Source organism: Ochotona curzoniae, unplaced genomic scaffold (genome assembly GCF_017591425.1).
Source record: "Ochotona curzoniae isolate NIBS_2020 unplaced genomic scaffold, NIBS_Ocur_1.0 patch47, whole genome shotgun sequence".
Classification (NCBI taxonomy): domain Eukaryota; kingdom Metazoa; phylum Chordata; class Mammalia; order Lagomorpha; family Ochotonidae; genus Ochotona; species Ochotona curzoniae.
The window spans coordinates 483,508-554,894 of NW_024467025.1; the positions used below are offsets into that span (position 1 = coordinate 483,508).

Consider the following 71,387-nt stretch of genomic DNA (forward strand, 5'->3'; position numbering starts at 1 on the left):
TACATGGATAAATGCATATAAATGTATGCCAATTATATATAGATATATAGATAGGTGCAATATATTTGTGTAGATGTGTGTGTGTGTGTGTGTGTGTGTGTGTGTGTGTGTGTGTGTGTGTGTGTACCCATGCAGAAAGGGGGAAACTGAGATTTGGGAAGTTTGTGTGATGAGTATAAAAAAACCAGTAGATGTGCAGCCACTTGGTTCTGTTTCATGGACAAGAAAGACAGCTGTGATGGGGGAAAGTAAAGAAGTGAGAGACATGAGAATCATTAATCTAGACATGGTAAGAGGGATGTGTAAGTAAAGCTACTAGTGACTTTGAAATAAATGTTCCTTTAAAAGACTCCTGCAAACTGATATTAAGATGATGGGTTCTTAAATCTGTATACGTTGCAACTTTTGCTAGTCTTGATTTATGATTTCTACCACAAAAAAGCTTCAATTCTAATTTTTTTAAAAGCCAGAGCCAAATTAGTGATATATACATATATGTATATATAAACATAGTTTTTAGAATGGATGTAATTAGTTGACACAAAAAAGTAAGTCATATTCATCCATGGTATTTCACTATGTACTTTTTAATTCTTTAGGCCAAATACACTTGACTTGACTTTAGGAAACTATGATGGAAAACTCGGTCTCATGTGAGTTATAAATTTTAACAGATGTATGTGTGTGTGTGTATACATATATGTGTGTATGTATTTATACAAAGTCCATATGTACACATATATACCTAGATATGGGAGATAACTTCAAAAAGTTCATGAAAATGGGAGTAAAATGAAAGCTTATTTTGAAATTCATGTTAAGTGAGATCTTTTAATAGTTACTAGAATATACATATGTTAAAAAAAACTACGAATGCATTTCCGAACTTTTTTTTTTTAAAGATTTATTTTTATTATTTTTTCATTGGAAAGGCGGATATACAGAGAGGAGAGACAGAGAGGAAGATCTTCCGTCCAATGATTCACTCCCCAAGTGAGCGCAACGGGCCGATACTATGCCGATCCAAAGCCAGGAGCCTCTTCTGGGTCTCCCACGCGGGTGCAGGGTCCCAAAGCTTTGGGCCGCCCTCGACTGCTTTCCCAGGCCACAGGCAGGGAGCTGGAAGGGAAGCGGGGCTGCCGGGATTAGAACCGGCGCCCATATGGGATCCCGGGCGTGCAAGGTGAGGACCTTTAACCACTTGCGCCACCGCGCCGGGCCCACATTTCCGAACTTTTGCAGTAAGCTACTTTTAATTACATTTTCCAAAAAAAGACTTTAAGTAGCACTTTCATGTATGCTTACACACAAATGTTTTTCTTTCAACACACACAAAGCTGAAGTCTCATGATATCTTTCACAATATCTAAATGTTTTTGTTGTCAGATTACACGCAGAGAATTTTCTGGTGTCTTTTTTGTTTTTTTAGATCAAATTGGATTCAAGGATATATTGTAAATGGCATGATAGTGCTAGTCTATATTAATCACTCTTAGTAATAGTCAATCCTGTTGGAAACTCAGCCACCATGTGGGACTAGTGCTCCAAGTCCATTATGATTTTGACTCAGCGTTTCAGTTACCTTACCATAGCTCATGGACTGTAAAGACATGGCATGTGAAAACAAGGAGGCAAAGAAGGATGTGTACCTACAAACTAAAGTTAAATTTGAAATAACTTCTACCAAAATAAGTTCTAGAAATAAAACTGCACATCTGCAACCAGAAGATATTTGACAAGGTGACAAGATCACATTAACAAAATGAGTCTCTTCGAAAGTCAGTACCGAAGACTGAGAAAACTGAATCTACACATTGCAAAAGGCAGAGCCTAGACTGCCCACCCCCATCTCTCCAAACTTATAAAATTTAATTCTAAGGAAATCAAATTTTAAAATCTAAGACCTGAAGCTTTCAAATTATGAAAAGAAAACAAGGGAAATATTTCCTGATGTTGGGTAAGGAATATTTGGATAGAACCTATTTTGAAAGCAAAAACAGACATGAGATTAAACTAACAAGCTTCTGCACAACAAAGGAATAATCAACAGAGTGAACAGACAATCTACAGAATACAAGAAAATATTTTCAAACTATACATTTGATAAGGTTATGTCATATTTAAGAACTCAAGTAACTCAATAGCAAAAATTCCCAGTATGTAAGCCACTGGTTGGGATGCTGTTATATCACAGCTCCTGATTTTAAGTCCCACCTTGGCTCCTAAATCTAGCTGATGCATCCTCTAGGAAGCAGCAGGTGACAGCTTAAGTGACTGAGTCCCTGCTGCTCACATAGGAAGTCTGGATGGGGTTTCTGGCTTCCAGCTCCAGCCTGGATCTACCATGGTCGTTGGAGACGTTTGAGGAGTGGGTCAACAGACGGGAGTTCTCTCTGACTGTGTTTCATTGTCTCTGTTATTTAGAAAACAACAAACAAAAACACACAAAATACAAACACCAAATCATCTGATTTTAAAACAGACAAAATGACTTTAATTTCACAAAAAAGATATAAATGATATAAATTGATATATTGAAAAACATTTAACATTACTAAACATTAGGAAAATTCAAATCCAGAAAACAGTGAGAACACACATTACCCCCTTAGCACTCCCTCCTTCTCTTTCACACACATATACACATGCAAATAAATGCATAAACACATCCTCTGTAAACACACACACACATACACACACACACACACACACACACACACACACTACAGAAAAGTTTAACCAAAAAGAAATGAACGTTTGTGAAGTTACCCTGAGGTGCTTCGCTGGCAGCACAGAATGTCTTTTGATACTCTTGGAATCGTTGCATTGTGACATCTATAGATAACACTCCGGTTTTTTTCAGGCTGTGTTGATTAGAAAAGAGTGTGTCATAGGAGGGATGTTTCTTCCTGTTGGCTTCTTTGTCATTCATGGTTTCAGGCAAAGATTTGTTGTGTATGAGACTCCATTAGAATGCATCAAGAGGGGAGAGAATAGTTTTTGGAATAAGGAAATGGTAGCAGTAGACAGCAAACAATGGAGTCCTCAGAGGAAAAGAATAGCACTAGTGGAACCTGGTACCATTCCTCATCCTCTGAAAACCTGTGGCCATGGGAGACTTGTCGAAATCCAAACTCACTGTTACAATGGATGGAGCTCCAGTCCCAGGTATGCAGCTACTCAAGGGCAAGAAAAACAACTGTGATGGATTAAAGTAAGGAGAGGTGTTGGAGAGAATAGGATGCAGGGTATCATATGGGTACAACTTGACTGGTTTAGAAATGAATTATATCACAAAAGGTTGTTAGTAAGGAATTATAATTAAATGCTTTGACAACTCAGATTTCCTGTGTATGAAACTCTACTAAAGTCTCTAGTGGCCTTGGAGGAAAGACTTACTGGAGCAAGAAGGTGGCAGCAATGGATAGGGACCAGAGAGGCAGTCAACACAAGAGAATAGAAGCAAGAGACACAGCATGTGTTTTTCAGCTTCCAGAATTTTGCCAGCATGTTGAGCTGATGCCTCCAACCCAAGCCTTCCATCACACTGGATGGAGCCTTTTCCTCAGACCTGTAGTTCCTTGATCAGTGAGAACAGAGAAGATATCCATGAGGGTGAGAGTTGGTGGAGAGACATGAGAATAGGGAAATTAGATGGGGTAATAGGTATCTGTACCCAGGAACTGCAGATTACTTAGAAATAAATTAGATGAAAGAATGCTTTTACATTGTGGGCATGCTTAGTTGTAACTGATTAACCTTAAATCTTGAGTCATTCAATTTTCTCATCAGGAGAACATCTTCATTACAAACACAGAAAAGTTGATTTGTATGGTGAGCTGATAACCTTTCAAATAAGTTATTTAGATGTAAGAGCCAACCAGTTTAAAAATTGTACATAAATTATATATAATTTGATCCAAAAAGTTATGTCTAGGAAATTAAGTAGTATCTGATTTTACATACTTTTAAATCCTTTAGATATCCTGGGTTATCAACCTGTGTTGGATGTCTCAATTAAATGTGAGCTATAAGTGAAGACATAAAGATGCATAATAAATAATTATGAGAGATAAAATAAATATGTACCATGTATATATACAGATACACACACATATATCCCTTGGCTATGGATTCACAAATATACACAGGAAATTCAGGAAGCCAGGAATAACCACAACAAGAGGGAAATTTTCACATTGCAACATCTGTAGTTAATCTTCCATCTTTTAAGATTGTAGTGGGTACAAGAAAAATATATCACAGGGATGCCCTTCTTCCAATTAGTAGATTGTCACTCTTAGTAATGGAAAAACATTTAGGGAACCCAGATACTTTGGGAAGAGATTTTACTAAAGTAGGCCAAGGACAGAATGAACCTTACTTGAAACTAAGAGTTGTAGAGAGAGAGCAGAGGAGCTTTCAGAAAAACAAAAACAAAAACAAAAAACTGTCAGCACTGAAAATAGCCTTTATCCCTGGAGATGTGATGCCATGTAAGGCTTGATGCCAAGACCGCCATCTCATTGTCTGGCATTCTTGCTTAAGTGCTTCTATTACCAAAAAAAAAAAAAAAAAAGAAAAAAGAAAAGAAAAAAAAGTATATCAACTGAGTGATCTAATGATGAAGCTCAAGGACTTAAAAAATAAAAACAGGGCCCGGCGGCATGGCCTAGTGGCTAAAGTCCTTGCCTTGAACACCCGGGATCCTATATGGGCGCCAGTTCTAATCCCGGCAGCTCCACTTCCCATCCAGCTCCCTGCCTGTGGCCTGGGAAAGCAGTCGAGGACAGCCCAAAGCTTTGGGACCCTGCACCCGTGTGGGAGACCTGGAAGGAAGTTCCTGGATCCTGGCTTCAGATCAGCATAGCATCGGCTGTTGTGCTCACTTTGGGAATAAATCATCAGATGGAAGATCTTCCTCTTTCTCTCTCCTCCTCCTCTGTATATCTGGCTTTGCAATAAAAATAAATAAATCTTTAAATATATATATAGATATATATAAAATAAAAACAAATCAAAACCAAAATCAACAGGAGGTGAGAAATAATAGGATTCAGATCAGGAAGAAATGAAATAGAAACAAAAAAAAAAAAAGAAAAAATCAACAAAATGGAAAGCTGGTGTTTGGAAAAAGACAAGCAAAATTTGCAAATCTTTAGCCAGACCAAAAGTTAAATTTGAAAGTCACATGGTATCTGTTTGTTTCTTTAAATCCAATAGGACTCCTGAATATGATTATGCATCATTACGTGATTATGGAGCACCTAGTAAACTGTGAGATACCTATATAAATACTAATGAATACATGTCAACAAATACATTAGATATAAATATATACTATTTATATATGCATGTACATGTACAAGCACTGTTGCACTTAGATATATATAGAGAGGGGGAGATTTAGAAAGTTCATAGAAACATCTGTGGTAATACATCGTTTTTGACATTGCTTCTGACTGGTCTCGCAATAGCCTGTGTAGGCACCTTTCTTTTGGCTGAACTGGATAAGAGAGTACCCCGCGGCCAAAAAGAGCATCATGTTAGATTGGAGGGTACCTTGCTTCTGTCCTTCAGCTGCTAGAGCCTGTCTGAAGGCAAGCAAAGACAACCCTGATGGAAAAAGTAAGGAAGTAAAGTCGGGTCTTAGGAAGCAATGCATTAACTGGAACAAGAGTATCTATAAACTGAACCTGCATTTCAAACATTCCATCATGAACGGCTTCTGTGCATTTAGGTTCAGTAGTAAAAACTGTACTTAAATAATAAACTGTTACACTTTTGACAGGACTAAAGTACTTAGCACAATAATATAAAGTGTAATTTTTATGAAATATGTCATATTCTATTCCAAATAACTAATTTGTGTATGAAGTTTCTGAGGGTCATCCAGTTTACAGAATGAAGAGTAATTGCAACCATTGTGAACTAAAACAGTAAGTCTAGCAGGTCATGTAACATCTTACTATGTACTTTTAAAATCCTCTAGTACTGTACAATCTACCATCAAGACCTCCTTAAGTAACTACACCGATACAAGGTAAGACATAGTGAATTGTATGCGTGTGTGTAAGAGAGAGAGACCGAGAGAAACAGATTTGGGATGTAAAGCGTCAGAAGCATCATGGGAGCAGAGTTCCTACCATACCATTCCTAATGCTCCTTCATGGTAAGCTCCTGTATGTACTATTCTGTCCTTTGGATCATCAGATAGATGGAGAACAGGTCCAAAGAGGAATCTCCTTACTCCCTCTCCCCACTGCTTCCTCACCTCTACTCCTTACTTCACTGACTTCACTTCTTGTTTGCCTCGCACTTCACCCTTAGTTTCTAGTAGCCGGACTTTTAAGAAGGCATCAGCATTTCACTCTCCCAGACCAGGTCAAGGCCGGAGAGACACACATTTGGAAGACAGAAGTAGCAGTGACAGGAGCCCTCAGCAGAAAAGAAGAAAGCTAGCGAACCCTGAATGCCTCCCCCAGCTCTCCAGAGCTCCGCTACCATGGGCGGGAGGTGGAGGGGGCGGGTGAATGCCCACACCTTAACCCACTACCACGTTGATGCAGTTACCTGACCTTACCTGAGAGGCAAGAGAGACAACAGCATGAGTCGTGCAGCTTGAGACAGTGAATGTACTTGAGAATCACCAGGTTGGATGGGGACAAGAGAAATGCATATCTGCCGACTTGGATTCTGAAATAACACTGTTACATATTGAGGTTAGGTTGAGTAGTAAAGGACCATAATTAAATCGTGACTTATCAACTTTTTTGACATGTCTACATTTTAACTTTTAAAGCTGATATTTAAAGGTCAGCCAGTTTTTAAGATAAAGAGTAACTGAGGCTAATTTGAACAAAAATAAAATCTAGAAGATTATATGTGTCTGATTATATACTTCTACATCCCTCAGCACTGCTGTAAGTGAAATAACGTCAATGTCCACTGATGAAAGCATCGATGAAATGTGAGCTCTAAATACATTTTTGTACATAAACAAATTCACTTGTAGGTGCATACATAGACATGCATTCATACATGTATTGATACAGAAAGATGGAGATTTTAGAAGCTCATTGTCAGGAGCATCAGTGACAATGCAGGGTGTTTTAACATTTTTTTTCCCTAAAATTTCCTTTTACCTGTAGGTGAGCTTCTTTTTGTATAAATTTCTTATTTTTAAACTTTAAAATAATTTTTTACCTCGTGTAGCCAACTTATCAGACCTTCATCCACCTACACTTTAGCTTCTCAAGTCAGAGTGAAAAAGATGTGTGCAGGTGGATGAGGGGAACATTAAAAATGTTCAAGATTTCTTGTATTTCAGATTGACCCAACAGCCTTTATCTAGGTCGTGTTTTGTCAGGGCCCAAATGGTGCTCAGTATCCATGCTCTCCATTCTGAAGTCTTGGGCATGGGCTATAAGACTGATCCCACTTGGGATGAAATTTGTGTCTAGTGTTGGAGATTCTAGCAGGATTGGAAATTGTTCCCCAATAGATATCTTGTCTTCAGCCATATGGCAAAATGAAGCACCACTAGAGACTACATCAAACAGCTTTTCCTCCTTTGATTAATGCCAAGCACTCAATCTTTAGGGCATTTCCCACCCCCCTTGAAAATATATACCAAAATTCCTTACCTCCAAAGTACATTTGCAACCCTAGTTATTATTCTCGTTAGTGATTATCTGTTCACTGGATGTCTAGTTTCAGTAAGTGATTATTAAAGAATAAGAATGCCTGATACACATCCCTGATATCTCTTATTTTATTACTGTGGAACCTGAGTCCAAAAGTGATGACTTGCCCAGGATCCCATTGCCCATTAGTGGGAGAGCTGGTACAGAAATACACCCTATCAGCATAAACTATGTCCCCAAGTTTAATTACCATTTAATGGGAGCCAGAACTTTACACACAAAGAAAATGTTACTAAATATCCAAAGTTTAGTGGTTTGTTGACAAATAAAAATTTTACATTGTAGAAATCTGAAAATTTGAGTTATAAGCAAAAAGCATTTTGTTTTACAATTTGTGAAAATTTTTCTTTTAAAATTATATGTTAAGGACCTTTCTTAATTGAATTTATAATATCTGTTAACGGAAATTATGATTCACTTTGTATATCCTTTTTTTTTTAGCAGCAACATAAAAAACATTACTCGGATGGTTGTGTCAACCTTTGCATTTAGGTATGTGAGATTTTCAAACACAAATGTAATATGACATTTAATAGCATTATTTCAATGGGTAGTGATATGAAAACAAGCCAGAAAGATATGTCTACTGTATCTTAAATTTATTTTTAATATTGATTATATGGTTGAAAGGCATACATAGCCAGGTGGGTCTTTGATTAGGGTGGGGGGGGGGTCAAGGCGTGGAGGAAGATGGGTGAGATAAATGGATAAATGTTTCAGCTTGTTTCTTCTCCTGTGTCCATGGGGGGAGGAGTGGAGAGGAAGGGAGGGGAAAAATAAGGGGAGAGACCCGCTCCTTGCTGTCAAACTACCAGGGTTACCTGGTATGGGGCAGAATGTTCTGAGGGTGTTACTTGATCATTCTGAGACATTGTCAACTTTGTTGCACCAGGGTTGAAAAAAATCTTTCTAAGGTCTGTTGGCTGACCAGGTCTACTTCAGTGTATCCACAGACCTAGACATTTGCTGCAAAGCTTGGCCAGGAGAGTTGTTTAACCTGTTCTGCTTTCCATCTTTTGATGAGGTACTCAATGTCCTCTGTTGGCTTAGATGAGCTGGCTGTCTTACCTTCCTTGTGTATCTGGGTGTATTCTCTATTGAATGAGTGTCAGCAACTGAGGAGGCCCAGTCCTAATACATGTTCTCCAAGGTTAGACCACATATTCTTGTGATTTTCCCTAAGGCCAGGTCTTGAGCCAGCAGTCTAGTAGGGAAGTCCCCCAAGAAACCTTACCTGGGAAATCCTCAGACTTAACTCTTGTGTGTGTCAGCAGATGCAGCTGCCTGGTCAGTTTCTACTGTTAATATGTTATTCTCATTTGACTTGGAATATATTACAGTTTATAAAAGTAAGGTTCAGAAGGCACTTTAGACTAGCAATGAAAATATCGATAGAAATGAATTGCTTTTCATGTCAGAAACACTCAGATATGTAATCATGTATTGAAAATCTCACTGATAAAAATATCATACTGGTCAAAGTTATCTTTTAAGTACTTAATGTTAGGTATGACTTCATTTGGTTTTAATTACCAAATTTTCAAATGTTCTGTAGATTAATAAGGTTTAAACTGAATGAAAAATTTGCAAAAATTGCTTAAGATATTCTCAAATTTTAAGAAAAATTCACAGAGAAATATAATTCTGTTTTCCTGTTCTAGCTTGAGGAACCAGGTTGTTAGGCTTTCTTTGAAAGGGCAAGATAACATACTTTAAAACAGGCTGGTGAGGACTTTATTCACCAGCAACTACTTGTATTACTAAAAACAGAATGATTTTTTTTTCTCTTTTGGATTTTTGAGGCAACACTGTTATTCCTTCTACTTGATGGTTTAATCCTAAAAATGACATATTGATATCTGATTACTGAACTAAATATAGCCAATCTATGCAGCAAAAATCTCTACCTTCATCACCATTGCTTACTTTTTGTTTATTATAGGATTTTCGGGATTTTGTTGGTCTTTGTGGACATGTTTCTCATCGTTTTGGATCTAATTATCACTGATGTCAAAATTGGTTTGGGATGTCGTGCAATTTCTTTGGCTATTGCATTATTTTTTTTATGTGATGTTCTACTGAGAGTATACGTAGAAGGGTAAGTTTGAGCTCTTCATTTTTTGAAGTGCACAAAGTAATTTTAAACTGTTATAAGAAGTATCCCAAAATAATTAGTAGATCAGTCCAAACAAATTTGTCTCGATTTATCAAAATAATTATCCTAGAAGCACAGTCCACAGAAAAAATAGCAGTTCACATTCCAGTTTTTCATTGATTGGGTGTTAATGGTATTACTGTTGCAATGGCAGTCTAGTCTCCAAAAACTGCATGCTAGAAGCTTCTTTCAACAGAGAAAGCTTGGAGAGAGTTTAAATAGGGCACAGGAAGCTGGTTTGTCTACAGGTACATTAACATAGGAGAATCATCTGTTGAATATAGGTGCAAAAATTCTTAACAAAAATACCAACAAATTGATTTCAGCAGCACATCAAAATAATCACACACTATGAACAAGTGGGTTTGATCCCAGAGATGCAAGGATGATGCAACATATGTCAATTAATTAACATTATATATTTTGCCAAAATAATGAAAGATAAAATAATGAGGGATAAAACTATGATCATCTTCATAGATGTGTATGTATATCATTTGCTTATTATATATATAACTTAAAGAAGTAAAGAGAAAATTCAGATTTATGTAACTATTTTTGCTATTTGTGTAAAAGGCATAGTGAGAGAGAGAGAAAGTTGGGGTGTGGAGAGCTGGATCTTCCATATCCTGATTCACTCTCCAAATGGCTACAAAAGCCAAGGCTTAGCCAGGCTGAAGTCAGGAGCAGAGTTTCATCCAGTTCTCCCACATGAGTGCAGGGGTTGAAGGATGTAGACCATCTTCTGATGCTTTTCCATGCATGTTAGCAGGGAGCTGGACTGAAAATGTAGCAGCTGGGTCTCACAGTACCCATAGGGGATGCTGCTAGGGTAGGCAGTGGCTTAACCCATTATACCACAAAGATGGTCTTGAAAAAAAAAATCCAGGTTTTATATATGCAAATGATATGCATAGACATTGCTCAAAAGAATTAATTCAAATGGTGAACGGACTTAAGAAAAAATCTCAGTGTCACTGGCTATCACTCTAATGCATAAAACCAATGAGATTCTGTCTTATCCCAGGTAGAAAGACTATTATCAAAAAGATAAAAAATTATAAATGATGGTATGGATGCAGGAAAAAGGCAACTCTTATTCTGTTGACAGTAATGAAAGTAGTACAGCAGAATGGAGACTCCTCAAAAAAATAAAAATACAGATATACCATGGGGCAGGTGTTTGGTCCGATGGATAAGCCCCTACTCAAGACACCTTCATCCCACATCTGAATGACCGTGTTCAAGTCCCAGCTCCACAATCCCATCCAGCTTCCTGCTAATACAAATTTTAAAATAATAGATGTCACATATTCTACAATCAAGTTGTCACACTTCAGGGCATGAATACAAAGTAATTCAGCATATCATAAAAACACCTGTATTCTCATGTCTATTAATACACTATTAACAATAGCCAAGACATGAAGTCAACCTACATGTCCATCAACATGTGAATGAATGACAGTGTGGCATATACAAACAATGGATTACCATTAAACTATAAGAAAGAATGATATTCAATCATTTTAAGTAAAATGGATTAGACTGGAGGAAATTGTGGTAAGTGAAGTGAGACAAATATTACATGTTCTCTTTTATATGTAAAACCTAAAAAATATCTTAAGGTCAACCTAAACAGAGAATTGATTACTGGAGCTGGGAAGGGAAGAAAGAAGAGGAAGGTTGGGTAAGGGTACCAAAAATAAAGTTAGATGGAAGGAATAAGTTCTAATGTTCTACAATATGTGGGATGACAATAACCTATTATGCATTTTAAGAATTAATTAGGAGGGCCTGGCACGGTAGCCTGGTGGCTATAAAGTCCTCACCTTGAACGCACCGGGATCCCATATGGGCACTGATTCTAATCCCAGCAGCCCCACTTCCCATCCAGCTCCCTGCTTTTGGCCTAGGAAAGCAGTTGAGGATGGCCCAAAGCCTTGGGACTTTACACCCGTGTGGGAGACATGGAGGAAGTTCCTGGCTCCTGGCTTTGGATCGGCTCAGCTCCAATCATTGCAGTCACTTGGGGAGTGAGTCATTGGATGAAGATGATCCTCTCTGTCTCTCCTCTCTGTATATCTGGCTTTGCAATAAAAATAAATAAATAAATCTTTAAAAAAACCAGAATTTAATTAGGAGAGAGGGGTTTGAAGACTTCAAATGTAAAGTAATGATAAAGACAGGAAACATTAATATCTCAATCTAATTAGTACATATTATATACATTTATGGACGTATCACATTAAGTATATACAATTACTAAGTGTTAAAGATTTTGAAATTATGTTTAAAGAGAAATGCTAACTATCCTTATTTGATACCCACAAGTTAAAAACATGTATCAACTTATTACAATGTACAACATAAATATGTACAATTAAAATAACTTAAAATACTTAAAAGAAATAAGAGGAAGTGTATATGAACTATAATTACTGATACTTTTACTAAGAGTTGAATCATAGGGACCAGCGGTGGTGTAACAGGTTCAGGTGTTACAGTGCTAGCATCCCATATGGAATCCAGCTCCCTGTTAGCATGCGTGGGGAAACAGTAAAATGATGGCCCAACTGTGTGGGCCCCTGCGTTCATGCTCCCACCTTCAGCCTCACACAGCCCCTGCCCTTGTGGCCATTTGGGAAGTGAACCAACAGATGGAAGATTTCTCCCTCGTCCTGTTTCTCTCTTTCTGTAACTGCCTTTCAAATAAATCCAAAAAACCAGAAAGTTGAATCAGTGCCAGCATTGTGACTCGATGAGCTAGGTTGCCACCTTACAATGCAGGCATCACATATTGGAGCATCACATATTCGAGTCTTGGCTGCTCCATTTTTGATCCAGCTCCCTGCCTATACTTCTGGGAAAGCAGTGGAATATGGCCCAAGCATTTGGGCCTCCAAGTCTCCAACACCCATGTGGAAAACATGGTGTTTTCCTGGCTGTTGGCCCCTAGTTTTGGCCTGATCCAGCCCTGGCTGTTGAAGTCATTAGGTGAGTGAACCAGCAGATGAAAGTGTCCCTGTTCCTCTCACCGCCTTTCAAGTAAATGAATAAATCTTTAGTAAAAGCATTGAGTCATAAATGTTAATTAATAGTATACTGAGTACTAGATATGAGATAGGAATTAACCCTGTTTTATTTCAATTAAAATTAAAATTTGAGTGAGATGAGAAGACATGCAATATGTCTCATGTTATCAGAGACCCTTGATAATGAAGCCACCATTGCTTTTTGCTGCTAGCTAGCTTTCTGAGAAGCTGTGTGTCATGAGCCAAGCCTTGGACATGACCAATAATGGAGTCAAAGACTCAGTTCTCCAGCCTCATTTCATTCAGAGGATCTCAGAAGGCAGTCTGTCTCCTTTCCTGTTAACTTCCCATCCTCATGCCGTTAAATTAAGAACAGTTGTCAAAGTTGGGCTTCTCAGAGCCTAAAAGGGGCTTCCAAATCCAAAAGAAGTTTTGCAGAACCAGTGCCCATGTCTGTAGGAGCCACTATTGAGGAGGAAGTTATGGTGGAGGCAAACTAGCCCCTTAGTACTCCAGCGTGAGTTCAAAGCCTGACCATGCACTTGCATGGTTAAATAATAGAATCCCCTTCTTACAAGCATCTCTGTTAGACCCCTCACGGTTCAAGGTGCTCTAATGCCGGAACACATTCACCATTCTACTGCTCAGTAGTGCAGCCTAACAGCCTGCTTTTCTTCCCTGTCAATTCCTGCCTGATATTCAATGTTTCTGCTAAATCTCTCACTATCCTCAATAGATTGATTTTAATTAATATTCATCTCAATTATATCATTAATATTAGCCTCAATATACCAATATTGTCATAGTAATGCTTTTGCTATATATAGGAATCCAATAATAAATGTAATCTCATGAGTTTCATTAATTTCTATTAATGTTTTATTTTTACCTTAATTTAGTATACAAAACACATTTTAATTTTTTAAAATAGAATTGTTTGTGAGGGTGAGTCAAATAACTCATACTCAAAAAAATAACCTATCTTCTCTTGTGAGGGACAAGCCTTTTATTATATTACAGGAGCCATCAGTATTTTTCTGATTTTCTTAACACGTTGGATGCCGCCATTATTGTGATAACTCTGATGATTGATGCCACTTACTTCTTTTTCAATGTTAAGTTTCTTAAGAATTTACCAAGGTATGAAACCTATGACTTACTCTTGTTTTGTTTGTTCGTTTGTTTGTATTTTCTGTGGCATTCATTTCTTATAGTATTTTTAACTTTGAATATTCTGATTCAGTGCCAAATAAGCTCCTTGAAAATGGAATGTTGAGATGTTTACATATTTTGAACCTTTGATGTTGGCATGGGCCAAAATTTGAATGACTTTAGTCGTGAGTCTCTAAAACAGAAAACCAAGATGTTAGGTGAATATTAAGGAATGGGTAGTTTTTCAGTATACTGGGTGGAAATGAAGACAGCTAAGGCAAAACTAGAGCTGTGGTGTTTGGGATACTAGCATTTTCCCATCTTTTTACTTGAGCAATGAAGAAAAGGAGCAAATACAGACTGGGATTAACCTCACAAGGCTTACTCATTACTCGTTATCTGACTTTTTTCTATACCTCTGCTTCCCAAGCTTCAGTTCAAACCCAGTTAAATGTGCTGGGTGCTTTGGAGTTGCTTGAAAATAACGAGTCAATATACTTCTCCCACAAACAACTTCAGTGTCACTAGAAGTACTAGAAGAAAAACACCTTGGGTCCCATCTTGGATTTACTGACTCTGTATCCCTAAGACCCAACAATCCATTTTTTAACAAGCTTTTGCTGATAACTCATTTATGTTTGCTCAAGTTAGAGAATTGTTGGTACAGAATATCAGACACTTGGAAAGTGTGTCAGTCTGCTTGCCTGACACTCATTAGCAGCAGTAGTGATCCTATGTTACTAATGGGAATAACATTGTTTAATAATACCATATTTTTTTAGGGAAAGAATTTTAAACTGTAAATGTTAAGTTCACCAAGAGCTTATCTTACTATTATTTTTCTAACAGAATTTCTCGATTTTAACATTATTGATATTTTAAGTCAGACAATTGGTATGGGGGAAGTCTTAGTCATTGCACGGTATTTGGCAGCAGTCCTGGCCCCTATCCACTAGATCTGTTACCCCTCAAACCAACAGCTATGACAACCCAAAATGTGTCTGGACAGTGCCAGACATTCCCTTGGTGGGTGACTGGCAGTAAATGACATGGTAGCCCTCAGTTAAGAACTATTGCTCTAGACTTAGTCCAGGCTAACGAAATCATGTTTCTGCAACGAAAAATCTTTTAATTCTTAAATTTGTTGTTAGACTCGCAGTCCTCTTCCGTCCTCTACGGCTTATCATTTTGATAAGAGTTTTCCATCTGGCTCATCAAAAAAGACAACTTGAAACGCTGACCAGAAGACTGGTGAGTGGGCAGAATATCTGCTTGGGGACATAACGGCAAGGGCTATACGTAGCTTTATATCATTCTTTATTTTTATGTTGGTTTGTGATTTACAAATAAATTAATGATTGTTTTAACTCTCAGGTTTCAGGAAACAAAAGACGATACCAGAAAGATGGATTTGACCTGGATCTCACTTATGTAACTGGTATGTGAAGCTATATAGTTCAATTTTTAGATTGCTTTTGCCATTTTTAAGCCATGTTCTTCTCAGATTTCAGTGGGATGGTCTGACTCATTTGTAGTTTAGCCCTGGAACTGGACAATCTCTGCTTTATATCAAATTAGGAGTACCTGATTGTCACACAGGAAGTCAAATGCTGGTGTCATTTAGGTTTCTTTAGAATTTATTGAGTTCTGATAGTTACCATGGGTTTTATGGATTCCAGAAAAACCTCTTCTCTCCCCCAAAGATCGAGATCACTGCTTGGTAGGTCATACGTTTTCTGTCAGAAGTACTGAAACCCTGAAACTTCTCAACATCGCTGGAACCCAGAGCTATCTTTTCCTGTGATGTTTGAAAAATAAATGCCAAATGGGACCAGTGTGTTCGTGTCCTGGTTGCTCCATTTCCCTTAGCTCCCTGCTTGTGGCCTGGGAAAGCAGTAGAGGATGACCTAAAGCCTTGGCACCCAGTATCTGTGTGGGAGACTTGGAAGAGGCTCCCGGCTCCTGGCTTTGGATCAGCTCAGCTCCAGCCACTTGGGGAGTGAGCCAGCAGATGGAAAATAATTCTGTCTGTTTCTCATTTTTCTGTAAACATGACTTTCCAATAAAGATAAATAAATCTTTGGGGAAAAAAAGAAATTCCAAATACAGGGGACACTCCAGACTGAGTGGTCAACACTTTTGCACTTGACTGGAAACAACTGAATCTTGGGTATAACACCATCAGTTCATTGGATAATTTATTATATTATCTTGATTAACCTAAGTGTGTGTTAGCTTTCTGTGTCGACTTTATACTTGAAATTTTTTTCAAAGATTTATTGTGTTTGAAAGGTAGAGATATAGGAAGAGGCAGAGAGAACTTCTGATGATTGCTGGCTCACTATCCCAAATGGCCATAATGGCTAGGCTTGGGCCAGGCTGAGATCAGGAGTCAGAGCTTTATCTAGGTTTGCCACAGAAGTGGCAAGGCCTCAAGTGCTTGCACTGTCTTCCACTGCTTTGCCAGGCTCATTAACAGGGAGATGGATTGAAAATGAAGCAGCTGGGACTTGAACTGTACCCAGATGGTATGTCAGCATCATGAGGAGTGACTTAACCTATGACACTACAATGCCCATGCCTCAAAAGTTCTTTCTATGGAAAAGGAGTCTAACATAAATAAATGTTCATATTTGTAATCATGTTCATAATAAGAATTATTTTTATTTTCAGAGCGTATTATTGCCATGTCATTTCCATCTTCTGGAAGACAATCATTCTATAGGAATCCAATTAAGGTAAGTTTATCTAACAAATATTAATTTCTCAGTGAACATTGATGGAGTCATCATAACTTACTAATGACCCAGGAATGTTAGATTCTTGTAAAATCTTACTCTTTCAAATAACGATATCACTTCACTTCTATGTGTTACAAATCACCCCAAACCTTGGTTTATAACAGCATTCCTTTATACAGCTCATGCTATTATTGTTTATGAATTTGATTTGAGCCCGAGTTGTTCTGATGATCAGGAAAAACACTCACTACCTCACCTGAGCTCATTCACACATTTGTTGGTAACTACTTTGTCATCTGAAGACTGACTGGTCTAAAATGGCTTGATCTGAGAGTTCCAAATGGGTCTCATTCTCCAGCAAGCTAGTGAAGGCTTGCTCACATGGGGGCAGTGGCAGCAAGGGTACCTGGAGAATCAGGAAAAGAATGCAAAGCCAGGCTTGTTTGGGGTTACCACATTCTACTGGGAAAAGTAAATTGCAAAGCCAGTTAAGATTCAACATACTCTCTCTCCATGGGATGAACTGCGAAGAGCTGCGACCATTTTTGTAGTCTCTCATGAAGGAGAAGCATCAATGGGAATGCCATAACTAACATGTGTGTTCTTAAGTTAGGATCATAAACCACACTGAAGGCAGATTTCACCATACTCTGTAGATGACTAAATTCATTTCAAACATACAGTGCTGTTTACAATGAAATTCCAGCTGAAAGTCATTAACAAACTTCCACGTATGTGTACCTGAGTGCAGTTTACAATACTTGGTATACTCAATAAACATGTACTTACCTATTTGCATGTATGCATTCTTTTATAAAAATATCGTTATTCATTGCTTAAAGGTGAGGGTATGTACTGTGAGGTGATAGCATGTCTTTGTGCAAGTACCAAAGTGTACTTACACAAACAAGACATCTGTGACTTCACTAGACATGTGTGCAGTCTGCCGTTAGCTGAAATGGCATTATGCAACATATGACTCTGAAATCTATATATACAAACATTGCAGTTTTGCTGAAGTATGATAGTACTATACATTGTGCTATTACTAAGCGTATATCATGCTGAAACTATATATAAGCATACATGGACTCAATACCTCTCACAAGGTATTGAACTTTTCTAACCCCTTTCTGGTTAATATCACAAAAAAATGGGAGGTAATTTCTGTTTTGACTTCTGTCACCAGAATTTTCTCTCTTTACTAAATTTCACATAAGCGGAAGCATCCAGTACCTTTTGTGATTGACTTGTTAACCTCAAAAGTAAATTCTGTGAGATTCACTCAGTATTGTTGTCATTTTTTTTAAATGTGATTGACAGCTGTTGCTTTATCAAAGACCATAATGAAAAAAAAAAAACAAGAAATTTGTGCAGAGAAATTACAGGCCACTTCATGATGAGACTGAATATTTAAATTCTACAAAACCTACTTTACACAATTTTTTACATAATAATATCAAAAAATATAGCTGGGGATGCAGGTGTAAGTTTGGTAGTCAGAAATTTCCACAAGGAAATTATAGCTTACATGACTTTGAACATGTAAATTTGAAAATATTGAGTTCAATCATTGTACTTTGTGCTTGTCTGAAATGACACGTAAAAGAAGCATGCTCAGAAATATTTAGTTCATGTCAAACTGTCATGCAAATTATAACGATTTCTGTGCACTCCTAAATCTTTAGTCACTCTGGGACATTACTAAAGTAATGCACGAATCCTTCTAGTATAGTGTTCTTTCATACCATTGGTATTTGCATACTACAGAAAGCTTAAAAACTTAGTATGTGCTAATTTATAATGTTTAGAAAAGCAGGGGAAAAGCCAAGGAATTTTGCCAGTTCTTTGGAGATAAGAACCATCAAAAACTACTCAAAGTCAAAGTAGAGCGAAGGATAGAAAATTCAGACCTGGTGCCCTTGACTCCTGAAAGGATGCTAATCAGCTCTGTGTTTCTCCTTTATCCTCACACCACCATGAAACTGCAGGTCATGTTTGGAACAGCGCTGAACATGCACAACAGACAGCAAAATCCTGTAGGTGGTAGACTTGCTAGCAGAGGGATGTCAAGTGCTGCCGGGAAGCAGCAAAAACTGTATAGATGTGGGATTCGGTTAGTGGAGAAATAGATAATAGGATGAAAGTATCAAGTGTCAACACTACAGCCACTCCTACCCAAGGAGAGAGCACTCTTGCCTCTAAATCAAACAATGGCAGAGAGAAGAACCAGACAGATTTTAAAAGATGCAAAAGTAGAGGAGGTCACAAGCCGACTTTCAAAGAGTAGGCAGCATTTTTCAATCGTGAGGAAGAGTTTCAGGGACTGACAGTTTCGTAAGCCCATGCAAAGGCAAGGCTAATGAGGAAGTTCAGATAAACGGTACCTGTATTCCTAAAGATCTTAGTCATCTGCTCCTTTTTCATCCTGCTCCAACTGAATATCCATCTAGTGGCAGATTATGACCAGAAGAATCAGATTATTGACATAGCTGAGCTTTTCTATAAATGTTTTATGTTGTGGAAACATGAAGATTCATTAAAGTCCCTGAAACTTAACCATCCAGGTATACCAATTTTCTTAGAAAAACAATGAATACTGAAAGGTATGAAAGGTAGACATAAATTGACCACTGGGAAAAATGTATGTGTTGAAAGAGTGAAGGATTAATTCTATGAAACTCTACTGTTCAATATTTGTTGGTTTTTATTGTCAATAATGCAGCAACAAACATTTTAGTGCATAAGGCTTTTTTTCTGGATAGAGAAGTTCCCTAGGGGAAAGAGTATGAGTGTTTTAAGGTTCCTAATATATGTTGTCAAATCCAAGGAATTATATCAGCGATAAATCAAAGGCTTTATTTTCAAGCCAAATTTGCCAATATTTGGATTTTCTCTTCAGAACTAGAAAGTCTAATTTCATGGGTTAAAACACATTTCATGATTTTTAAAAATTTATTTTTATTTGAAAGAGTTATGGTGAGGAAGAGAGACAGAGATCTTCCACCTACCAATTCACTTCCTAAATAAAGGCCAGAGCTGAGCCAATCTGAAGCCAGAAGCCAGGAGCTTTCCCCAAGTCTGTTTTGTGGGAGCAAGGGCTCAAGGCCCAAGAACCATTCTCTGCTGCTTTCCCAGGCTGCAAGCAGGACTGCATAGGAAGTGGAGTACCCAGAACAAGAACTGGTGCCCATATGGGATGCCAGTGCCTCAAGTGGAAGCCTAGACCACTATGCCATGTCGCCAGCCCCTCTTTCTTGTTTTGACATCTTTATTATATGCTTTTTGAGGGTGTTAGATTTTTTTTTTCTCTTGTTGGTTAGTATGTACTTGATCCATTTATCTATGGGGGGAAGAAAAGTATTAATGAGTTATTGATTTATTAGACTCGCCATAATCCTTAGTTTTACTGAAAAATATTTTCCTCAGTGGTGACATTTTTTGAAACAAAAAATTCAAATTTTTGTGAAGTAAAACCTAAACCTACTTATTGTCCATGAGTCAATACTAGTTCTCCCTTATGCGATGAATTAATACTCACTGAAATTTCTTGGAGAGATGTTTGTGAGCTTTCACATCTGATTTCTCAGTTTATCTGGATTTATATTTTGATGTAAGAGATCTGATCCATTGTTGAAGTCCCCGTGCGATGCAGACAGAGGACTCAGGCAGTGGTGATCAGTGTGACAGATGCTGTTATTGTTGTATCGTGCTTCTTTTCATAAGCATTCAGCCAGTAAACATTTCCCTGAGAGTCATATTTATCATGTTTTGAATTTTATGATGGTTATTTTTGCTATGGCACAGTGACACAAATGTGTGTCTGTATTTGAAGTGAATAAATGTTCTGAAAACATTTTTTGCATAAGAATGTCAGTATTCACTATATTTTAAGTAAATCCACTATTTATTTTTTAATTTATTTATTTATACACACATATATGTACATGCATTTTTTAAAAATGAACCAAAATTTCTCCATGTTGCTACCTCTTATCTAAAATTTGATAGAAATTGTCTGTTTTCATGTTCACATACACTAATACTGCATATTTTATATGTATTTATTTATGTAATACTTAGATAGACAATAATAGATTATCATCTAAAAAACATCTACCCAGGATTAGATTTACGTAACTATAGGTTAACTATGAATTAATTATTTGAACAAATTTATGTCAGATTAGCTAACCGGCAAATTGCCTTCTCTGGTGGTATTAAATGATGCATATTTAGACTAGAAGCTGATATGAGTAGCCAAGCTCACTTTGTGAACTATCTGAAAACCACTCACGGGTTAGACATGACCTGCAGTGCATCTACTTTCTTCATAGTCTGTTAACGTCCTCTACGAAGCGTGAGTGAAAGTCAAATAAAAAGTAATACTCAGTGTGTCCCTCCTCCTAGCTCCTAGACTATATTGGATATGTAACACACGTGTCTTTTTCTTGTAGGAAGTTGTGAGGTTCCTGGACACCAAACATCTAGACCACTACCGAGTTTACAACCTATGCAGTATGTACATGACTTGATGTTTTCCTACTCTATTATAGAAAATGATTCTGCATGGAAGGAGACAACTTTGGTTTTACATGTCACTTAATTCTAAGCATCTGTAGCAATTAGAGAGTGAGTTCAAAAATCTGCAAGGCTGGTTCAAACCGAAGAAGTGAAAGTGGAAGGGGACCCATTGTGTAGAAGGTCTTCCCCAGAGGTATCAGGGTTAGGAAAAGATTCCTCCTTTTCCTTGAAATATTGCATTGAGGACAGAGATTTTAAAAAAATAATTGTATTCTCTAACTCACTAGAGGAATGAGTTGTGACGAGAGCAGGATTCTAGACTGGGGTGGGGAAGGCTTGTCAATGTCAGCCCTTGTTTATCCTCCTGCGATCTGTGTTCTTCCTACGTTTTACTTTTTGAATATTATGGTTAGTTGTGAACTAAGCCTGTGATTATACAGTGAATTAAAATTTTAAAGAGAAAACTAAAAGGTAGAAAGAACTGAACCAATTATGTCCCCAGGTTATCACTCTGGTCACTCCTAATTTTTGTTTTCTACTTTGGACATTTTCAGACAGAAAACATTTTGGTTACGTTTCCTTTGCTCCATTGCTTCTTTAACTACCCTACAAGAATATAACAAATAGTCTGCGAAGATTTAAGTTAAATTCTAGTAAACGAAAAATAGATTGGACTTAGATGACCTGAAATGGATAAATCACTAAAATTCTTGTGTTTTTTGAGACCTTTGTTTGTTTTGAAGCAACATTCAAAAAGCTGCCTTTGAAAGTGGATCAGGAATTTCTGAGAAATTTTTAACTTATAATTTTATATTATACTACTAGGTAGAAAGGTATAACATCTGTGCTATTTATTTTAGGTGAAAAAGGCTATAACCCCAAGCATTTTCATAACAGAGTACATAGAATTATGATTGATGATCATAATGTCCCTTCACTGAGGTAAGTTTTATGTTACACCTTCTGGCAGAAGAGGGCTAAGCACACTGGGCTTGAACCTTCTGGAAACACTTTAATTCAACTAAAAATCTTACATTTAAAAATCAGTGACATGGTGGAGTTTTCTAAAGAAGTCACCGACTGGCTGGATGAAGACAAGGAAAACGTTGTAGTGATTCACTGTAAAGGTGGCAAAGGTAAAGCAACTTTTTTTTCCCTAAAGAAATTAAAAAAATACATGGAAGTAAAACAAAACAAAACAAAAAAACAGCAGCCTCATCTTACCTCATTTTTAAGCAGTTGTAATTATTTGTTTACTTGTTTGAGGGGCAGGAGAACATGGAGACAGACTAATCTTATATCCACAGATAAACACGTGCAGTGGTTTGGGGCCCGGCCAGGCCAGAGCAGAGAGCTGGGACATCCAGGTTTCCCAGCAGGACCAAACACCAAGTTCCACCTGCTGCCTTGTAGGGTGTGCGTCAGGAATGGAGCCAAGACTTGGTGTGAGAAGTGGGGGTCCAAGGCTTTAACTGGGGCAAATGCCCACACTTATGAGTATTGTAAAATCTTAGCTTCCAAACTGAAGGACGGGAAGGAGAAAAGGAGCAAACAGAGAAAGAGGAGGAAGGGGAAATAAGAGGGAAGGGAAGAAAACAGAAAAAGGAGCTAAGAAAGGCTGAACATGTGTCTCCACGTTGACTACTTGCGTTTCGCTGTTTTTGATTTTCAGCTTACATTTATCCAAATGAAATGGTGTTTACTTTTAGAATGTAGCATTACTTTTATTTAAGTTTAGTCTTAAATGACAAAAGCTGTATAAATTTGTTATACAACATGATTTTTGATACATATATAGACACACACACACATATATATACAGTGTTTGAGGATCAAAAGTAAGAGTAACCAGCACATCCACCATCTCAAATGCTTTTCATTTATTTGTGATGAAACATTCAGAAGTCTAACCTCTTTGAGACATACAGGTATAATACATCATTATTGACAATAGTTACCATACTTATTAACTGTAGTTTTGTACCCATTAACCAAACTGTAAATGTGGCCCTCTTGGTTAACCACAATTCTGTTCTAGTTCTATGATATCTACTATCTTTAGATTCACTTGAGTGAGATCAGACAGTACTTGAATTTTTCTTTTTCTTTCTTCTTTTTTTTTTTTTTTTGGTAAAGTTTATTTAGACAGTGAGGGAATCACAGACATATGTGGACCATATTCAGAGATAGTGTGGGCAGGGAGTGGGTGGGGAGAGATGTTTTTACTTTCATCTTGCATCTGTGGAACAAGAAAGGAGATGCTGCTTCCCATTGCCTGGCTTCTCATGAGCCTGGAAAGAGAAATGAGTATGTGATACCACTCCAGGTCCTGGGTGAGGGGGATATTCCCTGGGCAAGGAGTCATTTTATAGAAAAGTAGACAGGGGAGGTCTGGTTTTTAACTGGTGACTAAGCGGACTACCTGCCTGTGCCAACTGGACATTTCTGCATGTATCTTTGTACCAAGTGCTACCATGAACTTGATTCTCAAACTGAATTGTTTCCTTCTTTAGGAAGAACTGGGACCATGGTCTGTGCCTGCCTTATCTCCAGTCAGCTCTTTTATACTGCAGAGGTATGAAAGATGTGACTACAGACTGTGTCTTGTACTGATGAAAAGTACCGGTTCTGAAAAACCTCACTACTGGGGATGTTCAGATGGCTCTCCAAGCCCTGGTGATGAGGAGAGATTGTAATTGAAGGAGTGATGATCAGAAAGCAGTGTTTACTCCCTGATTTAATATCCACTAATCCGCCTTGAAATTATTAAATGATTTACTCCTTACTCTGAACCAGGACTAGGGTATAAGATCTGTAAGGTGCAAAATTTAAGGGGATATAAAAAAGTCACAATAGTTAGGACAAATAATTGTAACACAATATTTTTAATATAAAAACTAATGCAGGGCCCGGCGCAGTGGCCTAGAGGATAAGGTCCTCACCTTGAATACACCAGGATCCCATATGGGCGCTAGTTCTGATCCTGAAAGCCCCACTTCCCATCCAGTTCCCTGCCTGTGGCCTGGGAAAGCAGTCGAGGATGGCCCAAAACCTTGGGTTCCTGCACCAGCATGGAAGACCTGGAAGAAGTTCCTGGCTTCTGGCTTCTGGCTTCAGATTGGCACAGCACCGGTCATTGTGGTCACTTGGGAAGTGAATCGTCAGATGGGAGATATTCCTCTCTGTCTCTCCTCTTGTCTGTATATCTCTGACTTTGCAATAAAAATAAATCTTTAAAAAAAGAATGCAAAAGTCATTATGTATTAATATTTTAAAATTTTTATTTATTTTTATTGGAAAGTCAGATTTACAGAGATATGAAAGACAGAAAGATCTTCCATCTGCAATGACCAGTGCTGAGCCGTTCTGAAACCAGGAGCCCGGAGCTTCTTCTGGGTCTCCACACAGGTGCAGGGAGCCAAGGCTTTGGGCTATCCTCGACTGCTTTCCCAGGCCACAAGCAGGGAGCTGGAAGAGAAGTGGAGCAGTGGGGACATGAACAAGCTCCCCTATGAGATCCTGGAGCGTGCTAGGCAAAGACTTTGGCTGCTAGACTGCTGCTATTAATATTTTAATTAGAGGGAAGACCCAGTAGGAGCAAGATTAAGGAGAGGTGCAAATACAGCCAAGGAACCAAGGCATTTGACTTAACACCAGTAAAGGAACAGGAGACTTGTTCCTCTCTCATGGAGAAAATCTCAAGGTTGATTAGATGAGTTCTCCAAAGGACCTATCCTTGAAATTGCTAAATATAAATAGCAGGCATTGCTTTCCCAGTCAGAAGAGAGCTTCTCGTGAGCTAGTTATTATTTGTGCAGACTCAATATGCATGATGTCTGTGACATCTGAAAATGGCTGAGAAGACAAGGCAAGCTGTCCCCATATCTGGAAGCAGGGTTCCCAGTCATCGTTCTGCTGTAGCATTGCTGGGGAGCTGCCCTTTAAGCACATCCCTCCAGCAGCTCAAGTCCGTTGATCTGTGGTCGAGAGAAGCAAAGGTGAGGGTTACACGCATCAACCAACACTTTAATCTTGCCATGACTGACTTTATAATTTTAGATACACATGTTTTCAAAGTAGGTGTTCTAAGACCCTGTTTAAGTTATGAATCCTTATTTTTCGGTGAGTTGTAAAAGCAACTTACTGAGGAATATTTCCTTACTAAAATGGACTAGAGTAGATGAGAAAATATCAATATTTCATGGGAGCATATGTGTATATTTCCTAGATTTATTAACATGAATTATAGTGTTTTTTTTTTTTTAATGAAAGTCATGCTCCAGGGTTCGAGTGAGGGCCAGAGACTGGTGCTTTCTCTAACGGCCCACATGCTCTCCACAGCAGGTTGCCTGGTTTCCTTGGTCTTGGTCTTCTCATTTTTCTATTGGAGGGGTAGGAAGAGTTGGACCAGGTAGTCCTAAAAGTTTTCCAGCTCTGAGATTCCATGCCCCTAATAATCTATGAATGACAGAAAAAAAAATCTTTGATGTGTGGCCCTTTAAATACCATGATTAACTCAAAGAACTCTCCCTAAAAGAAGTGATGTGTCCTTAGAAGCTTAAAAAATATCTACTATGGGAATGGGGAGGATGAAGATTAGCCGTGGTCATGTTGTTCTTTTCTCTGTAGGATAGTCTGTCTTTCTTTGGACGTCGGCGAACTGATCAAACCAGTAGCACTAAATATCAAGGAGTAGAAACTCCTTCTCAAGTAAGTTTTCTTTTTAAAGGGTGAGAATTCCTTGGGAGAAGCAGGTTAGGATCACACCCTAATACCGGTATCATTTGGAATCAGATGGTGGCACTCAAGTGTCTTGCAGTAGACTTGAGCTGCTCTCCAAGGTGGAGGGCTGTTCCTCAGTTACTGCCCACGGTTGGGGAGCACTGCATCCTCCCCGTAGAGCATCCAGCTCACCACTTCATATTTGTAGTGGTTTACAGAGTGAAGGAGTTGATTGCTTTTCTACAATGCCAGATCCCTGAAGGTTACCTAAAGCCAGTAGCCTTTGAGTTCCCCTATAGAGAGGAACTGAGTCTTTCACAAGCTATAGTAGCAGGGCAATTCAGCCCTCACAGAACATCACAGAAACTGTTTCTGGATGATTTGCCTGTAGGAGTGGAAGGGAAGGCAGAGGGAGAAGCTACATAGTAAAAGAGAAAGAAAAGGGAAAAGAAACGTTTTTCAAAAGCTACTAATCATGACTGTACTTATAAGTATCTCATTTAATTCTCAGAACATTAATGTGGATATTGCTGAATTTGTTCCTGCTCTTTATGGAAATGTTCAGACGTACACACACACACACACACACACACACACACACACACACAAAGAATTATATAACCAACCCCTCAATAATCACTTAATCCAATAATCGACCTATCATGTTCAATTAATTCCCTCCTCTAGTCAAATTCCCCAACCCTACATTCTACTTTCTCCTTCTAACCCTAAGTTATTCTAAAGGAAATTTGAGCCACCAGATCATTTTATCCTACAAATATTTTGGTATAACATCTAATCTAAGATCTGAAGAAAAATCCAAAGTTTTAGCATCATTTGTCACATTATAAAATCCTAATAATAATTTTAAGTTTCTATTTTATTTTTTTGATTTTTCACAATTGTCTGAGCATCTTTGAAAATTTACTTTGCTTTAGTTGAGATCCAAACAAGGTCCACACATTTTATTCAGTTGCTGTGTCTCTTAAGTCCGTTTCAGTTTATAGCATCCCCTCATTTTTATTCCTGTGACTTGTTTATTGCAGAATCAGGACATTTATCCTATGGAATTACAACAGTGGAGACCTTGTTGAGCCATGCTGAAGTTTTATACTCACTATCTCATTTAATATTCTTATTTACTCTATGAGTAGGGTTAAATATATCCCATTTTACAGATTGTGATAATGAAGTTCAGAAAACGTAAACTCTGACACCAACGCTAAATCAAACTCTGAAGCCCATTGTAATCCATGCTGAGCACCCATTCTCTTTTGTATTGTTTCCCTCAAACCAAAGTGAGAGCTCTTGGAGAATTCTTAGGTAGCTGGGAATATGCCTATGAATGAGAGGTTATCTTTGCATGAAGTGATGGTAGCTAAATATTCAGGTACCCCGGTCTTTGATAGCAGAATACTATAGCTGCTTCCCCTAGATCTTGGGAAGGAATGCAAGGATTCAGCCTTATCCTCTAATACTTTTCTCTCACACCTAAGCCAAACCAGCCACCCCCAACCAACCAACCAGCCACCACCAACACAACGAAGATAGACATAGACCCTAGGCTAAAATACACCAACATGTCATTCCTGTGCTCAGTCTATGATTCCTCCCTGTTGCCAATGGCAAAACACTGTGCTGTAACCTGGTTCTCAGTATCTTCTACAATTTGATTTCTCAAACCTTTTCTTTTTTTGTAAGATTTGTTGATTTGTTTATTTTTATTGGAAAGGCGGATATACAGAGAGGAAGAGAGACAGAGAGGAAGATCTTCTGTCTGATGTTTCACTCCCCAAGTGACCGCAACAGCTGGAACTGAGTCAGTCCAAAGCCAGGAACTTCTTTCTGGATCTCCCATGTGGGTGCAGCATCCCAAGGCTTTGGGCCGTTCTCCACTGCTGTCCCAGGCCACAGGCAGGGAGCTGGATGGGAAGTGAGGCCGCCGGGATTAGAACCAGCACCCATATGGGATCCCAGCATGTGCAAGGCGAGGACTTTAACCACTACACTATCGCCCCGGGCCCCTCAAACTTTTCTTATACTTTGTATTGTGGCATATTCCATGCTCTAGCACATTTAGACTGCCAACTTATCAACATCATATGTCCTCCTGCCATAAGCCTGGTGTCAAGAGTCAAGGGTACGTTTGATGCAGCTCTTTCAAAGACTTTCCCCACATGTCTTCCCTTCTGCATTTCTCTTGTAGCCCTGTCCACAACTGACATCCCATACCCTACAACTGAATGTCTTCTGATTCACTAGGATAGCTACTGACTTCACTTCAGATCCCAGATCTGAGAGCTGTGCTGGCAAGGCCCCAACACAGGATTCCCTTTATGTCTGGTGACAATTCTCAGTACACCATCACATTCTGACCCTCCACAGTGGGCCTTTCTCCTGATCATGTTACAGTCACCCCTCAGTTAAGAACTTTCTGGTAGAAAGAGTAGTTAATTTGATGAGTCCTTTTCCCTGGTGGATAGGGAAATCTCTGAACTTCTGGGTCTAGCTGGTTCAGTAGCAGAATTTTTCAATTTCTTGAAGAAAGATTCAAGGACAGCTGTGATGAGCAGCTTGTCACAGAAAGGATGAGGCTAATATAATTGCAAGCTTCCTTGCAAAAACAGAACTTGGGGCGGGGGTGGGGGGTGGAAGTAAAGAACACTAACTGGCAGAGACAAGAGAATGGGCTGTAATCTACCCGACAGATGCAAGGTGTCCTCTTTTGTTTTCACAAAGACCATTTTGCCATGACCTATTCTCCACCACATCACAGAGCTTTGTCTAACTCAGTCCCAACCATCTACACATTGATAACATTGTAATCTACAAGCCTATATGCAAGACCTGACTCCTTTTTGGTTCCCTTGTGTAATACTTTTTTCCTCCCCAAGGCAGATATTCAGTTGTGAGGCCACATAAATAAAAACATCTAGTTAGATAATGTCACCCAATAAGTATTTCCATAGTTTCTTACTGCCCTTATCAAGCTCTATGCCCTGCCCCCCACAATAAGAACATTGACTTTTGGCTTCTCATCTCCATATAAGTGGAACTTACTGTTGCTTTGCAGAATAGATACGTTGGATATTTTGAAAAAGTGAAACGTGTGTATCATTGGGATCTCCCTCCAAGAAAAATACTGAAGCCGAACAAAATTATTATCTATTCCATTCACAGTAAGTGCTTGATGTATCATTGAAGAACTGGGCTGGGGGTGGGGAGCACTATTCCCAGCCTTTGGGAAGGTTTTGCTTGCAGCTGTGTATGAATGAGCCTAACTCCCAGCTGTCTTTTTGACTCCTCCCCCTGTAGTTGACCACCAGCCTAGCAACGCATGACCACATTGCCACCGCACCCTCCCCTGCTGTGATCATTGCTCCTCTGGCCTCAGCCTCTTGCACCCAGGGGAGAAAAGCCTAGAATGCCTTTGAAATCACTTCTTCCTCACACTCATCTCTGATTCAAGGTTCATCTTGGCAGAGGCTTCCTGCCATCATCTTCTCTCCTGCTCCTTTTATGGATCCTTGTTCCTCAAAACCCAAGTCTTTTCCTTTCTTTTCTCCCCTGCCTCCTCCCGCCAGCACTCCATCAAACTGTCTTGAATACTTGAAAAGCAAATATGATTTTCTTTTCCCTCTTGCCATGGACCTGAGGACCTGGTTGGGTCCAGAACCTGTGCTAGTGTCCTCTCTGCCCTTAAGGGGGCCTTGAGTGGTCAGCAGAGGGCAGAGTGAAGTACATGTATAAAGAGCTGATTGTACTGTTGGTGGCCAAGGAGAGCTTCCTGTGAGGAAGTTGCCCCCGCCTCACCTGATCTGTGAGAAAATGTAGAACTTACAGAAAGCAGAGCTGTAGCAGTTTGTGAGCCACGTGCTATTATTAGTAGTATTAGTAATAGTAAAAATTCTGGCCAACTTCAGAACTCTTTATCCATTTCCAGAACACAAGGAGACAAAGCTGGAGTTGGCATCTACTATTAACAGGAAAGCAAAGAAATTGCTCAGATTGCCTATTTTTTACGACCTGAAAAAGAAAAGAAAGTATGGAGGGAGGGGAACTGGCCTGAAATCCCACATTTTTGTCTATATCATCCTGCACAGCACAGTTTTAGGGGAGGTGGAAAAGCAGGAATGTCTCAGAGTGGAGGGGATGGGACCTCACCGTCCCACTGCCAGAGGCAGCACAGGGTGATATTTCTTGAATCCCTTAAAATAAGACCCACTGAGCCACCCACACCAAGGAGTTGCCAGGTACCAGACAGCACAGGTGCCATGGAGCCAGATGCTTGGGATTGTCAGCCTTCTGAGGTTTCATACAAAGTTGGATGGAGACATACTTTTTATTTTGTAAGATTTTAAAAATTTATCTGAAAGGCATAATTACAGAGAGAAAAAGTGAGAACGTGAGTCATTTTCCATCCACCAGTTGGTTCACTTCCCAGATGCCCATAGTGGCCAGGGCTGGGCTAGACTGAAGCCAGGAGCTTCTTCCAGATCTTTCACATGGATTCAGAAACTCAAGAGCTTGGGCAATTTTCTGCTACAGCAGGAGATAGCTGAAGTACCTGAGGCTCTGCCACACACGTGCAAAGCCTGGATTGAGTTCAGGAGCTCTTGGCTTTGGCCCAGCCCAGCCCACTCCTGTCTGCTGTGGCCACTAGGGAGCTAGTCAATGAGCAAATGGATGATTTCTCTGCATCTTGTATCAACCTGCCTTTCAAATACAATGAAAATAAAAGAATGAAAATTAAAGCATGATTACTGTATAACTTTATGAGATTACTTAGTTCTATTCATATTTTAAGTGATACAGGGTTGAATGAAAGGCAATAAAAACTAAATGGAGATTTCAGAAACAAGTTTTTGAGGAAATGCTAAAGAAAGTGGACCAATTGAATGAAAAAGTGAAACATCTGTCTATAAATATCTACTGAACACCACAGGAATGTTTAGGTATAGCTACTCTATTTTCATAGAGATTGCATTAGGCTTTGGACTTAGAGTAGAGCATAAGGAATGCAGGCCCTATTATTGGGAAACATTGCGATTAGGACTCTGAAGAGATCAACACGTGCTACAAAGATTGCAAGTCATTCCTTGTAGAGCTTTTTTTGGGGGGGGGGACACTGATGTGACGAGATTTTAGGTCTTGGAAACGATACGTGTTTTTCTCTTTGTTCTCTCCTTCTTCTCTATTCCCCTCTCATTCTCTCCCTCCTTCCCTCTCTCCCTTTGTCTTTCTTTCCTTTCGTTCATTCCTTCATCTTGAAAATTCTGCTTTAGGAGACAAAACTGGGTTTGAAGCCTAGTCTTTCAATAACAAAATGCAAATGTTGACTGGTGCAGTGCTGATTATAATAGTTTTTTTCTCTTTTCCATCTGTATGTTAATTGGCAAGATATTTTGATCTTTGCTGTAACTAGCCTATCTTTTTACTTTCACACAGGTGTTGGAAAAGGTGATGGAAGTGACCTAAATGTTCAAGTGCTCACAAAGCAAAAATTAATTTATTCATGTTCTTCCAAAAATTGCAAGGTAAGAGAAAAGCATGTGAACTGAAAATTCTGATGTCTGTTTTAACACTGTCAAATCAGCACGTTAGTCTCCCCAAACCATCATTCACCACAAACATGTTATGTTGCTTCGTAATCACCATTCAACCTGGCGACCCTGGGTTTGATACAAACCAGAGCTAAACTAACCACATTGTTCAAAAATTTTTCAGAGCATTTTCTAGAATCTATTTCATTTCGAATTATGGCGTCATGTTTTACTTATCCACAAATGCTGAGCATGTTCCCAGGAATCTATCAAGATTTTAATTTCAGATTCTCATCAAAATTAGCCATTTCTACCTCTTGGTCATTTTATCTTTTACTAGACAGCACTGATCTTCAAATTGTAGTGTGCGTGAAAATCACCCACAGGCTTGTAAAGATGCACATTCCTAAGTTGTGCCCCAAAGCATGAATCAGGAGATCTGGAGTGGGGCCAGTTATCTGCAAACTTAGCCGTGCCCCAGATGCAAGCATATGGATGGGGATGGGGAGGAGAGTCTCTTTCCCCAAAGCAGTGAAACCTGGTAGTCGATGTTTTGCCAAAGACTCCTTATAGAACTTTTCTGGAACAATAAGAAAGCTTCTTTCATGAATGAGTCTAAAAAATGTAAACTTTCAAAATTCCTTCCATGCTTTTGTCTCAGACTCCTCTGTTCCCCACACTGTTCCTGATCTTTTTTTCTTTCTTTGTCTCCTTTAGCTGAGGGAATTTACCTGGGCCTGATACTTGCCATCTCTTCTCATTTCTTAAATGTTGCATTCTTGGTCACACTCAGCCATTTCCCTTCTTTAATCTACCATTTGCTCACTCACTCACAGAATAGATATTTCTGAGCACACTCTGTTGCTAGATGAAAGTACCACGAAATGGACAGTCTTTTCTCCAGCAATTCAAATACAGTAATCAAATCCGAATTGATCAAACAGAGCTTTTCCTCTGCTTCTGCAGATGGCAACATCATTCTTGCACTTGGGTCTTAAGATGTGCTAGTATCCTTGAATCTCCCGTTGCCTGGCCCTGCCCCACCCACGTCTAATTAGTCACCAATTTCTGCTAATCATCCCTTTACAAATGTTCTCCACTCTCACTTCCTTCATGTTCTAAGACCTTATTTGCTCATGCCTAGCTTTCTACAATAGTTTCCTGGCCTTGTTTCTCTTCTTACACAACACAGGCTGTAGAGTTCTACAACATGCATCCTAAAATAGTGCTCCCATTATGAAGAGCTGTAGGTAGAGCAAAAGAACGTCATGTGTCCATGCACAGTGCCAGCTAACATCTTCAATTCAACATTCTTATCTATTAAATAAAGATCACCTTTCAAGTGTAATGAAAATCAAATTATGTAATAAATGTGAAATTACTTTGTTAGCTATAAATTACCAAATAACTATCAACACATGTTAGCGGTTAGGGCACTTTATCATACCAGACACCCACCACCATATTCTCTGGCAACTTCACTTTTATTTCCATGGCTCTTGAGCTCTCAAGCTATGATAAACCTACCAGACCTGAGCTGATTTCCATCAGTAACCAAGCTGCAGGCTCCATTCCAAGTAGGTCAGGTCACCATCACCTCTGGTTCTTAGAATACAGTTCTAATCTCTGTGTCATGCTTTTGTCTGTCTTCTCCCTTCCTTCTCCTCATGATGGTCCCCATGTGTGCACTAGATTCTGTCTTTGGTGTCCTCGTTCAATTATCCGAACCCTTCCGTGCTCAACTCAGAATCCACCTCCTTGATAAAGATTGTCCTCTCCGTCTCTATCAGTACCACCCACTGCAGTTCCTAACAGCACACTCAGTCCGCCTCATATAGTCTGACACTGACTTGACTACTTCTCCTTGTAAGTGCATCCTGAAAGGATTGAGTCTGTACCTTACTCTTTCACGGAATCCAGCACAGACCTTTCTCACTGTGGCTGCATTATTACATAGTGATCAATTAACACAAGAAAAATTTAGTATAATTTCAAAATTGTTTGTTCTAGAAATTCTATCTTTGGTCATTCCATCCAGTAGCCTACAACGGCCATTGATTCCACCCCAAACACATGCTTTCTGATGAAGTGTTTTGTGCTGCTTCTTGAATACTAGTATCAGTTCTAACACTGAATTTCTTATTGCATTATCAAAAGAGGCCCAACATATGAAAATTAAGTGGCGAACACTAAATAATAGCATTACTTGACTAAACTTAATTTTTAAAAAAGGACATTTTGCAATTCAACAGTGTCCCATTATAATTCAGAAACAATTTTATAGGCATTTATAGAACTGCAACTTTATAGAAAAGATGCTTAACACTTGTTAATACATGGGATAGCTAGGCTAGGAGACCAGAGTTCTAGATAAATATGGAAAGGCTGAACAAGGGGCATGAATGTCAGTTTCAAATATCTCATTAGCAGCTAGATTTTAGTTCTGAAATTCATGTGTTCGTTCACAGATATTTCATGACATTGAAATGGACAGAGTGATCATTGACTTGTCCAACTGTCCAGTTGTTTATGACGATGTGAAAATGAGATTTCTCTCAAAGGTGAGTAACCAAGACAGTACTCTTCCGTAGCACTTGTTTGGGCTTTAGAATGATTTTGGTTTTGAACGTCTGTTGTTGCAATTCTCAAGTAGGGAGATGAAAAATGCAAATCTTTCACCTGGAAGAAGCATCATATGTATGGTCTTGAAAAAGAACATACATGATTTAAAGCTATTTTTCTCATTTAAAAAAATTCATACAATTGACATATATTAAGCTCATTTGTTTTTATCCCCAATCCTAAATTATTGATATAAATTAGTATACAAAAACCAAGATGCTAAAAAAAATGAAATTTTTGCTGCATGGTAATGGTAACTTTTTTTTACTTCTTGAAAATATATTGCTACAAAGTGAAGGAGGTTTTATTTTCCTCTGAATTGATACTTATTATAAATAGTATTCAGCCTTATGTGCTTTGAGAACAAAAATGCCTTCCATTTTCATTACTTTGAATTTATCATGTGCATTACTTACCAGTCATAAAGTGTTATGTCTAAATATTATTCTGCATATAATTTATAAGTCTCAATAGCCCAATTCATTTTCCAATGAAATTACCAACCAGATCCGCCAACAAATAGTAACTGCAACTTAAAATTTCTTTCTTGGTCACTCCTTCACCCTTTGCTTGCTCCCTGCTGGGAAGAAAATCTCCTAAATATTCAAACCTTCCCTGTGTTGAAACAAGGAACCTGGAGTTCTCACATTGGCTGCTTGCCTGCTTGCCGCCTACAAAACCATAACGGAGCTGCTCTAACTGCCTGTTCAAACATTACTTTCTAAATAGAAGCAATAGTGTAATGGTCCTTGGCCAGGCGGCCCTGGTAAATCCAGCCTTTGAACATGATAACACTTAAAAATTTCAGATATTTGTACCATTATCAGTAATTATGGTTAATTGTTCAATGTAGCTGTTCCTTGAAGGAGCGTATGAAACATGTTGCATTTGCCAGTATCTTGATCTTTGAGGGTTCTCTGGGTGGGGGGTGGCTAACAGCTTTAACCCTGTTCTGACAGGACTCCAGGTGAGGTCGTCACAGATGGTCACAGTATGCTTTCCACCAGATACCTTGTTGTCTTAGCAGACAGTCTGAGGCACAAGTGCCTGTGAACAGCAGGTGACTCCCAGGAAGCCAGTACACCTTGTTAGGGTCAAAAGGAAAGGGGTGGGCCGTCCAGGAGATGCAATCATCAAGGAGGTGGAAAGTAATAGAGACAGACTTGCCCTTACTGTGGTGCAAAATTTAACCTGAGCACGTTTCCCATGGGGAGGTCTAACTAGTGGTGGTTTTAAAGCTAGAAGGTGTAAATTCCATACAGTCATACTGTGACTCAGAAGTGATCACTGTAGCAGGTGTACACACTGACCGAGTATGAGGGTTTGTGAAGTGAGCCAAGCCGGCTGTGTCCAGCTGTGTCTAGCTGTCTCATAGGGAGGTAGTAACTAGGAGGTGGCTGCATAGGGCAGACATTTCAATCATGTTGAACTGGGAGGAGGAAGAGAACTGAGAACTTTGTCAGGGGTAACAAAAGCCCTGCCTCTGGTATGATAAAGTTCCAACTTATACCTAAAATTGATGCCTAGGTTGCAAGATTTCAGTACAACACACTTGGGTGTAAATAGGCATAAGTCCTTGATAGGTTATTTCATATTATCCAAATCAAATTAAACCAATGGTCTACATTTATAAATATCACAGAAAATGCATTTCCTTTATATTATAATATTATTCAAAAGACAGGGTATCAGAAAGAAAGGCAGAAATAGACACAAGAGCTAGTGCTGGGCTAGGCTGAAGATGAGAGCCATAAGTTAAAGCCAGGTCTCCCACAAGGGTGGCAGGTTCCCAGGAACTTGGGCCAGGCACATTAGCAGAAAGCTAGATCAGAAGTGCAGCAGCCTGGACTTGAACCAACACTGAAATATAAGATGGTGGCATTGTAAGCAGTGGCTCAATTCACGGCACCACAACACCAACCCCTTACATTTTAAAGTTATTTAAAAGCAGAGAGACAGAGATCATCTGCTGGTTTGCTCAATTGCACACAATAGCCATAGCTGGGCAAGGCTGACATTGGGAGCCAGGAATTCAAATGCAGGACTCATATGTGGATAACAGCAGCCAAACTACTTAAGCCAACACCTACTGTCTCCACGGTGTGCCTTAGCAGGGGGCTAGAAACAGGAGCCATGCTGGGGCTTGAATCTTGGCCCTCTTACATAGGGTACAGGCGTCCCAACAACACCTTAACCACCATGCCAAAAACCCATTCCATCCCTGAAGTTCCTGCCAGGAAGAGGAAGCCACAGCAGTCTCTTAAAGCCGCCCCCTAGTGTCTTCTATGTGAATCATCATACAGTAGATGATTTCATGGGTACAATTGGTGAATCAATATATAAAGGAATAAAGGAAGCAATCAATATATAAAGGAATAAAGGAAGAAATTTTAATCCATGAGGAATTAGCTCTTGGTGCCAATCTATTGTGAAAATAACCTTTTTTTTTTCCCCTTTAACCATGTCTTTTTAGAAACTACCCAACTACTATGACAAATGTGCATTTTTCTTTTGGTTTCATACATCTTTCATACAAAACAACAGGTATGGATATAATATAAACCCAATAGAAATAGCTTAATCTTCAGTGCCTGTGTGTGAGGCATGATGGCAATTGTTTTGCCCGTTGTTATGAGCTCAATTTGTAAAACAAAAAATTTTAAGTTACCGTTCTTCATGGCTCTTACTCAATGAGATTATTTTAAAACGATATAAGGCTCACTGCTGCCTTAACCTCAAGGCCATGCCAGAGGGCTGTGATCTGCCATCAGATCCTGAATGTGGTGACAATTCCAGGGAAGCTTCATATGAACATGCTCAGGAGCTTGAATTCAAGTTACGGCAGGCCCTCCATAAGTAAACTGGCCTAAAGTCAAGCATAACCACTGGAGGTTCAGCTGGTCTGAAAGTTGTTTGGCACATGCATAGTCCACAACAAAAACCTTAAGATTCAGTGAGTATTTATGAAGACAGCTAAGAAATAATGTAATAGTCTCCTGTTTACACATGATTCTCAACAACTCAATCAGGAGTTTTTATTTTAAAAAAAAAATCATGTATTAATTGCATTTGAAGAGTATTGTTCCAAAGAACCTTTTGCCCAGAGCTGGAAACTCAATTCTGAGTCTGGAAGTTCTCCACTATGGGGACTTATTTCGTTGTAAAAAAAAAAAAAAAAAAAGTAGTATCAAAACATCATAGGAGAAAATGTTTTAAAAGTCCTCAGGTTTCAACAGAAGTGGTTACAACTGCATGTGGCATGAGGTGATATTCACAATACCCAATCCTACTCTGCTACAAATCTGAAAGGGCCCTGATGGAAACTTTTTATCCAGTCATTTCTGGATGTATACAAGCATTAAACTTTGACTCATCACATGAGCAAAGTCCCTCAGACTTGGATAGGGCTGAGCTTGCTGCTATTCCTGAAAAATGGCTCTTCCTGACGGCTACAGTATTGTCCTTTGAAACTCTGTGTTCCCACTGGAGACGCAACAAGCTATGTGGTCACTTTCATGTAAGTTTCTGAACATTTCTGTAACCTTCAAATTTGCATACTACTTGGTAAAGCAGTTTCTATAATTATCAGAATGTTGTTTAGCCAACAATATCAACTTTATCATTGGGAACATGGTATTATGTTCTTGTGTTTTACTTTTAAAATATATATATTTATTTGAAAGGCAAGAGAGAAAAAGAGATATGCATCTTCCATCCCCTAGTTCATTCCCCAAATGGTCTCAATGACCAGGGCTGGGCCAGGCTGCAGGCAGAAACCACAAACTCCACGCACTAAGGCCCAAGCACTAAGGCCATCTCCTGCTGCCTTTCTAGGAATGTTAGCAGGAAGCTGGACCAAAAGTGGAGCAGCTGGTACTAGAAACCGTACTTTCTGACATTGTAGGTGGCAGCTTAATCAACTACACCACAATGCCAGCACCATTACCGAGTCTTATTACACATCTAGTCTCTAGTGGCTTTCTACCAAAGACAAAGGCATTTTGCCAAAGATGTGGAGAAAGCCAGCTAAGAAAACACAAGGGCTGAGGTTCTGTATGTGGCGGTCAAGGCTTCACAAAGAGCTTAAGGGGCCCTAGTGTAGGGCTCTTCCTTTAACTCCAAAGTGAAACCTAATGCATGGTGCTTCTCTTCCCCCCGACCCACCCTAGGCTGTACCTACAAAGAAATCAACTGGACAATCCTCACAAACCAAAATCATGGAAAATTTATCACTCCCAATTTGCAGTGGAGGTTTATTTTGATAAGACCTGAGCTGAAGTTACAGCTGAGACCGGTTGAAGCAGCAGAAAACTGTATTTTTATAAACCCTTACACATTGATATCTTCCCAAACCTTCAAACATGTATATAAAAGTGTATATAGTTCAAGAAAAATTTTTAAACCAAGTAAAATATCAGTGGCAAATTCTTTTTTTCAAATGTATGTGTTTATCTGACATGTAGAGCCACAGAGAAAGAGCAAGCTGAGTGACTGAGTGAGTGAGAGATTATTTTCTGTCTGCTAGTGTACTCCCCAAAAGGTCACACAGCCGAGGCCGCATCAGGCTGGCCCAGGAGCACAGTATTCCATCCAGGTCTCCTCTATGGAAGGGTGAGGCCTAAGCACTTGGGCCATCCTCCACTCTCTTCCCAGGCACCTTAGGAGGAAGATGCTTCAGAGGTGGAACAGCCAGTACTTACCCAGCACTCCAGTTTGTGATACCAGTATTGCAAACAATGGCTTAACCCATTACACCACAATGTGGGCCTCTGTTTCTCTCACCTACTTCCCCCTACCTCTTAAAAAAAAAGGGGGGGGGTATGTTTATTATCTGAAAGGCAGAGTTATAGGAAGAGAGGGAGAGATTATCATCCATTGGCTCACTTCCCAGATGGCTGCAATGACCGGAGTTGGGCCACCTTCTCAGTCTCCCATGTGAGTGCAGGGTCCCAAAGCCTTGGGTCATCCTTGCTGTTTCCCCAGGGCACAAGTAGGGAGCTGGAATAGAAGTGGAGCAGCTGGGACTCAACCCAGAGCCAATATGGGATCATAGGCAGAGGCTCATCCTATTACACTATGGCACCAGGCCAAAGTGTTTAGGTTTTTCTATGTTTAATATCATGTCATCTGCAAACATGGATATTTTGACTTCCTCTTTTCCAATTTTAATGTCTAATTTCTCTCACCCTAATTAATTCCCCCCAAATCTGGCTCCCAATGGAGGAAAAAAATCACAGAATATGCTCTTTCCATGTTACTACTAACACCACTCCCTGTCATTCACGTTACGGAAGCATGTGCTGTCCCAACAGGCAGTACGAGCTCACTGATGGTCCACACAGCAGTGACTCAGAAGGCAGGATCTGTGACCGGCCTAGGTGAACAAAGAAAAAAAACACTTGGCCGGCTCAAGAAAGGGCAAAAGAGGGAAGGAATCCCCAATTTTTAAGAATCATTATTTTGACATTCAGGAGGTTAACAGAGTTTTCTCCCACCCTCCAAGACTCACGAAAATATCTGGCAGTTTCAAATCACCATGTTAGCCTGGGTTTGCTCCAAAAAATCACACTTGTTTAGATCTCTGGGGGCATTGAATACACACAGCCCAAAGTGGGAAAAAAAATTTTTTTTCAGCAACTCAAATTTACGTGATACTGGTTTGCTTAAACAGAATCTATTAACATGGGATAGGATTATCCAAAACTTATAACAAGCAGTTAAATTATTTTAAAAGCATGGAGGTACAGAGAGAGTAATTCTACTGGGCCATAATTCTTAACTGCAGTGTCTGCACGCTTTTTTGTCACCTATTATGAGACTGTGAGAAGCACTTTTGCAGTAAGTGAAATGTTTCTTGCAATAGAGCCACCACATTGAAACATTACACACCACTTGACTATTCCTGACCGCTGGTTCTCAGCATGGACATAAAGCATGCAAATAAAAGTCATCGTAGACTCAAGTAGTAGGTAAATAATTTAATGATAGAATACTCAAATTCTTTAAACATAATTTTTTAAACAGTGTTTTTAGAGTACAGATCTAAAATGGTATAAATTGTACCCAAATACTGAGCCCTAAATTACAAAACAGAATGAAAATCATTCTCCTGACAGATTTCTAATTCTGACTCCCCTGCCTAAGGTTGTTCCTACTAGGTTACTACTCAGGGTTATTATTGAGCTAATAACCCTTTCCTGGGCAATTTGCAAAATCCCCAACCAACAGGGCTATTTGGTGTCAATCTAGGCCTATTCAGACAGAAGTGGACAAAATGGTTTTCTCAGAAGTGTAAGGCCAGCTCCAAGCCCCAGCCCAGGTCCATGGGCCACACCCTGTTGTTTCCAGCACAGGAGTTCAGAGCTGTCAGAGAGGCCCGAGAGTTAGCCAAATGCTTAAGGAAACCAGGGGTTTCCCACCATGTTTACCTGATGCCAAGAGGCAGAGACATACAGGTAGAGGCTAGGCTATTCCTGATAAGTCCACCTTGGGCTTTCAGCTTCATGGCCTGTGTGGAAACACTTAATTGAGAGAGCCCCTGCTGTTCTTGGAGCAACAGAGAGTGGCTGGAGCCTCCTCTAGTGGTGACCAGATGGTCTGCCCACATCACACAGCCAACAAATAGCTGCCCATCCCAAGCCTGTGCTGAGCAGACCAACTATGGGCTGATATATGCATGTAACTGGCCAAGCTTAAACCATTCCTTTTATGTCCTGTTGCTTTATGAAGTCACACCCCATATACAGTTACCATTACTATTCACTGAGGACCCGCATCAAACATGGGTGGCAGGGATGGACAGATCTGAAGGTAAGTGCTTGCAAGGGGGTCAGCCCATACAGCAGAATTGAATGGCTCGCTCTAGCTCTGATGGGAGAGAACAGACCCTCCAGTCTACACCACCACCACCAGGCAGGAAACAAAAGCTTCTCTTGGCTTTGGCATGCTCTGTTCCCTTGAAAAGTTTCTGGTCAGGTGGACCCAAGTGGATCACTGGGCCTAGACAGGCCAACAGACAACCCAGCCCTACCCAGGCCAGGCTCCAGAGGCTACAGCAGCCACGTGGGTCTTCGTCAAACAACAATAGCTACATCCATTCCCACCCAGCACAAAGGGGGCTCACTGGGAGAGAAGGGATGCAGCTAAAGGCCATACTGCTTGGCCAAGGCCCTATCCCCCAGGCCACATGCCATAGCATGGCTGTTGTGTGGGTTCTGGGCGTGCCAGCAAAGACCTGGCATTGCTGTAGGGCAGTGTTCTGGAGGAAATCCAGGATGCCTACTCTCAACTTGAGAATGTGGACACTACACCAGGATGTAGGTTATGCGCTTCAAAATCTACAGGAATATTTTAGTTTTCAATGTAACACATGAAAACTGTTTACTAACAACTTTAACAGCTTAGTACAGTATACAGGTTAAGTAGGTTTTTTTTTTTTAAAAAAGACCCTGTAACTAGAATAGGTTAAGAAATTATTTATAAGAACCTTCTTGGAAAACAACAGTCACTGATAACAGTTTTCCTTAATCCATTCCCATCCAACACACACTGCTAGGGTGATGCACACACCCTTTGGGCCCTCTTCATCATGAGGGTGGGGGCCCCAACCACTGGTCACCCCACGCTCATACCGCAGACAACAGCACCACCAGCTCTTCCATTTCAACACAAATTAAGGGCAGAAGGTACAGAACGTAAGACAGAAGATCCAAGGAGAGGCAATACAAAATCTTCAAGACTCATTTCACATCAATCCCGTGCTCCGTGAAACCCTGAGAGGAACCGAGGTCCTCACCCCCCGGTGTGTGGAGCAAGGTCTGCCAAGACACTTCAGTACGCTTCCAACTGGCTCATCATCAGCTTTCTGCTGTACTCGTAGGCCAAAAACAGTGCCCCATTGGCAGGGAACGCCCGAATCATAGTAGGTTTCAGTCCAGAATATAAGGCTGCTATTCCTGGAAGACAAAAGGGCAGTCAACGATGGTGACAATCCCCTCTGGGGACTCCCCCACACAGGTGCATCGCCAGGGGTCCTGACACTTACACATCCAGGCAGTGGCACTTACACTGACACAAAATGGCAGGACTCGCTGCCAGGTTGTTTCTAAGCAGATTCACAGAAGATCTCCTGGCACAGCCAAGGGGTAATGGCTGTGCTCCAAAAAAAAAAGAGGTGCCCACTGCAAAGCACGGTCCTCTTTGGCAAAATAAATAACCCACATCTTACAAGCTGCGGCCAGTTGACTTAGGACAGAGAATCATGCCAGGTACCTGTTGCCTGTTCTTCAGAATTATGAAAACAAAGCTAAAATGCTGGGCACTCAGAAACAAAGCCATGAGTGCAGATGTATACCCAGTGCCAGGAGGAGGGGCTGAGGCAGGGAGAAAGCGTTGGGACCCGGGGCTGCTGAGGACTAGCAGAGCCATGACCATTACCCTCCACACATCACTCCAGTTCCGCCACCAGCAGACCCACCTTCGCTCTTCACAATACTTATGAAAGTCCCTATAAATCCCGCCTGCTTTCCAGACATGGAAAGAACTTGAATTCTGGATTTGATGCAGTCCACTGGGTACACCACAAGCCAGAGGCAAATGCCACCTACTCCACCACTTAACATCAGAGGGACAGGACCTAGAGCAGAAAAACAGCAAACAGCATTTGTGTCTCCAGAGAGCTGACGAGGTGTTTCCAGGGGATGGTGACATAAGGGCTGCAGACAGGTGACGACAAATCTGCTGGCACTGCACACACTGTGCGGGTCCACCATGGAAGTGAAGATGACACGGCTCTGCTGGGTCAGCAAGGTTCACCTAAGGGTGAACCTTCTCTCAGATGACAGGCCCTAGAGGGGGGTGTTTAGGCTGGCTACCTTGGTGCTCAGACCCCTCAAATGGGGCTCCTGGCTCCAAGGAAACAGCAAGCCCAAGGAACAAGGCAGAATGGAGGTCAGCGCATCACAAACCATTTTGGTCTGGAGCGTTTTTAACAGTTGATGCCCCACAGCCCTGAGTCTTCCTCTGTGGAAGAATGCAAACAGCAAGCCTGCAGGCTCACCTAGCCTGAGTGGATCCAACATGAGATGCTGAAGAAAAATGAACTCATTCCTGTGAGCCTAACGCTGTGCCCAGGGGGTCAGCAGCGGTACAGGATGAGCCAGACACCACCCATGGCTCACTGCTCCATGAAAACCCCCAAAATCCCCACGCTGTGAGCTTGCTACAAGACTGGTGGCAGGCACTGTGCCCCCGCCTCTCCTTCCATCAGAAAGGAATCTCTGCCCCCTCTTCTCCTTCTAACCTGGATCCTGAGCCATGTAGCACCTGTCAGAAGATGTGCGGAGCAAGCCACTTCCGCCCAGCGCCTGAAGCAGCTGCTATATGTGCAGGGAGGGTGTTAGTGAGCACCTGCCATCAAATCAGCTCCCACCCTCTGGACACCCCCTAGGGTCCCGGGGGACAGACACTCCACCAGGAGCAGACCCCACCAACCCCAGTGCTACTGGACACCCCCCAGGGTCCCAGTGGACAGACACTCTACCGGGAGCAGACCCCACCACACCTTAGTGCTGCTGGACACCCCCCAGGGTCCTGGGGGACAGACACTCCACCAGGAGCAGACACCACGAACCCCAGTGCTACTGGACACCCCCCAGGATCCCGGGGGACAGACACTCCAGCAGGAGAAGCAGACCCCACCACAGCCCAGTGCTGCTGCTGATGGGAATGCATTTACCTAGTTCATCTTTTGATGTCCCTGATGCAAAAAACGACCGGCTCAGTTCATAGCCACCAAAGAAGAAGAAGTAGCCTGGTACTTCTTGTAGCAGAGTGCTGGACAGGCCGTGGTAGAAGCCCAAGGGGCCATCCTTTCTCAGAATGCTCTTCACAACAGACCAGACTGTACTGGGAGGAAAAACAGTGAGAGACGCAGGTTACAGTGGCCGGGTGTTAAGACTGACTGGCAGTGATAAGAAACAGCCTTCCGGTTCACAGGTCTTACGGCTACTAAGCCGTGTCCTCCCCAGGTGACAACAGCCAGTTCTCAAGTGTTGACTGATCACTGGCCAATGCCTGTGCTGACAGATACCACCTGTGCTGATAAACACCCATAGTGACAGACACCTGTCTGTTTAGTGCCATCTGGATCTGTCCAGTGTTTTTAGAGCTGGGACTTGCCCTGGGTAGGTACACTGGAAGGGCTGGGGAGAGCATTACCACCAGAACCGCAGGTGCTCAGACTGAACCCTGAAATTTCCACATAAAACCTTGGCTCGGGCATAGAAACGAAGCTCAGATTGCATACCAGCACCCAGGAAGGCCGGCCACTCTGCACCTCCTTGTGTGTGTGAGGAGGGTGCTTCATGTACCCAGGAGGTGCAAAGGAGAGCTGTGCTAGGGCTTGTCCGAGGCACTAAACCCAAGGGCCTCGGCCATTCTTGGGGTCTGGGCCAGCCCCGCAGGACTGGCTTAACAGAATGCCAATAACCCTGACTGGCAACAGAAGCACCCAGAAGGCACAGGAGAGAAGTCTGTTTTGGTATCTGTGACTTGACTTCAGCGCAACAGAACCCAATGAAAGCCACACCCAAAACAGCACAACACAGGTGGCGCTCGCTCGCACTGGGGTCACTTACTTTTGGCTGCTGGCAACTTTTCCCGACGTTTGCATCTCATACATGGCTTGGAGGCGACATTTCACCAGCTCAGTGGGGCAGAGCACCAGTGCTGCAAAGGCTGAGGCGAAGGAGCCGGCGGCCGCGTTCTGCACATCACTTTAAGCGCAAGCACAGGAGGCCTGTTACCTACTGCCTCACACACGGCCGCACGCAGCGCTGTCCACACTGCCAGCACACAACCCAAGGGTGAACTGCAGGGGTGGGAGGCCCAACTCCCACGTGGGGGTAGGACAGCCAACACATGTGGTGCCCTAAGTCACACAGCCACCACGTGACAGCACTGGGAGGCACACCCAGTCTACCTGACACAGCACACCCACGTTCTTCATATTAATCACTGTGTAATGGACTACAGGCCCATGTCCCTCCTCCTGACACACACACTCCTGGGGTGAAGCCCAAGCCCCTAGCCTGATGGGGTTTGGAGATGGGATTTTAGGTCAACAGACAGGGGCAGCCACCCTTGTATCCGCAGTCCCTCATCCAGGATTCAATCCACCACACACAGACAGGCACGCGGTGGGGGGGAAATGGTATCAGTACTGAACAGGTGGTCTGTCTTCCTTGTCATTACTCCCCAACAATGCAGTGTGACAAATTTTTACATAATATTTATACTGTACTAGGGGCTTTTTGTTTTCAATTTATTTACTTGAAAGTCAGAGTCACTGAGAGAGAGAGAGAGAGACATAGTGATGGATTTTCCATCTGCTGGTTCCCTCCCCAGATGGCCGCAACTGCTGGGCTGGGCCAGGCAGGAAAAGAGGGAGGTGTGATGAGCTGGGACTCCTGACCCCTGGAAAACCACACTGCCTCCCTCCCCTCCATCTGCCACGCCCACCTGCCCAGGAGGTCCCTGCTGCACAAGCTAAGACCCTGTTTGCATATCCAATTGGGGTGCCACCCCCTTCCTTATAAAGAGTGGGAGGGGAGGAGAGTCCTTTCTGCTACTGTTTTGAGGCTCTGCCCTGTTTCTTGTCACGATAGACCACACTTGATGAACCACACTGCTTCAGTGGGCACTTTTCACACAGGTTCTCGGGCAGGCCTTTCCAGCCACCTGCTAACCCACTCATGGAAGGACCTTCCCAATCACAGGAACTGTCTTGGGGTTCTTCTCTTTCCTCTAGCTTATGAGCAATTCTATGGCCCACTCACGTTAGGTGTTTCTCAGTGTTAGAGTGGCCCACATTCACCCGTGGATGGCCGTTCATCCTCTCACTATGAAAAGGAACTCTGGTTTTTCTTGGCACACAATACCAGTATCTGCTTACTATCATCAAAAATGAATACAGTTAATTGCTCATGGCAATGGGACTTCTGCCTTTAAGGGAGGAAACCAGAGAGCTGGTCCAGCGCCTTGCTATCTGTTAAGATGCCAGGAGAAGGCCCGTGTGTGAAGCCAGGGTCCAGGCTGCTGCAGACACTGCATCTGCTGTTGCCTTGATCTTACACCTGCCAGACTCCATCTGGTGAAGTCACCAGTCCAAGACAAGACACACAGGGGCCTATAAAATACAGCCAGAAAAATCAGTGTTTCCCAGAGTTCCACCCCCACCCACCACTGTCACCCCAAGACACACACTATGAATACTGGAGGGTAGCAGCCAGGTGAGCTTTAACTAAAATGAGGTTCTTACAAAGGCATTGTGCTCAAACCACAACCTGGGACACCCACATCCTGTACTGCAATGCGTGGGACTGAGTTCCACTTCTGTTTCCTAGTCAGCTTCCTGATTATGTGCATCCTGGGAGGAGCAGGTGCGAGCCCAAGGACGGAGTCCCTGTCACCCACCTGTGAGATCCAGCGTGCGTGCATGCGTGGCTTTGGCCTGGCCCGGTCCTGCTTATGCAGACGTTTGGGGAGTGAACTAGCAAACAGAAGCACCCTCCTTCCCTCTCTTTCTCTTTCTGCCACCCACCCTGCCTTTCAAGTAAGTGAAAAAAAACTTTTAACAAATAAAGCCCAATTCTGAAACCTTCCCTCCCTGTATTAGACCCAAGATAGAACAAGCAGCTGCATCGCAGAACTTCCACAGATGAACACCCAGGGTAAATTTTTAACCAGAAAGTCCTAGCACTGCAAAGACTTGCTGGTTCAGCCAACAACCTCCTTGACTTCAGCAACACGGAGGCCAAGGGTCCAGGGTGAGAGTATGTACGGGGAAGGTGTGTACACACAGAAGCTTCCGTGGAATGGGCAAGCTGGAAATGCAACCCAGACCTGGGAGAAGTGTGTGCAAATCCCAGAAGTCACCATCCCACCTGACATGAGCCACAGCCTGAAGCCAGACTGTGTTCCTGGAGTCTATGAAGGTTCAAGGCCAAGGGCAAACCAGAAGGACCCCCCTGAAGCTGAGGGCCCTCTCAAGGCCCCCCTCCCGCCCCAGCCTGGGACACTGCTTCCGCTGCCCAGGAGCAAGGCCTGCACTTGGGCTGGAATGATCCTACTCCAAGCAGGAGGGCCTGGGCTAGTTCCCTGGCCCACTAAAGGCCAGCTTCGCAGTGTCCCTGGAGAGCCGTGACCATCCTCTAGATTTTCCCAAAGACCCGGTGTGCCCTGTGGAGAGATTTCCCCTAAACATCTCTCTCCTAACTATGAGCAAAGCCACAAGACCTGCTGCCTGCCAGGGTCCTATAGTTGCACCAATGGTAAGGACTGGCAGGAAGTCGGGGCCATCTCCTCACCAAGCCCTGCCTTCCCACTCTGGTGGTCTAGGCTGTGAGCCACAGGTGGATGCAAGGGGGGCTGACTGAGTTGAACACTCATGCACTTGGGCTTCCTTCAAGAGCTGGCAGAGTTTAGATGCTGCTTGCAGCACAGACTGTCTCTTCACTTTAGAGAAGACCAGGAACAGGACAATCAGCCAGGCACACAGGGCTCCTGCACATGGCTTCCGGGCATGCAGAGGGCATGCTGTGGCCTTCAGTCTGCTCCTTGTTTCCCTGTTTTCTCTCGTGCCAATCCAAGCTTCCCACAGTTTGTGCTGTCTCTCGGTTGGGCTGCGGATCCAGGTCCCCGGGGACTTTGTCCACCTGCTGACAGGCACAGACAGTCTACGGGGTCAGGACCCAGAGCCTGTCAAGGCTGTCAGAGGCCAGGCCAGGAAACCTCAACGACTACTCAATCCAAGGAGCAGCGAGGGCTCAGAAAGCTGAGCAAGCCCTGGCACATGACCAAGCATGAAGCCAAGGCCAGAGCAGACTGGCAGTGTACTTTGGCTTTCTCATGAATATTCTGCTCTACCAGAGCACAGACTAGTGGTGCATGGACCCTTTGGTGCTGTCTGGGATACAAATGCACAGAGCTGGAATTGAGATGGCAACAGGTGCAGCATGGGATTTGGGAAGAAGCAACCTGCATGTCATTTACCCTCCACAAACATGACCTGAGTGCTCCTGCTGCGTAAGGCATCTATTGGGCCAAAGGTCACAGTGGGAACCACCAGGGGTTGTGTCCATGCCAGGAACAGATAAATATTTACAATGTGATTGCAGAAGCGCATAGCAAGCCTCCCCAGCACGGCCTCCCCTTCGCCCTCTTCCTCACTGGCCTCTCCTGGCCTGACCCCTCCAACAAAGGCCAGAGGCCCGAATGTGGTCTCTCTCTCATACACTCACACTCACACACACACATGCACAATGCACACGCCTGCCCTCTGGAGCCAGAATGGCACTTGCCCAGCAGGGGAGAGGCAGATTGTATGTTTCAGGGTAAATGCAAAGACCTCCTGTACCAAACAGACCCAGGCTGGCCGGGACCACGGTCAAGGCAAAGACAGCTTCTTTGCTCCTAGCAAACTGAGCACCACCTACGCTATAGGAAATAAATGTTCCCCGCCTGATTCCTGCAGGCTGCTCTAGGACAGATTCCACAGGGCTTTGTCCTGTGCCAGGGCTGGTGGTGAAGAGACTAGCCTGCTCAGAGGGAGACACACAGTCCTTCCTCCAGATCTCAGCGCTGCTCACTGTCCCCATCTTCCCTCTACTTTGTTCCTTCACTAAGGATGTGAAAGAACCCAACCCTAGTCTACCAGAACATGCACTGAAACAATGTCTTGGGGCTGGCACAGTGGCACGGTGGCACAGCAAGCTAACCCTCTACCTGCAGGGCTGCTGTTCCATTTGGGCACTGGTGTAAGTCCCGGCTGCTCTGCTTATGATCCAGCTCCCTGTTTATGGCCTGGGAAAGCAGCAGAGGCGAGTCTACATCCTTATGTCCCTGCACCCACATGGGAGTCTTGGAAGAAGCTCCAGATTCCCAACTTCACACCTATCCAGTTCTGGCTGTTGCAGTCATTGGAGAGTGAGGCAGCAGATCAAAGATATTTTTTCTCTTTCTCTGTCTTGCCTTCCCTTTATAACTCTTTCAAGAAAAATACATAAATTTCTAAAAACCAAAAGTCTCTCCTAGGGTCCTGCCCTGCTCATCCCCCACTGGAGTATGCTACCAGCCCTCCCCGCTGGCCCAGTTTGTGTCCCTTCCTTCCTCCCTGTCTCCCCTCTGCCAGTGCTGTACTGGGGACTGGCAGCACCAGGGCCCAGCCCCTGCCCCTCGCCTGCTCCTGCCCCACCCCCCCATCTCCTTGGGTGACTGTCACCAGTTCCAAGCCTTTAGGAAATGAGTTCAGCATGGGCTTGATAATGCCTGTGCCACAGACCGGAGGGCCTGGGCCCGAATCTCTGCTCCCGATTGTGCCTTCCTGCTAACCTACACCCTGGGAAGCAGCAGCTGATAACGCGGGTCCTGGGCCCACATGGGCCAGGAGGACATTCCGGGTTCCTGGCCATTTTGGCCATTTGGGGAATAAACCAGCAGATGGATGATCTGTCTCTCAAGTTAAATAAATCTCCCTTTCAAACAAAAACAAATAGATCTTTTTAAAAAATTAATACTAGTTGACCCTGCTGTAGTTCTCTGTGAAAGGAAACATTCTTCTCCTTCATATACTATGACAAGGGTCTGATGTGGTAGCCTAGTGGCTAAAGTCTTAGCCTTGAGTGCACTGGGATCCCATATGGGCGCCGGTTTGAGTCCCAGCAGCCCCATTTCCCATCCAGTCCTGGCTTGTGGCATGGGAAAGCAGTCAAGGATAGCCCAACGCCTTGGGACCCTGCACCCACGTGGGAGACCTAGAGGAAGTTCCTGGGTCCTGGCTTCAGATTGGTCCAGCTCTGGTTGTTGCAGCTACTTGGGGAATGAATTAACAGATGGAAGATCTTACTCTCTGTCTCTCCTCTCTGTATATCTGACTTTGCGATAAAAATAAATAAACCTTAATAAAACAAAAAAAGATATCATGGCAACCAGGACCATAGAGAGGCAAGCCAACAGCATGGTGGTTATGCTGCCAGAAGGCCTTGGTTCCAGGGACAGCCCCGCTGCCAATTCCAGCTTTCTGCTAACGTAAGCCCTGGGAAGAGGCGGGTGATGGCTCATGTAGCCATGTCCTTGCCACCCATGAGGAAGACCAAGATGGAGCTCTTGGCTGCAGGTGTGGCCAGGCCTTGCCCCAACTGCTGTGGGTATTTGGACAATGAAGTAGCAGAAGGGAGCTTTTCATTCCTCTGCCTTTCAAATAAATATTTGACAAAAACCTGTGACCACAGAACAGGGTTGATGAGAATGACTGAAACGCGCATGTCGGCATGCTGACTCACCTCAGCTTGGCCTGCTTGTCCAGCCCCACCACTTTGCGCACCACCTGCTGACAGAAGCCGTAGCACATGAAGAGCACGGAGTTCTCGGCGATGTTGGCGATCAGCGCCGGGCTGGTGCCCCTGTAGAAGCCGCGGAAGCCCACCTGGGTGTAGGTCTTCAGGCAGCAGTCGGAGAGGCCCCGGTACAGGTCGGGGAATGTCTGCATCTTGACTTTCATCGTGTCAAAAGGCTGCCCGGTCAGCACACAGGCCGTGCCCCCTGGAACCAGGACAGAGGTATGCTCTAACACAACTCTGCGGACAGGATGGCCACCACAGGGCTTGCACCTGCCTCAGATCCTGCTGGCCAGCTCCCCGCCCAAGCCTTCCAGTGTCTGCTGAAGAGCAGACAGCAGGTCCATACTGTGCTTAGCACCCAGATCCCTTGGAGTAGCTCAAGCTTGATACAGGAAACAGCCACGTGCCCAAAAGATGCAGGTGCAGGCCACGTGCCTGAAAGGTGCAGCATGGGGTGTGCCCAGGAGCTTCAGGAACAGGGGCAGAGGAACCTGGAGGACGCCTGGCTTCTGAGATCCCGAGCAAGAGACTGAATCGCTAAGCCTCAGTGCCTCACTTGTGACCGCTTCCCAGGCCAGCCTGAGGACCCCAGAGAGGGAGTGGCGCTTAGCGCACATCAGTTCCACGTGTGATTAACAAGTGGGAGGTGGGCAGGGAGGGGAAACCCCAGAGAGGATCACTCCTCTGTGTCGCATGTGCAGTGGGGTTCACAGTGATCAGACAATCCCAGTGGGAAGAGAAACCAGGAGGAGACCTCGTCCCTGCAGACGCCCTGGAACGGCTCACCTCCCAGAGCGCCATGCATGCAGGCTCTGTATTTATGCAGAGAACACACTAGCTGTGCTTCGCCCCTGTTGGCTCTGGGACTGTGCAGCAAATGCCCAGCCAGGGAGACGGCACTGGGAGGTCACTGGGTCACTAAGAGGATCAGTGCTGTCCTCTGTTGAGTTCTCACTTGCGCGAGGCAGGGGGGTGACTGCGAGAGTGGGCACTTACACAGCAAAGCTACTCCTCACAGACTACCTCCTGTGCGTGCACCTGCCAGCCCTTCTGCTCCCCACCACCCGGCCTTCCTGGCCCAGCTGAGCAGAGCTAAGAACCTGAGAGTCCTCTGAACCAACACAGTTCCGTTTAACAGCGAGAGGAAGCAGGTTTTGAAGACAGTCCCAACACAGAGCTTTTCCAGCAGGAAGAGAAACCAGGAGGGGGTGGTTACTGTTTCTTTTCCAGATTTCTTAGAGGGGCTGGCACCATGGCATAGTATGTTAAGCCTCCACTGGAGTGCCAGCATAACAAATGGGTCCCAGTCCAAGTTCCAGCTGCTTCACTTCTGATCCAGCTCCCTGCTAATGAGCCTGGGAAACACAACAGAAGATGGCCCAATTACTTGGGCATTTGCACCCATGTGAAAGGTCTGGATAAGGCTCCAGGCTTTGGCCCGGCTTGGCGCTGGCTGTGGCAGCCATCTAAGGGATGAACCAGTGGTAGGCAGATTCCCCGCACCCCTGCCACCCTCCTCACTCACTCTGTCCCTCCATGTCACTTTTTCAAAAGAAACAGACCTAAAAAAAAGTGACAAAGACTCAGACCCCCAAAAGTAGAACTATTGCTTCCCATTTGTGTCCCCTGTGCATTGATGCAGGACAGGTCACTAACGGGCAGGCACCACTGCCCAGCCCCCAATCTACACCCCCCTGCAATGAGCTGGCATCTGGGTATCAGCCCCACCCCCAGCAGCTGAAGACAACCTAGCACAGTTACCATGACGGTGTCACTTCAAGTTTGCGGAAGTTTATTTTGGTGCAAAAAGGTTTTCAAATTCATGCACAGTTTGCTCATCCAAACGTATGCATTTTCCATGAACTTGGTGAAGCACCCTCTAAGGGCCTGATCCATGTTAATCATTGTTAGGGAAAAAAAAAGAAAAAAGAAAGAAACAGAAAATCTCTCTCCTCTCAACATCACCTCTGTCACATACATTTTAAAACCAACTGCAGGGTGTGAGTGCAATGGCTTACCTGGCTACTCCTTTACCTATAAGCACCAGCATCCCCTATGGGTGCTGGTTTGGGTCCCAGCTGCTCCACTTCCCATGCAGCTCCCTGCTTATGGCCTGAGAAAGTGGCAGAGGATGGCTCAAAGCTTTGGAACCCAGCCCCCACATGGGGAAACCGGAAGAGGCTTTTGTCTCCTACAGTCGGATTGGTTCAGCTCATGCTGCTGTGGTCAATCGGGGAGTGAACCAGTAGATGACAGATCTTTGTCTCTCCTCTGTAAATCTGCCTTCCCCACCCCACCAAAAACATAAATCTTTTTTAAAAATGTAAATTATATGTACGGAGGTGCCCCCAGGTCCCCATGCAGCTGAGCTGGAAAGCAGCAGTCTGTCCACAGTCAGACCCCTCCCAGATCCTGCAGACTGCAGGGAAGACATATAACACCAAGAGCCGAGCCCCTCTCACGTGGGCTACATCCCCTCCTCCCCCTGCAGCACGGGAAGAGGTGGCCAGACACTGGCACGCGGAGGCACCCTCAGTACGGCAGGTGCCCTTTGCAGTGTGGGGAGCATGTGCTCTGGGCCTGGGGCTGTGGCTCTCTCCACAGCCAAGTGAGAGTGTCACTCACAGGCATGTGGTGGGTAAGACACCAGGCTGGGGGTGGTGGTGGGGAAGGGGTACACTCTTAAGTGGCCCTTGGTTCCCTGCTCCTGGGCTGGGGAGCTCCTGTAAACGGACACCCCAGCCAGGGCCCCTTATCCACTACACTGTTAGGGGCCTCTCTCCAGCTTTCCTCATTAGCTGACCTTTGATTTGCGGAAAGATACTTTGTCCTGCTTTCTTCTCTGCAAGCAGGTGAGTGACAGGATGAGAGCAGGGTGGCCCCTGAGCATGTCTGATCTGTGACCTGGGATAAGAGGGTGTTAGGCGGGGCTGCTGCTGGGGCACAGTGAGTCATATGGGCACTGGTTGGAGTCCTGGCTGCTCTTCCTCTTCCCTGCTAATATGCCTAGGAAAGCAAGAGGATGGGCCAGGTGCTTGGGCCCTCACACCCACGTGGGGGACCCAGATGGATCCTCTGGCTCCTGGCTTTGGATTTGCCCAGCTGTGGTCACTGCAGCTATTTGATGCATGAATCTGTGGATGGAAGATCTTTATCTCCCTTTTCTTGTAACTCTGCCTTTCAAATAGAAAAAAGGAAAGAAAAAGAGAAGGGGGAAAGGAAAGAAGGAGAAAGGAAGGAAAAAACAGAAGGAGGGAGAAGGAAAGGATGGATGGAGATGGAAGGAGGGAGGGAGGGCTGGAGAGAGGAAGGGAAGAAGGAAGGAAAGAAGGAAGGAAGAGAAGAAGGGCTGGCATGGTGGCATGGCAAACTGATCTGCCTGCGGTGCCAGCATCCCACTTGGGGGCCAGTTTGTGTCCCAGCTGCTCCACTTCCCATCTGGCTCCCTGCTTGTGGCCTGGGAAAGCAGCAGAGCATGGCCCAAATCCTTGGGCCCCTGCACCGTGTGGGAGACCTAAAGGACGTTCCTGACTTCTGGCTTCAGATCAGCTTAACTTCGGCCATTACGACCATTTGAGGAGTGAACCTGCAGATGGAAGATCGATCTCTCTCTCTACCTTCCAAGTAAGGAAATAAACCTTTTCTTAAACAAATGAATGAAAAGAAAGGGAAACGCAAGCATTGTGTGACAGCCTCTCAGCCTGGGAGCCAAAACCACGTAAAAGGCCAGGGTAAGGCAGGGTTTCCACCTGGGACTATGAGCGTGCCAGCCAGGCCCTGGCTCTGAGAAAGCCCAGGACCCTGGAGGACAGGTTGCCCAGTGTGTCACTAGTGTCAGGCTGAGATGCCCACACTGAGCTGCAGCCTCTGTCCCCTTGAGCCCAGGCTGCTGGGTTTGGGCCACTGCTGCAGATCCTTGAGCTCTCCTGCCCTGTGAGGCACCAGGCTTGTTTCTAACCGGACGTCTTCCTCCCTTTCTGCCTACTTCAAAGAACCATAACTGGGGGGCCCGGTGAGATAGTGTAGTGGTTAAAGTCCTCGCCTTGAATGTGCTGGGATCCCATATGGGCGCCAGTTCTAATCCCTGCGGCCCCTCATCCCATCCAGCTCCCTGCTTGTGGCCTGGGAAGGCAGTGGAAGACAGCCCAAAGCTTTGAGATCCTGCACCCACATGGGAGACCCAGAAGAAGCTCCTGGATCCTGGTTTTGGATTGGTTCAGCTCCAGCTGTTGCAGCTGCTTAGGGAGTGAACCATCAAACAGAAGATCTTCCTCTCTGCCTCTCCTCCTTTTTGTATATCTTCCTTTCCAATAAAAATAAATAAAAAAATAAAAAGAACCATAACTGGGAATGCATCAGGTGAACTGACGGGGTGACTGTTACACCACAAAGGCCTGATGTGGCCATCCCTGGATACGAGACCCATGCCCCACACATTCCAGCCATGTAGCAGGGGACAAGGAACTTCGTCTCAGCCGAGATGCTTTTTAATACAACACATACTGCTCTGCCTTTTGATAAGCTCCAGATGATATCGCATTCCCGTGAAATGGATTCCCGCTGTGGGTAAAACACGTGGCTCCCAGGGGTGATGCTGGCCAGAGAGTCACACCACACTGCCCAGATCTAGCTTACAAGGCAGCTGGGAAGTGCAGGGGGGCCTGAGATTCCTGTGGGATTACCTGCAGCCCCAGCTGTGAGGTCGATGGCAGCCTGGAGGGCAGGATTGGACTTCATGCTGCCGGTGTCTCTAGTCTCCGGTCTCTGCAGAGGACAGCTCCCTGATGCTCACAATGGGTACCGCATACTCCCTGGGAGGAGGCAAGAGCTCAGCATTAGCACAGCCCAGTGGCTCCTGTGCTCCACGCGCCTGCGCAGCCTAACTTTTGGGAGAACAGATGCCCTCCATCCCTACCCCACAACACGTACACACTGTCCCAAAGGAAGGGAGCTCAAGGTATCTGTGCAGCTCAGCGATCAACTGCCCTGTAAAAAACTCACATGTCCAAAGCCCCTCCAAGCATCAATGCCCCCGCCACCAGCAGCACTTCAGCCAAATTCTCTAAGAACCTTAAAGTGGAGCACAGAGGTTATTACCATGGCACAGTTGGCTAAGGCTCTGCCCAGGGTGCCAGCATCCCATACAGGCACTGGTTTTTGGATGTTCCCCTTCTGATTCAGCTCCCTGCTAATGGTTTGGGAAAGCAGGAAAAGATGGCTCAATATGCTTGGTGCAATGGCTGAATTGACTAATCTACCCCTGCATGCACTGGGATCCCCATATGGGCACCTGTTTGGATCCTGGCTGCTCCAAGTTTGTGGCCTGGGAAAGCAGTCAAGGATGGCACAAAGCCTTGGGACCCTGTACCTGCATGGGGGACCCGAAGGAAGCTCCTTGCTCCTGCCTTCAGATTGGCTCAGCTTGTCCATTGTGACCATCTGGGGGAGTGAATTAACAGATTGAAGATCTTTCTATCTCTCTTCTCTAGAAATCTGAATTTTCAATAAAAATAGATATATCTTTAAAGAAGAAAAAAAAAGATGGCCTAAGACCTTGAGTCCCCCTGCACCCACGTGGGTGACCTAGAAGCAGCTCCTGGTGCCAAGGTTTGGACCAGTCCAGCTCTGAACACTGAATAAGTAATCCAGCTACAGATGTCCCAAATCACAGACTGAGTCTACAGGCTCCCAAGGGGGCACCAGGGCAGCTGGGAAGGCCTGGTCACAGATCTACTTGGCAGCGCGGCACCTGCAATGTTGCAGCTCAAATCTGCTGGATTAAAAAAAAAAATCTCTGAAGACACCTGTTAAATCTTCACACTGCCAGGGCTCTCCTCCAGAAACTTTGGATGTGGAGGGACTGGGTTGCAGCCTAGGAGTTTGAGAAATCTGGAGTCTATTTCTCCACCTTTAGAGAAAAACCAACTACTGCCAAGGCACAGGCTAACACATTCCAATAAAACAAAGGGCGCACAGCAGGCTAAGCCATCCATGCGGGGCGCCAGTTCAAGTTTCAACTGCCCCACTGCCTGTTCCCAGCATGGGAAAGCAGCAGAAGGTGGCCCAAGCATTTGGGCCCCTGCCACCCATGTGGGAGACTCAGATGTGGGCTTCTGGCTTTGGCCTAGCCCTGGACATCACAGCCATTTGGGCAGTGAGCCAGTGCATGTGAGATCTTCTCTTCCATCTCTTCTTTCTCAATCTGCCTTGACCCCCCCCCCAAAAGAAAAATTCTTACAATTTATAAAATAAAGGTGGCTCATTCACATAGAAGACTGAAAACCAACTCCGTTATATGGTTTTCAAATTGACTGATTCATGAATACAACGAACAATTTTCATTTGTCATGATAGGGAGGAGTGGGAGGACCCCCATGAGCCCACCCCTCATAGGAGGTGGTGGGGGCACTTGATGCCAGATCAGAGAAGATGGCCACATTCTTGTGAGTACTAGCCACATCCTAAATATCAGCAGAAAATAACAGTAGCCAGCAAGCAGTGTTCAACCACTGATGTGCTGCAGCCCACAAGTCACTCCCAGCAAACAACAACAAAAGCCAGTCTCTCATCCAGAAGTACCAACCAGGATGTGCTGTTCCTGCTAGCCCTAGAAACAGAGTAGCACCAACTGCTCCCATGAGGTGGCAAGTATTTTCCCAGAAAGTTTCAGGATCCTGACTGCAATCCCCTCTCTCCAGGAATGCTTCAACTTGAAGTTTTGCCTTTCAAAGTCTGTGCCTAGAAAGCAATGCTGAACCCCAGAGTATCAACACACACGTCCCAGCCTACACCTTATGAGGAAAAAATAACGGGAGGTCATGGAGAAACAGGCGCGCATGGATGGTCACAATTGCTGTGGCCTTCCTAATAAACCTCTGTGGACGCTCACCATATGGTCGGTGTGACCACAACCCCTTCTCCAAGCCATACTTTAGCAGATTCAATCCTACAAATAACTACCGGAGAATTACTCAAGAACATCGATGGGTACTGACAGGACGCCAGGAGAGAGAGGCAAGAACTTCAGGTTATGCCAAGCCAGGGCCTGCAGGCACCAAGACTAAGCAGCATGAATCAGTAGCCTGAGCTGCCGCTTATAGCAGAATATCAACCCTTTCAACGTCCTTTGACCGCGCTTGCAGCAAGCTACACCAGTGTCCGACTTCAGGAGAGCCCATAATGCAAGCACCAGCCACCACTCTTCTCTGGGGAAAGTAATTGGATCAGATGGGAGAACCCAACGAGGCCAACTTTTTCCACCAGGAGACACAAACTGCTAAGGGGGAGATTCCAGCTCCAGCGGGAGCCGGCTGCTGGGATGCAAACCAGCTTCACCACTGAGGAGCCCGGCAAGAAGCGAGTCCTCAGGGACCCGGCGAAGAGCAGGTTGGCGGGGACACTTCCAGGTCCTGCTGCCCAGCAACCCACTAAGCACAGCGCCAACTTCCATTCATCAGCGCCTCGAGCTCCCCGGGGGCACCTCTTGAGAGCAGAGGAGGGCATTGCTGCCCAGCTAGGTGGGCGTTGCGGGAACAGCGCCAGGAACCCCGCGTCTCCGGCGCGCCCGCCACGCCACGCCGGCGCACGGGTCCCGCAGCACGTGTCCAGCGCGGCCAGTCGCTTCCTCGCCGCCCGGGAAGGTCACGCCGCCGGACGCCCAGGCCCGCCCTCGCGCGTCCCGCCCGCTCGTCACAGCGGGCTCCCCGCAGCCGCCCGCTCTCACCGCCGCACCGGCGTGGCTGCGTCCTGCTCGGGCTGCGCCGCCTGCGCTCGGCTGGAGCGGCCCCCTTAACAGCCGCGTCCGCCGCGGCCGGCCCTCCGCCCCGCCCTCCTGCGCAGTCAGGGCCCGGGGCGGGGTGCAGGGGTCGGGGGGCGGGCCGCGCCGGGGCAGGGGACCCTGCAGCCGCCCGCCCGCCTGCATGCCCGCGCGCACCCGCCCGCGCGCGCGCTCCAGCAAAGCGGAAGTCGGCGCGGCACCGCGGCGCGCTCCCAGCGGCCGTGGGCTCAGCTCCCAGCACTCTGTTAAGTTGGAAGGCCTAGCAGTGGCCTGGGAGCAGCTGTGCTTCCTCTGGATTGCCGGAGAGACCCTCTCCAAGGCCAAGGTCTGGGCAACCCCTCAGGGCTGGGAGGAGGGAGGATTGTCAGGTAGTTGTGGACGGCCCGTTAAGGCTTTAATTTTAGATTGCAAGTGTGAGTGAATACCAAAGCATTAGGGTGGTAGTGATGGGGGGAAAAAAAAAAAAGACTTTTTCAGCAATTAATAAAAACTCCCACGGAGAAATGTTGAATCATCAGCGACATTCCAGAAAGTTCTGTTGAAAGCTTTAACTCCGACTTGAACTTGGAGAACCTCATTTTTTTGTTTGTTTGTTTGTCTTGTAAAAATATTTATGTGTTTGAAAGGCAGGATTAGAAAAAACAGAGTGGTCTTCATCCACTGGTTCACTCCCAACATGGCCACAAGAAGAGCCAGGAGCATCTTCCAAGTTTCCCGTATGTGTGCAGGGGCCTAAGCACTCATCTTCCGTTGCTTTCCCAGGGAGCTGGCTGGAGTGGAACAGCCAGAATGGAAGCTAGCACACCTATGGGATGCCAGCGTGACAAGTGGTGACTTAGCCACTGGACCGCAATGCTGGCGCCTCCCAATTGAATTGTGCTTCCTGTAGTTGTAGTTCTTTGGTGTTGTATTAAGGAGCTGAACGTATTCAAGCATACTGTCTTACAGCTGGAATAGCATAATTTTCTCTGGTCGCAGCACCAGCTTCCTGCCCCTCACGTTTGTCTTGTGCTGGTGTGCAGCCTGGAGCGCTGGGAGCCTGGCCGTTGGCAGGCTGTGAAAAACAAAGCCCAAGGGATACATAACAAAGCACAAACCCTGATCCCTGTGACAGATGAGGACAAATGATGGATGTGGACCAGTGTTGGGGTCCGTGCAGTATATGTGGGGGACATGAGTGGGTGAGAGTGTTCCATTGCAGGCAGGGCCGCAAGGAATTTCCCGCTGTTCGGCAGGGCCCGCCCAGCGGATGTCTCTACAACCACCTGAATGCAGCTCCACCTTCTTTTGCATGGACACCGGACCACCCTGCGGAAGAATTCTAATCCATCCTGGCATTTGCTACTGCGAGGTTAACCTTTTGCTCAGCCTGAGCTTGGAGGTCAATATCTTGCAAATCCTAGTGGTCCGTCTCTTTCTTTCCTCTTTACGCCTCATCCACGCACCCTTCTCGAGTTCCGAACTCAGCTGGAGCTGGACTCCGGCAGACCAGTCCTTGGGTGACCTTTCTAGAGACCCTCCCCGCTATAAACAAACAGCATCAGGTCTGAACCGCTCCACGAGGCTGCTGGAGCATGCTTACAACACTAGCATCCCAGAGCCCAGTGCCGACTTGTGTCTTGGCTGCTGTGTGTCTCACCCAGCTCCCTGCTCCTGCAGCTGGGCAGACAGCAGCAGACAGTCCCGGTACTTGGGCCCCTGCACTCCACGCAGTAGACCCAGATGGAGTTCTGAGCTCCTGGCTGCAACCCAACCCAGCTTTAGTCCTCAAGGCCACAGAGGGAGTGAACCAGCAGGTGGGGTCTCTCCCTTTTGGTCTGTCAAATAAATAAAACATATATTTTTTAAATGTCAGAGCGAACTTTGCTCTGGGGAAGTTCTCAAGGACTATTTGGCCTCTTGGAAACAGCATTTTAGAGATGCGACTCTGCGTTCAATATAGGTAGGTCAGCCCAGTAGAGCATGTCAATGGGAAGAAAGTACAACCAAGGTGAGGCATTGGCATCTCTGCTCCTGGTAGCTGCTTGCTACACTTGGATTGCACAAGCTAGGGACGTCCACACGGTTGGTTCTGAGGGGTGGCTGGTGACAAGGGTCGAGGGAGAGAACAGACAGATCAGCTACGTGGAAAAATAAGCGTTGGCCATTTCAACAGATTTCACAATGCTGGCTAATGACATCAAAAGGAGAAAAAAAATTTTACAAAACTGTTCATTCCCTAGTTCCAATGCCGTGTGTGTATATGTTGGAGGGGGGGTGTTTTTCAGAGATTGTGATCCTTGGAATTGCAAGCCAGTCAAAACCATTGTCTGTCTCTGATCCTATAGTAAATGACAAAATAGAGGAAACACGTTGACTCACAATTTTGACTCCCTTTGGGGATCCAAGCTACTGATGTAACCTTTGTTGACAGCTCATTCAAATCCTTTTTGGAATCAGAATTTTTTTTGAGGTAAACATAGGTTTTTACTTTAATTGATCTATATGGAATACAAGGGCTGATATACAACCAATGAAAGGAATGAACCCAGTAAATTTTCTAAAAAGGGTAACTTTGCTTGGAGCTTATGAATGGTACAAGGAGAGAGAGAGAGAGAGAGAGAGAGAGAGAGAGAATGCCTGTCATGGGTCTGAAGACCCTGAATTATCTTATGGGGATTCAGAACCCTAGCTGGACTCAGAGAGACCCCTCACTTAGTCCATGTTCTTGTCTTCCCACATATAAGAACACAACCAGGAGATACAGGTAGAGATTAACAGAAAAAGTAGGATTTATTAAAAGGCAAAGGGATGGTACACACTCAGGTGTGAGGGCGGGCAGCCTCCGGAGAGAACAGTCCCGCCAAGACTGAGGTCAAGCAAAATTCAAAACCCAAAGCAAGTGCTCAGGGTAAAGTTACAGTTGGTACAACTTCTTCCTGTAAGCAGCTTGCGAGGGGTAGTAAATGATTCTTAGAGAAGTAAGTGAGCCAGAAGAACAAAGTGACCTAGAACAAAGTTCGCATGGGTGCTGGCTGGGTGTGGTGTTTGCTGTTGGGTCTCTTCTCTAAGATAGGGGTTTAATCTTCCTTGGTCAATGACATCTGCATTAGAAGATGTAAAGGTTGATTCATTCCCTTTGGATGGAGTTGGTCTTTAAAAGGCCTTCCTGGCACTTGCTGCCCCCGGGAGCTCGTGGTATGAAGTCCAAAGCAGCTGAGGGTGCTGTTCTCTTTGCTTTGAAGGTAAAACCTAGTTTATTTAGTTACAGTATTTTTCGTGTTTTTAAATGTTGGATTCATCGCTAATACGTGCCTATCTTTAAGGAGTACTAGCAAATAGCGCAACACCTTTACATAGCTTAAAACAGCTTTGCCAGACAGACAACCTTTCCGTTTCCTTGCTTTTCTTTCTTTCCTGTCTGCAGCCTGGGGCATCATTTGATGAACCCAGTGTTACTTGGGGAAGAATGACCACAATCATTTCTGCCTGCTAAAAAATCCCTGCTGTCCATTTTGACTCAGCCACCTTGTAACAGCCTTTCCTATCTGTTCGTTGTCCAGCAGCAATGGACTTTTGTGCACGGAGCCAAGATTAACATGCCAATAACATGCGTGGACTACCGACTGATGATCAATAGCCGGAGTTTATTAATGGTATCACTGTTAGTTATTTAAAAAGGTGGTAGAGTTCTAGTTCTAGTTCATACGATATTACGATATTTTACGCGCAGCTAATTCCTGCAACCTGGTTCTTTACCGTGAGCTGAAAACACCAGACAAGGTATCTTAGGAGGTTTATTCCAGCGGGGCAGGAACAGGGGAAGGGGAAGGGGGGAAGGGGGGCCAGAAGGAGGAGAGAGGGGAAGAGCAAAGAAGAAGAGAGAGAGAGAGAGCCGCACCTGGGGGCCTTTTTTGTCTGCCAGGTGTGGGGGGCGGGGATTGGGAGGGTTTGAGGGCAGGCCCCAGGGATTAGTGCCTGGGGATGATTGGTGAGTGGGCGGGGTTGGGGAAGGGGCTGGGAGATTGGGGGTGGGATTCTCAGGTGGAATGCCAGGTTACATCTGATTGGTGGATGGCTGGACTGGCACGAATTTCGTGAGCTGTGAGGAAGAAGAAATGGCGCAGGGTCCAGGGTGGGATATTGGAATAAGTCCTTACAATCACACGTATAGACTGAGGTCACATAGGATAAGGGAGGAGGTGTTGAGCTTATCTATGGAACCCATCAGTTGTTTCCATACCCTTGTTTGGAACTCTTCTGTTTTGTATATCCCACCAAGTGTTCTCATTCACATGCTGTCCACTCAGTTGTTCTCATACAAATGATATCCAGTCAATCACAGAAATGGCATCCATCCAGTTGTTCCCTTACACGTATCCACACTTCTCTCTGATACATTATTAGTTTACCAGTAACAAATATCTCTGTAGCACCTGCTATATGGGAGGCACTGTGTCAACCTAAACTTAAACCTGACCTTGAAATTGAAAAGTGACAGCAGTGGCCAACCCTGAGAAATCTCAGTATAAGCAAGGGAGGAAGAAGTGTTTTTTCTCTCTCTCTTTAAAAAAAAAAAAGATTTATCTATCTATCTAATTATTTATTAGCAAAGTCAAATATACAGAGAGGAGGAGAGACAGAGAGGAAGATCTTCTTTCCGATGATTCACTCCCAAGTGACTGCAACGGCCAGAGCTGAGCCAACCCAAAGCCAGGAGCCAGGAGCCTCTTCCAGGTCTCCCACGCAGGTGCAGGGTCCCAAGGCTTTGGGCCATCCTCGACTCTCTGGATAACTTGTAGTACCTAATACCATTACAGGGAAAAGGGAGACTACCTTGCTTGGTTTTTGTCTCACAGGAGAGAAGAATTTCAGTATGGGCAACAGCGAGCAAAGCAAAACTTTTTTTTGTTGTTAAGATTTATTTACTTATTGGAAAGTCAGATATACAGAGAGGAGGAAAGTGAGAGAGATCTTCCATCCAATGATTCACTCCCCAAGTGAGCGTAACGGCCGATGCTATGCTGATCCAAAGCCAGGATCCAGGAACTTCTTCCTGGCATCCCACGCGGGTGCAGGGTCCCAAAGCCTTGGGCTGTCCTAGACTGCCTTCCCAGGCCACAAGCAGGGAGCTGGATGGGAAGTGGAGCTGCCGGGACCAAAACCAGCGCCCATATGGGATCCTGGTGCGTCCAAGGCGAGCACTTTAGCCACTAGGTCACGCCACTGGGCCCCAAAGCAAAACTTGTTAAAGTCAGGCCTCCTGCGGTGACCAACAGGAGAGGGGCTTCCAAGAGGGAAAGGCCCAATCGAATGGCCAAAGTGATGTCTTTTATCCACCATTTGTGGGGAGCAGCATAACAGCTAACAGTCAACCAAAGGGTGGGAATGAACCCCAGCAGGAGGGCAGAACTGCATTCCTAAGATGCTGAAAGCAAAACGCCCTAAGAAGAGTGTGATTGGGAACTCCTTTCTGTTCTCCTGATGAAACTAGAGCCACTGCCTCCCACTGTCATAACAGTACAAACTCCGGAGCGGGATCGGCACTTCACCTTTCCAAAGGCAGCTTCTGCGGAGAAAGTAAGCATTCCATACGCTTTCAAAGGGACTGCCCCCCTTGTAATCCCACCAGGGACCTGTCCCCAGCTCCCTAGCAGCCCACCGGTCACATACAATACACATACTATGTAAATCGTTGCTATACTAAGTTTTTATTTATGGGCTTTTTAATTGTTGTGCTATTGTTTTGATGTTTTTGGTTAGGTTGGGGGGAAAATAGGTTCCACCTGAGGTTGGTTGAGTCCATGATTTTAGAAGTGGTGGGTGGGCTGGCTATGACTATAAATTGCTAGCGGGGGGGCACAGAGCAGAAAGGTGTGAAAAGAGATGCCTTCTAGAACACGAAAGATGGTTTTAAGATGGGCCTTGTCAAGGTGGGCTTTGTAAAGTGCGTGGTCCCTTGCTTGGAGTGTGACCATCACTTAGAGTTCCTGAGCCATGATCACCACGCGTTAACTTTGCCTGCTGACACACTGCATTTGAGCTGCCAGCCCTGCAGCCCTCAGGGATGCAGCTACTGCCTCATCAGAGTTTAGCACTAAGGGGGTCTTGGGAGGACGGGGTGGGGTCACAGACCAGCTGGAGTATACAAGTCCCATGGACATAAGAACCGGTGCTTCTTCCTTTCAGGGAGCTTTCGAGGGTGCATAGGTGCAGGCAGAAGGTGTGAGGGGATAGCATTCTGATATGGGAGTAGAACTCTTTGTGGTCCCCAAGCAAGGCTCCACATGAAGGGCAGTGTTAGCTACAAGAAGAGAAGGAGCTTCTGGATTGCCCAGGGGGCCGCTGGAGGTGTCCCCCAACAAAGACGAAGTTGGGGTAGGCTAATGACCAAATGCCTCTGAAGACATGTTCAGCCAGAGAGGGCACTGTGTATTGTACATCCCAAACCACCTGGACCAGCACTCCCAGCAATGGGAAGAGCTGGAAGTAAAGGTCGTCCCAGGGGCCAGTGAGGTCGGGCATCAGGTTAAATGCCCACCTACAACACTGGCATCCCATATGGGAGTGCCGGTTGGGGTCCAGCTCCCTGCTGATATACTTAGGAAAGCAGCAGAAGATGGCCCAGCTCACTAGTGCCCTGTCACCCTTATAGGAGACCTGAATGGATTCAGGTTTCCCCCCTTCAGCCTCGAGCAGCTGTGGCTGTTGCAGTCCATTTTGGGGAGGGGATCAGTGGATTTAGTAAAGAATCACAAAATTCTAACCTTGATCTTTGTTTTATAATGCAGCCAACCCTTCCTTCCTATATTGTAGTTTTCATTTTCAATATACATTGCATGCTATAAAATCTATTATACCTCTTGTTTAATGTCAGTTCCTCCCTCATTTCTACCCCTATCTCAGACCATAAACCCTGCCATAGCAAGGTTCTCTTGGTTTAGCTGATGCTTCCCTGGCTTCAGAACTACATGGGTCATTTTGGTCCTCTCTTACTACACATGGCTACTTAACTGTAGCTGAAATACAATGTAATCAAACTGGAAAGTCAACTTTTCACCTGCACTGGCCACTTGGGACTAGTGGTTGGCTACTCCACTGGGCAGGACAGACGAAGAACAACGCAGTCGTTACCAAATCCTCAGTTGAATGTCCCTGATAGAGATTAACAACTCACATGTTGTGGTATCTAGTGAATATTTGTGGGATGAAATTCTGAGTTGTTTTTCTTTTTAACACGAGAGAAGGTTAAGAGCACAGGTTCCAGAGGCATTTTGTTCCTCCACTAGGAGTTGGGTGGCCTTGGGTAAAGTACTCTGTCTGTGCTTTTGTTTCTTTATCTACAGATTAAGAGTAGTGTGTATCTCTTAAGAGATCTTCTGGTTCACTCCCCAAAAGGGCCACAACAGCCAGAGCTAGGAACATCTTTTGGGTCTCCCACATAGGTTCTGGGGGGCAAGGACTTCAGCCATCTGCTGCTGCTTTCCAGACCAAAAAGGAAGCTGGATAGGCAGTGGAGCAGCTGGGACTCAAACCACTGCCCATCTGGAATGCCAGCATTGCAGACTGAGCTTGAAACTCCACTGTGCTGGCTCCTAAAGGTGGCCAGCTTTTAGCAGAATGAGACATTAAGTTCAGGATGGCTGAAAGCCACAATGGGGGACAGTTCATACGTTCCACCAAGTAGAAAGTTCTCACTAGTCCGTAATAAAATAAGATAGGAATATATCTAGAGATTAGTCTTAGAAATAGCATCTATTTGTGTATTTTTGTGCCACTCCAGTGCAACATCTCTGTGACCCTAAATTCATTAAAAGATAGTACCGGGCCTGGCATGGTAGCCTAGAGGCTAAAGTCCTTAGTTGCACGTGTCGGAATTCCAGATGGGCTTCGGTTCTAATCCCACCCGCCCTGCTTCCCATCCAGCTCCTTGCTTGTGGCCTGGGAAAGCAGTTGAAGACGGCCCAAAGGTTTGGGACCCTGCACCCACATGGGAGACCCGGAAGAAGCTCCAGGCTCCTGGCTTCGGATTGGCTCAGCTCCAGCTGTTGCAGCTGCTTGGGGAGTGAATCATCGGATGGAAGATCTTCCTCTCTCTCCTCCTCCTCTTTGTATATCTGACTTTCCAAATAAAAATAAATAAATCTTAAAAAAAAAAAAAGAAATGGAGTATCCAGGACATCAGCTGGTGCTTATATTGGATGCCAGTGCTGCTGTGAGAGAATTAGCTTCCTCTGCTACTACAATAGCCCTCACGCTCTGTAATTCCAAACTTCAAATTTGTGAATTAACCAGATTGACTCTACTAATCAATGGAAATCGCTCTATTTTAGGAAACATGCATTTACAATTTTGCTGGAGAGATGAAATGTCTACCTGCAACAGTTTGACAAGATCTGTGTAACAGGCCCTCAGCATAATCTGGGACACATGAATCATTGTCACATTGTTTCAACGTTCATGACTATTTTAAACAAGCTATCACATCTTTATGTTGAAAGCATTTTCTCTGATCAAAAGCATCTGCATTTAGACATGTTGTGTTGAAATGCTTGTATGGCCTCCATCACTAGACATGTGCCCACTGAGAGTTGAAAGTGGTTAAGTCACAGCTTGAGTTGCTCAGCTCCCAGGTTTGAGTGCCTGGCATGAGTCCCTACTCCCCTTCTCCTGATCCAGCTTCCTGCTGGTGCACAGCCTGGCACACAGAAGATGCTCACTCAAGCATTTGGGTCCCTGCCGCCCATCTAGGAGGCCTGGATAGAGTTCTGGGCTCCTGGAGTCAGCCTGACTTGGCTCTGGCTGTTGCCACCATTTGGGGAGTAAATCAGTAGATGGAGCATCTCTCTTTGTGGGTCTTTGTCTTTTCCTTTGTCTCTTTATCACTCTACCTCTCAAATTAAATAAAAATAAATACTTTTCTAAAAACTGCTTTCAGGCTTGGCGTGGTAGCCTAGTGGCTAAAGTCCTTGTCTTGCATATGCCAGCATCCCATATGGGCACTGGTTTGTATCCTGGATGTTCCAATTCCTGCGCAGCTTCTTGCTTGTGGCCCAAGAAAGCAGCGGAGGGTGGCCCAAAGCCTTGGTATCCTGAATCCATGTGGAGATGTGGAATAAGCTCCTGACTCCTGGCTTTGGATCAGCAGCCGCTTGGGGAGTGAACAGCAGGTGCAAGATTTTTCTCTCTGTCTTCTGTAAATCCTCCTTTCCAATAAAAACAAGTAAAATAAATCTTTTTTTAAAAAAACCCACAAAACATGTCATCACTAACTCTATTCCAAGATAAGCACCAGAAATTTGGAGATGGGCAGCAAACCCTCATCTTCTAAGTACCTTATAATACAGTGAGGGAAGACAGCACACCGAGAATTCCAGCGCCACCTGCAGGGTGTGGGGCAGTAATACAGAAAGGGATGAGCTGATTATACCTGAAGACCAAGACTTCTGCAGAGGGAGACGCTGAGCTTTGCAGTAGGAGACAGGCAGAACAAATGGTAAAAGAAAGCCTGTATTACTGTGCAATCACCAGAGAGGAAAGAAGGGGTTCTATTTTGGCTCAATGCAGGCCGGTACGACGCGAGGTGACAGACTCTCCAAAGAGGCCTGGCTGATTTGGAGAAGTGCGCAGTTTACCAGACAGCAGTAGAAAGAGCCTTGAGTCACACGACACTGGGAGAAGGCGGGCTTGTCCCAGAGAGGTGCTGAAAGTGTGGATTCTGGAATCGGACCAGCCCGTCCCTCAAGCCTGACTCTCCTGCTTTTCAGCTTCGTGAGGACTGAAGTTTCTATAAAGCAGCAGAGGGAGACACAGTATGTGAGCGTCTGCACCCATGAGGGAGACACAGGAGAAGAAACTCCTGACTCCGGGCTTCTGGCTGGGCCAGGTGGCAGCCAGGAGGCTAGAACTTCACTCAGGGCTATCACTAGAGCCATGTGCTGCAGCTGCTCTTCCCAGGCCATAGCCAGGGAGCTGGATCCGGGATGAAACAGCTGGGCTGCCCAGGTGGCCTTCTGATTAGCTCCAAGAGCAATTAGCTTTTGTTAATTAAAGCGTGGAAAACGGAGATCTGTTTTCTTTCACGTCCAGATGTAAAGGTAATTACAAAGTTATAGTGTTTAAAAGGGAAAAAGATGTGTTAAGGTCAGGCCGGGCACGGTAACCTGGAGGCTAAAGTCCTTACCTTGCATGCACTAAGATCCCGTAAGGCCACCGGTTCTAATCCCGGCAGCTCCACTTCCCATCCAGCTCCCTGCTTGTGGCCCGGGAAAGCAGTCGAGGATAGCCCAAAGCCTTGGGACCCTGCACCCATGTGGGAGACCTGGAAGAAGCTCTGGGCTCCTGGCTTCAGAACAGTGCAGCTCTGGCCGGTGCAGCCACTTGGGGAGTGAATCGATCGAAGACCTTCTCTGTATATCTGACTTTTCAGTAATAATAAAAAAGACGTGTTAAGGACACACTATCCTAACTTTTAGAGGGGGAAAAAAAACAACCTTTTTGGTAGTGTTCTTTTGACAACACAGTGAACTCTGTGGATTCTTTTCTCCCAAACAGTATTTTGCATACGCGTTGACTGCATCGGCGCTCTCTCCGGTCCAGCCAGGCTCGGCTCACCCTCGTTGACCTCAGACGTGGACCTCACCTCCTGTCCAGCACCAGCTGCCGGAGTGGAGTCCTGCGGAGGCGGCAGGCGAGGCAGGAACGCAGCCATGCTGCCTTGTTGCACACCGGAGTGCAAAACAAGAGGGACCGACTCGGCTAGAGAACGGAAGTCGGGGGGACGTGTTTGGCAGAGGGACGCCCTCTTCCGGTTGCGGTGCCGGGGCAAGTTGTGTGTCGGCGATGTTCCCTCGGGTCTCCCCGTTCCTGCCGCTTCGCCCCTTGCGCCGGCTGCCCTTGCCCTGTGGAAGTCGGGAGGCCCCGAGCACCGCGACGGCGTTGCTCGCGTCTCCGGCGGGAACAGTCAGGTGCGGCGGGCCCCGGGCCTCAGTCCACTCGGAGTTTCAGCTCTGCCCGCTGACCCTCGCGTCCACTCGGGCCCGCCTCCTCCGTGCGTGCTCTGGCTGCTTGGTGTCGGTGTGGGCGACTCCGTAACTAACGCGCAGCCCCTGCCCGAGACGCCCCCGCCAGCCGGGGGAAGCCGTGGGGTGGGCGGGCTCTGTTGACCTGGCGGAGCGAATCGGGGGCCCCCTGAGCGTTGTCGGTGAGGTTTGGGGTGTCCTTGGGGGGAAGTGGGCGCAGGACCGCCGCTTGGAGGTGGCCAGCACAGAAAGGAGGGGTGACCTGTGAGTGGCCTCCTGCTCACGCACGCCCAGCGGGCCCGCTTTGCTGCACGCGCCGGTGGGATCTGGAGGTTGGTTCTCCTGCTTGCCACCTTCCTTGTTGACTTTCACATCCCGTCAGGTTTTGGAGTTCTCGGCCCCTCTCCTCATTCCAGCTGCTTGCCTTAGGTACCCTGGGAGGCAGCAAGCCCGACGGTCACTACCACCCACGTCGGAGATCTGGGTTGGGTTTCTGGCTCCAGACTTTGGCCTGGCCAACCACCAGGCCATTTTAGACATTTGGGGAGTTTACCAGCTAGTATATGGGAGAGCCCCACCTCTCCATCTGGGTGCTAATTGTGTGGGTCATGCAGTTGGTTGTCATGTTGGTTTTCAAGCGCCTAATATGATCATCTCTGACAGTGTTACAAGCAGGTCCGATCATGTATTTCAACACTTGTGGAAATGGCCATTTTCTTTTTGCTTCAAGTGTCTCTAGCCTGGCACTGCCATTGGGAACTTGACAAAAAGCGCACTTCGAGGGATTGATGGGAGAGAACGAATGGACTAACATGTTTACTTTTTGTTGCTGACTTGTTTTTTGAAGTTCATGCATAGTTTTTTCATTAACATACGTTTTCTGTGATTTGGGGGAAGCGGTCCAGTACTGCCAGGATTTGATTAGGGGTCTTGACATCACCTGTGCTGGAATCACCCGGGACCCAGGCAAGTTGCAGTGCCTGTGAGTCTCCTGGGACAATTGCTACGAATTTAGATAACAGAAGAGATAAAACCTATCCTGGAAGATAATAAGGCCAAAGCAGTGTAGCATTGCTTTTCGCCTGGACACTTGTTAGAAATGCAGAATTGTGAGCCTGCCCTCAAAACTGCTGAATTAGATTTTTTTTTTTGTAGTACAACTGGTTCTGTGTTTTAGCCAGTGGCCTGGGTAATTCCTGTGAACATTGAAGTTTGGAAGCCGGAAGCAGGTGTTTTGACGCACCAGTTAAGATGCTAGTGGGGACAGCTGCGTCCCCTGAGTTCCAGCTTGGGCCTGATGGGGGCCCCAGGTATTGCCTACAGTTGCAAGTAAGTCAGCAACTGGGCGAACTGTGTTGTGTTTCTCTGCCTTTCAGAATAAAGTTTGAAAAACAGGGCTGTGGACTGTGAACTTCATAAGACTGGGGACCGTGACTGTTCTTACCAGCAGGACAGCGGTGCCTTGCCTGGGGCCCAGCAGAGTAGCTATTCACTATAGCTAATGAATGACTTTATATTTGCCTACTCTGTTGTTGTTTTTAACATCATAGTAAAAGAGGGCTTGACCCTATGGGATAGAATTAGGGATTTGTTACTTAACAAATCTGCTGCAGGGGGCCTGGCGCTGTGGCGGAGTAGGTGAAGCAGCAGCAGATGGCCCAGGTGCTTGGGGCCATCTGACAGCGTGTGGGCATGAAGCTTCTGCCACCTGGTTGTGGTGTTCTTTTTCAGACATAGCTTACAAAGAGAGCAGATGACTTAGCTGGCCACTGAATATTTTCTGTTCTGATCTGGCTTATTTTCCTACTGCATGAACGTGGCAGTGGGCCATAGATTTGCACTGGGTACCTGCCTGAGCCACAGGTCAAACCAGTCTAGAGCTCGAGCACAGTGACAGCTTTGATTAGGGGAGGGATTTTTTTTCATGCAATGTATTGATTGAATCACCTAAGTGGACCTAAATCACCTAATCGAAATCACCCCAAGGACCAGGCGATTGGTATCGGCGCATTT

At 44.6% G+C, this 71,387-nt stretch overlaps 3 protein-coding genes across 5 annotated transcripts in view; 2 read left to right on the top strand and 1 right to left on the bottom strand.

Annotated features, from left to right (window-relative positions):
• The first annotated feature begins 8,172 nt into the window (after positions 1–8,172).
• Positions 8,173–38,472, top strand: LOC121168049 (phosphatidylinositol 3,4,5-trisphosphate 3-phosphatase TPTE2-like). The gene is made up of 16 exons (XM_040997820.1): positions 8,173–8,198; positions 9,649–9,804; positions 13,917–14,036; positions 15,200–15,299; positions 15,423–15,486; positions 16,722–16,786; positions 21,247–21,307; positions 22,174–22,255; positions 22,361–22,449; positions 23,827–23,888; positions 25,943–26,023; positions 29,109–29,214; positions 31,484–31,572; positions 34,047–34,139; positions 36,674–36,744; positions 38,370–38,472. The coding sequence occupies exons 1-16, from the start codon at positions 8,173–8,175 to the stop codon at positions 38,470–38,472; spliced, it is 1,368 nt and encodes a 455-aa protein (XP_040853754.1).
• Positions 38,473–40,167: 1,695 nt separating this feature from the next.
• On the bottom strand, positions 40,168–55,389 carry LOC121168048 (mitochondrial ornithine transporter 1-like). Its single transcript, XM_040997819.1, has 6 exons — positions 55,280–55,389; positions 50,541–50,799; positions 44,838–44,975; positions 43,937–44,106; positions 42,677–42,835; positions 40,168–42,155 (listed from the first exon to the last, which is right to left on the bottom strand). Exons 1-6 carry the CDS (start codon positions 55,332–55,334, stop codon positions 42,031–42,033), a joined length of 906 nt encoding a protein of 301 aa, XP_040853753.1. The 5' UTR covers positions 55,335–55,389; the 3' UTR covers positions 40,168–42,030.
• Positions 55,390–69,160: 13,771 nt separating this feature from the next.
• The window catches only part of LOC121168044 (28S ribosomal protein S31, mitochondrial-like), a 16,993-nt gene continuing 14,766 nt past the window's right edge, over positions 69,161–71,387 (top strand). For all 3 annotated transcript variants that reach the window (XM_040997811.1, XM_040997810.1, XM_040997812.1), the window contains exon 1: positions 69,161–69,320. In XM_040997811.1, the coding sequence (XP_040853745.1) occupies positions 69,196–69,320 (125 nt within the window). In that variant the 5' untranslated portion in view covers positions 69,161–69,195. The remainder of the gene's footprint in view (positions 69,321–71,387) is intronic.

What these genes read in the sequence shown, in the direction of transcription:
- LOC121168049 (XM_040997820.1), top strand. Translation starts at nt 8,173, where the DNA reads ATGGTTGTGTCAACCTTTGCATTTAG. An exon ending in GGATCTCACTTATGTAACTG is followed by an intron (nt 15,487 to 16,721) that starts GTATGTGAAGCT and finishes TTTTATTTTCAG; the next exon opens with AGCGTATTATTGCCATGTCA. An exon ending in TCTTTCATACAAAACAACAG is followed by an intron (nt 36,745 to 38,369) that starts GTATGGATATAA and finishes GACCCACCCTAG; the next exon opens with GCTGTACCTACAAAGAAATC.
- LOC121168048 (XM_040997819.1), bottom strand. Translation starts at nt 55,334, where the DNA reads ATGAAGTCCAATCCTGCCCTCCAGGCTGCCATCGACCTCACAGCTGGG. An exon ending in GACAAGCAGGCCAAGCTGAG is followed by an intron (nt 44,976 to 50,540) that starts GTGAGTCAGCAT and finishes TTGCGCTTAAAG; the next exon opens with TGATGTGCAGAACGCGGCCG. An exon ending in GACATCAAAAGATGAACTAG is followed by an intron (nt 42,836 to 43,936) that starts GTAAATGCATTC and finishes TTTCTGCTCTAG; the next exon opens with GTCCTGTCCCTCTGATGTTA.